The sequence below is a fragment of the Callithrix jacchus genome, chromosome 16 (assembly GCF_049354715.1).
Source record: "Callithrix jacchus isolate 240 chromosome 16, calJac240_pri, whole genome shotgun sequence".
Lineage (NCBI taxonomy): Eukaryota > Metazoa > Chordata > Mammalia > Primates > Cebidae > Callithrix > Callithrix jacchus.
The window spans coordinates 61106253-61178341 of NC_133517.1; the positions used below are offsets into that span (position 1 = coordinate 61106253).

Consider the following 72089-nt stretch of genomic DNA (forward strand, 5'->3'; position numbering starts at 1 on the left):
TGTTGTTATAGTTGTTATCTCAATGACTATAACTTTCCAATTCCAACATTTTTATCTGGAGCATTTTTGAAATATTTTTGTTCTTTTTTTTAAAAAAAAGAATATCCCCTACTTGTCCTGTGGACTCCATTTTTTTATTTCTTTGAAAATGTTTAAAACAACCTTTTTTTTGCTGTCCAGTTCTGATAATATCACCTGAATTTTAAGGGGTACAATTTCATTCATTTCTAAATCTGCCAATATTGCCTTAGAGTTTGGGGTTCAATGAAAGGAAAGAGGCATGTGATTTGGGAAGCAGGAAGGACTTTGGGTTGGGGAGGAGGGATGTGTGTATGTGGATGTGTGTTTCTGTTTATGTGTTTAATAAAAAGCCTCTGAAAGACAATGATTGCTATTAGCTATTCTTTCATGAGTATTTAATTTACTTTAAGGCAGGCCCCACGCTAAGCTTTATTTGCAATAACTTATTTAATCCTCATACTCACTAAGGAATAAACCATCCCAATGTAGAGATGTGGAGGCAGAGGATAGAGAGGCTAATTAACTTCCACACGCTTACATAGTGGGGAAGTTGAGGTTTGCACTCAAGCACGGCCTTTTACGGCACACATTAGTAAGCTACGTGCCAATGGGTATATAGTTTTCGCTGCTGGTCCACAGAAATATGAGAAAAGATAAACCTATTTTAGTGAATATTTTAGGATTTTATTTCACAATAATATTTTCATTTACAAGACATATGGATAGGTTTTGGAGAAAGTGTTATTGCTTCCTTGTTCTAAAATCCATTGTCTTATACACATTTCAGCTACATGCAGAGAATAAACAGCTGGGACACTTTGGAACAGAAGGTATGGATCTGTGGAACACTGAAGTACTTGAGAAAAATCCCTCTTATCCTGGAATTGGAATTTCTTACAAAAAGACACTTAGGGTCAACACAAAAATCATCTAGACCTAAATTTATAAAACGAAATTTTATATATGATGACAAAATAGTTGGTGTGAACATGTGAATGACTGTTTGGTCAGATATTAGTAGACAGTGAACCAGCTGGACACATCTGTGAGTGACTGGTAGAAACCAGGGTGGATTCATAAGAAGAAAGTGTGTGCTTTGTCTCACTTCTAGCTGGGACACCCTAAGGCATTAGGCTGTAGCTGCAGCTGTTTCTGGCAAAGCTGAAACATGACAAACACTATCAGGAGAGCGGTCTTAAGGAAAGCAAGGATGAGGAAAGCTCAGCAACTTAGGGACCCACAGGAATCTGAGGGGGCCTTCATATCCATGATGCTCAGATGGTGTGTGCCAACCACCAGTGGCAGATGTGGGACACGTGCCATTTGGTAAGACATCTCACTCCACCTCAGTATGAGTTAAAGGGTGCTGGGTGATGGCTATAACAAGCTTGTGAGTTTAACACAACAGTGTAAATATAAGTGCATCCTGTATCATTAGGCTCAACTATCCATAACATACCTACCCATATTCAAAAGAAGCCTGGAAACAAAGTGACTGCCCCTGACCAGTGTAAAGCTTGACCATGGAGGAAACTCCTATATGGGTAGGAATTTCATCATTTTAAGCCGTGGTGTTTTAAACTTTAAACTATATGCCACGAAATACATTGGTATATGATGTTGTTTCTAGTTTAAAGACATTATGTGTGTAGAATTTACATCATGTGGGAAAACGTGGTCATTAAATCATTAAGAGGAATCTTGGCCTTATTTCACTCATGTAAAGAGCCAAAGAGTATAATGTATTTACCTTGAAAAAAATCCCTAAACAAAATGCCAAGTATGTTATCTTGGCAAGAATTATCAAAATTTGGTGTAAACTCAGTCGTCTTCTGTGGCCCAGAGATCTGTAAATAGCAAATGATCTGATGAAAACATGAATTAAAACACTAATAACTTTCTATTATGTATTTATTTTACATAAATGTAGAACCCAGTTACAATAAATAAAATGTGTCAACTACTATTATTGCCCAAATTTTTGAAAACTATTTTGCATTGTAAAATTCATACCAATATTTATTCCAGTAATCCTATTTGTAAAACTCTATATAAAGAAAATAATATAAAAGACAAGGTTATATACCTTCGGGTCATTTTCATAATCAAGTTCCCTTTAAATTTTGTTTAGTCTGTCGTGCTTTATTTAACAATCTATAACATGGCCTTAATTTATTTATTTATTTACTTATTCAAACTCATACATAGGGATGTTCACTCCACTTGAACTCCATACTTGATATCAAGAATGAAAGGACAGTGCTGGGCATGGAGGCTCATGCCTTTAATCCCAGCAATTTAGGAGGCCAAGGCAGTTATATCTCTTGAGATCAGGAGTTGGAGACCAGCCTGGCCAATGTTGTGAAACCCTGTCTCTACTAAACATGCAAAAAGTTAGCCAGGTGTGGTGGTGGGCACCTGTAATCTCACTTATTCAGGAGGCTGAGGCAGGAGAATCACTTGAACTTGGGAGGTGTAGGTTGCAGTGAGCCACTGCAATCTAGCCTGAGCAACAGAGCAAGACTCTGTTTCAGAAAAAAAACAACAACAAAAACAACAACAGCAACAACTAGAATGAAAGAGCAAAATAAATGATCAAGAAGGAACTGACACAATAAATTGTGCCACAAGCATACCCTGAAAAGTTGTGCAAACATTGCAAAGTTAATTTGGAACAGCATATAGGAATATAGAAAATAATTCTACTATAATGTTTTAAATTGAAATGTAGATAAAACTGCAAGTGCATTATAACTATGTAAAATATGCTATAAAATAAACTGGAAAGAAAACCAAAACATAAATAGTTTTTTCTTAAATTAGCATAGATATTAAAATATGTATAAAGAATATGCGTATGAATATAGAATGGATTATAAGGAAAAATCCAGATCTGAAAGTCATGTTTTTTTGTTAGTTTAGATATTAGTAATAGTATTGTTTCTTTTGATTAATGTGAATATAATTAGGATTTTTTATTAGTGTGTTGTCACTAGTGGATATATTTCTCTTGATTTTTACAATGTTCACTGTTCCCTTATGTTAGTTTATAAATAAAATACTAATGTAAAAATGGAAACAAAATGTTTTTATAAATACATTTTGTTTAGTAAAAGATTGCAAAATATGGGGACTGATTGAGGGAAAATAATAGAATCTGTCATGTAGAAAAAGTGGACAAAGTATGTTTTCTATCTACCTGAGACCTCTATTTGTGACATAACTTCATGCTTGACAAGAAGCTTCCACATCCACAGTTTAGCACGACATAGGACTCAGAGAGAGGGCTCAGTGTTTGCTAAATGTTTGTTATTGACTTTTACCCCTAAAGCCCTCACCATGTAAGACTTGAATCATAAAAGTGAAGAGACTTGCTCAGACCCACAGCAGGGTTCACGGTGGACACATAGGAAGAAAATACAATTTCCTATATCCTTTCCCAGCAATGTTTTCATTGCATTCAACTGTCACTTTCTGGAAAGGTATTTTTTCCTGTAGTGACATTATAATTAGGAAATCTTTCAGCCATTTAGAAAAAAAATACCTTCCTTTAAGTTTAAAACCCTTCCCAGGTGAGAACATTCATTGCTTCAAACGTCATGACTGTTTTTAATTACAAAAAGATGAGCTGTTCTTTCCGATGATGCCAACAAAAATCGATTTTACATGTATCAAAGTTTATTACCAACTGTTAAACTTATGCCTCCCTCTGTCACCATTTAGCAAGGAGTTGGCAGAACAACTGCTGATGAATAAAGGTCAAGATGGGAAGGGATTATAGGGATGAATGGCAATTCAGTTTTGTCTTTCCTTCTCAAGTAACTAAAAATTAAAATGAGACATAGGACCCAAAACTGTATCAGCCCCTGCCTGGTTCTTTGCTTCTGCCATTATTAACTTTACACACCTGAATCCATGGCCTCATCACCTGCTAGCTTGGTCTAATGTGCTCTATAGAACCAATCCTCATCTGAGTTCAGTGTGATCATTTGGGGCATTTCCAGGATCAAGTTCCTTTTAAATTTTATCCAGTCCATCTTGCTTTATCTAACAATCTGGAACATGAACTTCATTTATTCATTCACTTATTTAAACTTAGGATGCCATTTTATATGCCAGGCACTGTGAAAGGAAGCCTGTCAGATCTCGTTGACCTATTTTAAAAGAATTGAGTCTAGTGCAGTGTTTCTCATCATCTCATTTTTAAATAGAAATACTTCCCTAAGAGGCATTTACATATATATTTGTAATTTTTTTCTCTAATCACCTTACCATGTTTATGTGCTGGGGCCCTTTAAAGGGCCCTTTAGAGGGTCTAGATCACTATAACATCTGAGATTTAAATTTTTTTGCCTCAAAGAACTAATTTTCACCCCTAGATGACATCACCCCTATTGAGATTACACAGGCTAATGACAGAAAAAAAAATGTGTATCTATTCAGTAGTTGTCTGACATCTGCTTTGGAGAAGGACCACCCAGCTGCTGCGAGAGCAATGAACCAGGAGCTATATCACAGACTGGAGACACCATGAAAGAATTCTACAGCAGGTGGGGAAGGAGACCTAGAGTGAGTTTGAGAGATGACTGAAAAGAAGTAGAGCAAAGACCAATGCCAGTGGAAGGTACATCGTCAACTTGAAGACAAATGTCCTGTGTTCTCTAAGAGGTTTCCATAAAATTTATGGCTTTTAAGACTTGCTTATTTCATTATGAACCACTTGGCTATATGCTTAGTTAGGAAAGAACAAAGCAAAACAAAAACAAGCAAAAATGATCAAAATGTCCAAAATAATGTTCTGTATTCCCTCCAGGCTACCTGTTCCAAATTTAATCATGTGTCAAAAGAAATCTACTTTCTCATTTTTCTATTTGTGATTTATTTCATTCAAGTCATTTGTGGCTTCTGCAGAAGGGCTGTATCCATCCCAAATGATGGTTTTTTAAATCTCGGTCTAAACGTGTCACTTTTACTCATGTATCACTGGCTGAAACAAAACACATGTTTCTCGGGTTCCAGCATCTCTCTTTTCCCTTCTGCCTCAGAGATGGCAAAACCTAAGTAGGAGCTATCTTTCATCTTATGCTCCAGAATTCAGCATACACAGAGTACAGTCAGACCACCCACAACACCCATGAACAAGAATGAGAAATGAACTTTGTTGTGGAATGGCATAAAGATTATGATTCATTTGTTACTGAAGAATAACTTAGCCTAAGGTGACTAATACATTCTTCTTTTCTTATTGCTCTGTATTGGCTAATGCATATGGTCTTTTGATTAGTTAGACCTTAGTCTTCTTATTAATCTTTTTATTCAGATTCTTCTTCTGTGTGTGGTGTTCTATGTTGGCAAAAACCACAATTAATTTTTTACCAACCTCATATACTAGCTTTTACAGGCACTTAGTATCAGATCTGTATATGAAGAATGCTGCATCTATTGACTACTGTTGATCAGACATTCTTCTAGTCAATTTGTTTCATTCAGAAGGTGATAGAAGAAGGCGAATGGCACAGCCTTTCTCTATAAGCAGATTTTTAAAATACAAGTTCAAAGGCTATAGCCCAGTGCTCATATATCAATTGGTCAATTTATGTTTAAATAAATCACATTGTAAGGAACAATTTATGGAAATCAGAGAGTTGATGATTTGAATTAAGACTAAATTTCAAAAAGGGTCATTGACTTTTTGTAATAATACCCATTACATTTGTATAACACATTATCATTTACATAATGTTTTCACATGCATGATTTTATTAAACTCTTATAAGCCAATGTAGTACAAATTTTTAATATGCTATTTTACAAATAAATAACCTTCAGGTTCCCAATATGTATATAAGAAAATTGTTATAGGGCAAAAAATAAAGAAGAGAAAATTAACGTTAACAATAATGTCTATACAAATTTTAAATAGAATTTGGGATTAATGTCCAAGATATTTTCCAAATTATGTCAAATATTATGCACTAGAGATTGTGAATTAAAGATAGGCATAGATCCTAATTTTAAATATGTTAGACTTCAACAGAAAGAAATCTTTAAAACCCTAAATTAAGTGTGTAAATTTGATTTTTTAATTTTAATTACAACGAAGTAAAAATATTGGGTGCATGGCAATAGATTTTAGGGTTCTGACCTGTACTGGAGTAATCAAAAATGTTTTCTTCAAGAAAATTTCTGAGTTTTGAAAGATGCATGAAAATTTTTCAAATCAATTAAGGGCTGGGTGGTGAAAATGTATCTCCAAGTGATGAAAATACATGCAAAATTCCATGGATGGAGAGGAACACTATGTTTGGAAATAAACAGGAAACCAATATGGTTACAGGGTGGAAAGTGACAAGAACAGTGACATCAGCTGATTATGGTGAAGAAAGCAGGGGATGGGTACGCCTGCTTTATAGACCAGGCTAAGGATGTGAATCTTTTCATCAGAGCAATGGAAAATTATTTTAAGTAGGGAAATACATGATTAGGTTTGCCTTTTTAATGGTTACTCTTGATATCATGCAAAAACAGATAGGAGAAGGGCAAAAATAAATTCAAGAAGACAAGGTAGGAGACCAGAAACAGAAAAATAGTTTCCCATCATGAAGAAAACGTATTTGAAAGGAGTAGTCTACTCAGTACTTAATTGTGAAATATTAGCTGTATTATCATTATAATGAGAATTGAAGCATGGACTTGGTGTAATGCTTCTCAGACAGAAGAAGTGAAAAGCATGGAGCTCAAAGTGCCATCCCAAACTGAGGAATGCAGAACTTCAGCCTGCACGAGGTGAAGTCCATGGGTGAATGGTCTTAGGTGCTGTGGGTAGGTATGCAATAACAGTTAATTTCCTTGATTTTCCCTTTTATTTCTGGACACACTAAGAAAAGACCTGCACTAATCATGCATATTTATTTTCTGTACCTTTTATGCTTTGGCATCTGGGGTCTTGCTGACCCTGAAGACACTTCTATTCTCAGACCTAGTTAATTCTTAGTGGTGTAAATTTTGACTCACTTCAGAGCACCTCTTTCAGATGCAAATGAACGCACCCAGAACCGAAACCCCTACCACCTCTACAGGCTCCACATTCTGGACCATTATTCTTCTACTGTAATCACCCAGAACCAGATACTAGATAACTACAGGCAGGTCCTATACCCCAGAGCCTGTGGAAATTATTCAAACTAGCCAATCCTAAATCTATATATCCACCTCACTTGTTCCTTCCCACAGAAACCCCAGTCAAGGCTCTTCCCCATGTTTTCTTGCCCCTCTGCCTTCTGACCCACACCTGTGTGACCCTGTGTGGTGTAGCGTACCCTCTTCTCTTGGGAATTGTGAATATAATAAACTATACATATAAATGACATCATCTAATCTGTTGGCTTCAACATACATGAAAATTAAAAAAAGAAAAACAAACAAACTACATTTTAATAGAAGGCCTTCAGCAAACCCAAACCTACAAGTAATGGGCAACTGTGGAAGAGCACCTAACTCATATTTGCAGAGAGCTTGCTTGTGCTAGCATTGTTGCACTCACTCAGCTAATCCTAATGACACCCCATTATTTAGAAGGACTATGTTGACCCCATTATACAGATGGGAAAACTGAAGCACAGTGAGATTAAGTGACTCTACATCACAAAGCTTTTAAGTGGTACAACTGGGCTCCAAACCCATTCTGTCTGACCCCAAAGCCTAAGCTCTTGCCTCACTGCCGTCATGACAACACATTCTTTTAGGAAATGCGGAGGTAAGACTAAAGAACCTTCTTCAGAGAATGTATGTGAGAAAAGTAGTACTGCTCCCAGAGAGATGCCTAATGATGGGGTCATAGATGAGAGGACAGGAGCCATGAACGCAGTTCCACACACTCAGGAAAACTGTGTAGCACAAACGGAGACAACATTGAATTTTTCTTAAATAGGCACCCAGGCCAATACGGTCACTCTTGGAGGCCACATTTGCCTCTTGGCCAATGCTAACTATCAGCGTTGATGCTTCCTATAGACAATTATCCAGGCTCAGAGACTTGCCTCAGTCAATAATTGGAGTGCAGGGAGCTCTCGCAGGGTTATTCACACAGAAGTACTCACTATATACTCTTGCTCCAACTCACAGACCACATGGCCTGAATGGGAGCAATAAGGCCTCTGCAAAGCTGGCCCAGGGCTGTTGAGCAAATTGCAGAGCTGATCTCTCAGCATTAAAAGAAGCCCATTAGCACAACAGAGCTACTGTGGCTGTGAGAACCACTGGGTGACTGGCCATGCCTGTGTGCTCCGCTGAGCCTGGCTGCCAGGGAGTTGGTTATGCCTTTGAGATAGATCAAAGTAAAGTTGTAGGTACTCCACTTACTCTGACTTCTCGGGAAAGGGAACTTTACGCAGGCTAGGCGCACATAATAGGAATCATTCAATGGCTTTGTATCTCCTCTTTGGCGCATCATTAGACTGTCCCAGAAATGATACTAAGTAGGAGAGAGATTCAGAATAATACAAATCAGTACGGCTCAGGCATCAGCCAATGGTAATGAGTGTAGTCCACTGACCTACCAGTGCAGCATCCCTGCAATGAGCGCAAGGGAGCATAAGTAACCCTCATCCTGTCCTGGTACAAAATGCTCAATGGAAACATAAATAATGTGACACTTAGTCCAATCCACTCCTTATTTTCTGGACTTGTGTTCATATTATCTTTTTCAGGTGTGAGACTCTAGACTCTGTCCCTCACACATCTTCTGCACTACACTCTAAATGCTCTAAGTTTCCATCAACATCTTCCCCCAAAACATTCTGACTCTGCCCTCTACAATCAGAGAATGAACCACCTCTGCCCCCAGCATATTGCCTTCTCCTACTCAATATCCACATTTCCCAGCCCCATCCTTCTGGATATGGGGAAGTTTTAGACCTAATTCTCCTGGTTGTGAAACATCTCCAAAACATTGAGAATTTCTCTCTCTTTTGTCTCTTTTTCCACTTCTCGCTGCTGTTTCTTTCTATTTTCATCATGTCCTTTCACTTTGCTGTAATAAGATGCTGTGCAAAAAGGACGATTTTCTCCTGCCTTTCTTTCCAGGCCCTTATTATCAGCTGGTTTGCTGCTCTCCTCACACTAAGCTGCATCTTGATTTTGTTGAATAAAGACAAAGACACTAAGAGTCTCCACAGCAGTGAAAGAGACACTGCATTTCTGTGTTTCTGAAGTTTTTTGATTCCCAAACATTTCTAGGGTGTTGTGACTGTGGAAGCTGCATCTTTTTTTTTTCTTTTCTTATAAATCCAAGCCAAACACTCTTTCTGTTTGCCTTTTAATTTGCATCTGTAAAAAAGATAAATAGTAGTTCACAATTTCTAAAAAGTGGGTGAAAAAACATTTTAATCAAGTGAGATCATGGAACTGACCTAGTGAGATCAGGTCCTAAGGCCTGGCGGAATCAGATGAAAATGATTCTTTGCTCTACGACTTTATTGTATGTGGTTTTGTTTGTAGCCATTTCTTGTCAGTGATATCCTGGGAACGTATGCCTGGAACTCAAAAAGGGTTCATACACCTGTCATACTCATTTACCTTCTGGGTGCATGTCTGTTACATAGAGCAATAGGAATATTTAGCAAACATGCATTAATGTAAATTTTGCATCTTTCACATTACTTTCTGACAGAAACTATCCACTCAAACCACATGGACAAGTCTCTCCTTAGGAACTAGCTTCTCAATCCAGATTTAGCTACTTAACTGGATCTCAGTAAATTAATTCAGAGTCAATTCATGCATCTCATAGAGGATGTAGTTTTGTCATTTTGTAGTTATATGATGTGTTTAATTCCAATGATGTTTTCAAGTATAATAAGATCATTTTATTTTGAAGATCTAGGTTATAAGCTTTTTCTTAAACATACATATTTCTTCAAAGATTGAAAGATTGAAGAGCCACAAATTATGAAATTTAAAAGAGTATGATGTGGAATGTTGAAACATTTTGAGGACAAGAATAGAGCTTTGAAGGGGACAATTTAAGTGAGACATCTGTCTTTGAATGAATAAGTCCTTGAATATCTAATTTGAAAATACCAACCAATGTTCCTGTGAAGTGAGCACAGATTTTAAAGTAGTAAGTCCTGGGGATGAAACCTATCCTTGACCTTGAAAAACAAGTGGCTTCACTCACCCAAAACTTTAAATTTTTATGGTATAAAACGAGGTAATCATCTACAGTGTATAGAGTTATCGTGACCATCAGAGCCACATATAAAGCTGGATCACTCAAAGTCCAGTCAAGAAACAAAACCCAGTAAGTATTTCAAATAGTGAGGATCAAGCACACAAAATCGGTTACACAAGTGTTGGAAAACCGATGGAGCCAAAACGAACATTAATGACTGCAGAAAGCTGTGACTTTCCTTGGATTGAAGGAAGAAAAGAGAAGATTGCATGTTGCCAGAAACTGGAAGCAAGGAGTGGGGTGTATTTGGGGGCTGGTACTGAGACTGCTAAGAGGAAAAAGCAAACGCAGAATGTTCTCGGCTCTAAATGGTTGATTCTACTGATTGGACGAAGACAATGGAAATGTCATTGGTACAGTTAAGATGCTGCTATCAGACTGTCTCAGTTGGAACCCAACTCAGACACTTTCTTGTCCTGTTTATTTGAACAAGCCATGAGTCCTCTTTGTTCTTCAGCTCTGCCTCAGTAAAAGAGAGATAATAACACCACACATCTCACAGGGTTGATCACGGCATTCGCTGAGCCAGTCTATGTACTGGGTGTAAGACCTGACACTTAGGAAGTGGAATATGAGCATTTGCTAATGTTGTCAGCATTATTATCTTACTGCTAACATTGTGCCAATAGAAGTTCCCTTCCCAGCATAGAAAACTGAAAGATTATAAAGTAAATATTGTCTCTTCTCACTCAGTGTTTATCTGTTTTGTGATTAGCTGTTCCCAACTTGATTACTAGCTTGTGAGAGCAAGAATCATTTCTGTTTTATGACGAAGATCTCCCTGGCGTATGGCACCATGCCTGGCATATGAGAGGAATGCATTTCATGACTGACCATTTAATGCCTGAATAAAATATGTGGCAGCACCTTATTTCTGACCTGGGCAACTGAATGGACAAGGTGCTAGTCCTTTATACAGAGCCACTCTGAGGGAGGTCAGGGAAAGCCTGGCACATGAGTTTTATAAAACTAAATGAAATTGCCCAAGAAAAACATATAAAATGAGAAAAATGTAATTTTTTTGCATTTACTTTATGTCCGGCATTGCTCTAGACATTGCGGGAAAGGCTGGGAAATGGAAGAAGACAAAAGCCCTTGATCTCCTTGAGCTTACATGGGTGAGGGGGCACATTTTGACATTAGACGTGAGAAAAGAGTACATCACAAAGACTATTTAGGGTAAAGTAAATGCTGTGGCAGAAGCTGAAATTTGAAATATGGTTATCGGCACAGGCCTAACTGAGGACATGTGAAGAAAAGCTTGGAGGAAGTGAGGAAGTAAGCCATATGGATATCCGTGAGAACATTCCAAGAAGATGAAAAAATAGCAAATGTGAATACACTGAAATAGAAGCTTATTTGATGTGTTCTAGGAGGAACAAGAAGGCTGTGTGGCCACAGCAGAGAAAGCAAGGAAGAAAGGCGTAGAGGATGAAGTCAGATTAGTGACTAAGTTACAGTGAGAACAAACTTCACTGTGAGTGAGGTGTGGGCATGGGACAGGCTGAACGGAGGGATGTCCTAACAGAACTCACGTTTTGAAAGGATGGTTTTGCCGGGTGACTTCTTAGCAGCACTCTGGGCAAGGGCGGCTGCAGGGAGAGCCACTAGGAAGCAAATGTAGCAATTCAGGTATGAGAAAAACACTGGCTTGGACCACAGTGGCAGCGGAGGAGGTTGTAAGAAGCAAGTCAGTTTTGGGCTGATAAGAAGGCAAAGCCAAGCCAACGGGATTTTCTCAGTGATTAGATGTGGCACTGTAAAAAGTCAATTTTTAAAAATCCAGAATTTTTCAGAGGTTTCTGACACCAAATGCTCAAAAGTTGAGTGGCCTTTATTGCGTAAGAAGCAGGGTTATGTGAAAAGTGGGAACTTCCTCAGCCATCCAGCACAGTGAAACTTAAGGGATGGACAAAGGAAGACAACCCAATAAAGACACATCAAAGGAGAAGCCTGAGAAGGAAGATAAAACAAACAATGAAATCTATTTCTACTGAGAACAAGAAAGTGAATGATACTTCACTTCTTAAGTGGGAAGATGGACTATTAATGTCACCTTCCAAGACTATACCATTTAGCCTAAGGGCTAGACAATGAGTTCGTCTGAAATAAGCAGAGAAAGCTTTTCTTACAGAGAAGAACCAAGGGTTGCTTGGTGGATTGGGCAAGGCTCGAACACTGTATTGTAAAGAAGAAAAAGTAGAGCGAAGAACAAATAACTTAAACAGTATTACCCTTATACCCTCAGGACTGTAATGTGGTCAGTGCTGGCCCATGCGTTGTCTCTGTAGGATGATGAGAAGTATCAAGACTGCACACGATGAGAATCTTTACAGGAAGAAAAAAGACTTGAGACAAGCACACTAGTTTTCTACCGATTTTGTAACAAATTACCATAAACGAATTATAAAAAAAAGACCCACAGATTTTTTTACTGTACAGTTCTGGAGTTCAGAAACACAAACTGGGTTTTACTGGACTAAAATAAAGGAATCTAAAGGGCCACAGTCCCTCTGAAGTCTCTAGGGAAAATCACTTTCCTTGACTTTTTCAGTTCAAGAGGCCCCCTGCATTTCGGCTCATGGTCCCTTTCCTCCATCTCTAAGCCCGCAGCAGCCCCTGCTGTCTATTGCATAGTGTCTCTATCTCCTTAAAATTGGCCCCAAATTTCATACAGAATATCTGAATGAAACAAAGGCAAAGCTTTAGTGGTGAGCATGAGATGGCAAGTCTTTTCTTCATAATCGTCCTAACAGAAAGAAACTGTACCCGTTATCTGCCCAGCAGGACCTTGACCTCTTTAAGAACCAGCGACGACTTGACAGGAAAGGAAAGTGAAGTATAAACCACTGCTTCAAAACCAGCAGCTGCCACAAACTGTAGTGACCTTTCAGTGTCCCACCGACTTCCACTCTCTTGCTTCCGGCAGGGGTTAGAATCTAACATTTCTTTACAATGGCCTCTCTAACTCCTTGGACTCAAGGTAAGTGAATAAAAAAACTAGAGGAGTTCACAGGGAAGTCAGATGCTGCCATGGAGAGTGCGGAGGCATGCTTGTCTAGGGTGTGGTTAGTGAATCTACATGAAGTCCAGTCTTCGTGTTAGTGATAGGGTTTGGCAGAACGGAGAGTGTGGACCTTTGAGCAAACCGGTCATGACAGGAATTCCAGGCAGTCTTTCTACGTATGTTTTCTTTGACAAGTTGCTTACCTCTTTGAGTCTTAATTCCTTTTTTTCCCCATAAGATTAAGAAAATCATACCTTTTACCAGAGGGTTGCTGTGAGTATAAAGGAAACAAGTTTTATTAGAAACCCAGCATACGGCATGCGGTGGACACTTGATATTAGCATGCTCTCCTTAATGATGGAGTTGAGCAGAATCAGACAGGGTCAACTCGAGCTTTGAGGGTAAATGAGAAGGCAGTTAGGACAAAAAATGTTAATGGGGCACAGGACACTGACAGCAGTGCATGGACAGGGTAAACGCAACTACAGTGACTGGGATTCTCCCAGAGTTCTCTTTGCATGAGCAAAATGGCACCCACAGGAAACACCTATTAGGAAGCACAGAAGGGGCAGTTCAGGGCATAGGGCTGAGATACTGGGCCATGCCAGCACATATATGGAACAAAGCTTGCTCGAGTGACTTAAATACTAAGCGGTGCTTACCTCCCCCTCTGCAAAGTTCTGTGGCAAAAATGGCAGTGAGTGAATAGAAAGTGGATATGAGAAGGAGAAGCAAAGGAGGATAAAAAGAGGAAGAAAAAGAAGAGGAGTCGGAGGTAGAAGATAAAGAAAAGGAGAGTATGTTTAACATGAAAATATGTTTTAAAAGTGTTTTGTACAGTGTTTGCTACACAGCAAGCCGCTATGTATGTGAGTTATTGATACTGGCTGACATTGCTGAACTCTGAGGTGAACACAGAGTTCACACCTGCCTACCTTCGAAGTCCAAGTTCATTCTCTTTTCTCATTCAGCCTTCTAAGTGCAGAGGGAGGAGTTGAGGTGGGGAAATCAGAAGCAGGAGGTAAACCAGTGTGTGTTTACGGCTCAACAGAGTCAACTCAAGCTTAAAATGAATTTTTAAATCCTAGGGTAAAAGAAAACATGAGATGAAGTCAAACCAATTGAGACTCAAGACAATGCAGTGAAGGAGGACAGGACATAGAAAGAGCATTCAAGATATTTACTAAACCCAACATCACAGAGGAGGCTGTTTGTTGAGGGATGGGGGAATGTTGACCATCACTAAATGGATGAGTTGTCTTTATTGAAAAGTACAGTATCACACAGATCTGTGTTTGGAATGGGGGGTGATTATACCAGCCCACTGTGGTGTGGATGCAGGCATTCTTTAAGGACTGCATGACCTCTTACACATGCAGGGCATAGTTATTTATGTTCTTTTTTTTGCATGCAAAATCTCATGGCTGGACTCATGCCTTATCTTGATGAGAGCTGAGTCATTATTGTGAACCCCCATTTTCGAGGCCTTTAAATCCCTTTATCTTCTTCACTGTAAAGCTTTTCTTCTCCTTTGGGAAACCTTCCTCCTCAGATCTGTGATTTAATGAAGCTGTCACACAAAGGACCCTCTTGGTCATCCTGACTTGTTACACACTAGCCAGTTAGAGTACTCTAATTTCTCCAACATGATGATGAGTTCAAGATAGTTGTGGAATCAGTAAAACTAGTCAAAACCTCATGTGAGATGTTCTTTGGGAGAGGGGAGAATTCTACTTCTCTAGAATATCAAGCTGCATGACCCTAAGTATCTGCCAAAAACCACATTTCTGATCACCTGATAAATGACTCAGCAATACGAAATCATTTTACAGAGGAAAACAAATCTGAAATGGAGAGAGACACAGGCATATCACGGCATCATGCTACCCCGATTCCCTGATTCTCTTCCTTACCCTTTAGTCAGATTAATTCCTGTACTTTCCACCCAATACAAACCAATAACTCCCCTTTTCCCTTCCCCCATCCCTCCCTTCTTTATCATTCAGTTTGAGTTAGGTGTCTATTACTTGAAATGAAAAAGTTTCTAATTAAATTAGAAGAAGATATTGAAAAATTAATAATGTCTATGTTTGGAGGCCTCTGATTCCAATCAGTGGCACAAAAATATATTAAGGGGTATTTTTAGTATCTAAGATGTGGGCAGAGGCAAGGAAGTCTGAAGGCTGCTGTAAGAGAGAAAAAAAAAATACCTTCAGTTCTTCATTCCTAATAGTAGAATTCAGGCTCCACATGTATGAGAACCAATGGAACAGCACAAAGGAACATTAATTATTTCCAAGAATTAGGGGTTGAAGGAAACCACAGAGTCCTGGTCAAAGATCCAAAGCAGAGAAACCCGTGCCCAGCAGAACAAAACTAAAAACACAGTGAAAGGCAGTTCAACATGAAGGAGGTAGAATTCACCATGACTGGATTAGAACATTAAAAATTAATCAACCTCATCTCAATATTAGGCAATTTAGAGGCATGGTGTGCATGGACCCTCTGCTCTTTATGCGGGCAGTTTGCAATGAATGATAATAAGAAATTCAGCACTTCAAAGATAACATAAAGAATATTCTCCCTGCATTGTCTTCTTCACTGTCCACCCACAAAGCTGGAGAGTGCAGATTAGTGATGGAAGGTGAAGAACCACCTGAGTCAGTAACAGAGCCCAGGCGCTGCAGTTGACAGCTGTTCTGGTTCCTGGGGAATGTGAGCCTGATCCTAAAGTGCGCCTGAGGCTGAGAAGCTGGCAGCCAGGGCAGTTCAGAGTGTCATGACAGAAGGAATGCAAGAAGTGGAAGTGTTTACCCAATGCCTATACCCCCACGGTATCTTGAAAGTAGCTTACTTGTTTTTGATTTTACAGGCTCATCAGTGGAAGGGATTTGCTTTGTCTCAGAGGAGACTGGATGTTTTAGTTAATGCTGGAATGAGTTAAGACTTCAGGGGACTATTGAGAAGGTGTTGAGAAGGTGTAATTGTATTCTGCAATATGAGAAGAATATGAGATTTGGGGGGGCAGAGATGGAATGATATAGTTTAGCTATTTGTCCCCACCCAAATCTTATGTTGGATTGTAACTCCTCATGCTGGAAGTGGGGCCCAATGGGAGGTGTTTGGTTCATGTGAGTAGATCCTTCGTGTGTTGGTGTTGTCTTTGCAATAGTGAGTGAGTTCTGGTGAGATAAGGTCGTTTAAAAGTATGTGGTATCTCCTCTCCTCCTTACTCCTGCTCTGGCTATGTGAGATGCTTGCTCCTCCATCACCTTCTTCCATCATTATAAGCTTCCTGAAGCCTCCCCAGAAGCCAAGCAGATGCCAATGCCATGTTTCCTATCAGCCCTGCAGAACCATAAGCCAATTAAACCTGTTTTCCTTATAAATTATCCAGTCTCAAGTATTTCTTTATAGCAATCCAAGAAAAGCCTAATACACAACTGATCTCTTATTACCTTTTGTTCTCCCTCCTCAGTAACCTCACCCCTACTTAGTAAAACTCACTTACCTACATACAAAGAGAAGAAACTTGTATTTGTGATGAATGAGAATGGCAATCACTAACAAAAACCCCTTATCTTAAGATAATTTCTTAAGAATTTTATATGAATAAACTCACTTTATTTACTTATGTCAACAGACAATCTGTGAAACTAGTATTATTGTCCCCATGGCAATTCATGAATGTATTAGATCATGAACCCAAACCTCTGTGACAAATTTAGGAAATATAAATTAGATAAGCATTTATCTCGCTATTGGCTGGCTCTATTTTTTACAAAAAAATACTAAGCAAGAAATTTTTCCAAGTGAGAAGGCACTATTTGATGTATGCATAATTGACATCATTATCTATCAGGTGGCTTGAATAAGCCCAGCACCCATTATAAGGTCATTAGTAAAAGGATGGTATTAGGTTCAGAGGGCCAATTGGCTGTGTTCTAATCACAGGAGAAGCAGCATCCCTGACAGGGGCCTTGGGGGAAATTGTACTGAAGCAGCTAGAAGTGTTTAATGACCAAAGCAGGGAGGGAAATCAGCACCTGTTCACCAATGAGCAGGATAATTTCAGCTGGGGGTGTGGAAAAGCTTAGAGACAGGGTCCCTGCCACCTCTTATTTCTCATTTTCTTCCTATTTCTTGATACTACAGCAGCTACAGAAAACTGAGAACTCTCAAAAAGATATCTAAGCAAAGACAGAGGCAAAAGAAAGGAATACACACTCCTCCTGTGAATTAAATAAGTAGGCTTGGCTCAAAAGATGGGTGCATCCTAACCTAGCCCCAAGTACCCTCCCGCTACTGGCACAAGCCAGTTTTAGGATAAAAGTTTTGTACTTTTGTTTACAGAACTCAAACTTCGCTTTGAAGAGCGGTAAGGCCTTAGGAAGAGACAGGGAAACAGCCTTCTAATTGAAGCAGAATCTAATTGTAAAATCTTTTCTTCAGTAGGCATCTACATGTTCTGTTTTAATGCACCAATTACCGGTGCTCAGTTTCCTGCCCAGCAGCCTAGGGAGGGAAGAGCTGAAGAAGAAAATGATATAATGAGAGCCCCGCCTGGGACAAGCCTAAGTGCCTCACACAGGAGCATCCTGCTCGGTAGCAAAGAGCTCCTAATAACAACATAGCTGAAATCACCTCCACCAGACTAGGGAGAACAGAATAGATGCCAGCATCCCAAAAAATCTCTTCTCCATGCATTTTACCCACGTGATTACATATTGGTGGCAAAAGTAAAATATTTTAGTTATAATACATTTTGGAAAGAGGCCCTGAAACTTCCTAGGCTGGATAAGCCTGACTTATTCCTATTCTGATCTCTCCCCAAATAAACTTTTTGCAATATATTAAAATCTTCCTCCCCCAAATAAGAAGCATCTTTCAATGCCTGATCGATTTGATTGATCATTACATTTTTAAAATGTTTTTCAATGAAAACTCTCTTTATATTTTCATTATTATTGTCTTCGTTGACAAATAAAAATTTTATATATTTATTATGTATGCCATGGTATTTGATATATATACACATTGTGAAATAATTAAATCAAGATAATTAACATATTCATGACCACATATATTTGTGTGTGTGTGTGTGTGTGTGTGTGTGTGTGTGATGAGAACATTTAAAATGGACTCTCTTAGCAATTTTCAAGTACAGAGTACAATGGTAGTTACCAAGGACTGGGGGCACAGGGAATGGGGAGGTGTTGGTTAAAGGATAAAAAGTTCCAATTAGGCGGGAGGAATGAGTTCCAGAGCTCTATTGTACATCATGGTGACTATGGTAAATAATAATGCATGGTATTCTTGAGGTATTATTATGCCCAGTGTACTAACACAGAGTTTAAGAAATTCACCAAAAGCACACAGTTTGTCAGGAAAGTTTACATTTATTAAAATATACCATGTATCAGCCATGGGATTAAGCACTCTACAAGGGACTATACCACTAAAACCACAGTCATCTTTCAAAGTGAAAATTATTACCATTTTTATCTTTTCCTGTAGATGAACAGTTAGAGACTCCAAGTGATTAAATAACTTTTCCAAATTCCTACAAATAGAAAGTGATTTGGGGGTGGAATAGGGGTAGCAGGCTAACGCTGGGAGACTTTCTCTCATATTTCAGGCTGACTTGCTAGTTCACAGGAGTGGTTTTGAATAAAGATCTTTTTACTGTGAGTGAGGACTTAGAAAGTTAAAATACAATCCTGTTCAATACGCAATTGGATAACATTATATACAGAAAAGTATTTAATGTGTGAACCCCCAACCTGAAGATTTTTGGTTGTTTTGGTTTGTTTTCACCTGGTGGGTGTGCAAGTGTGGAGCTGTTCAGATGCCCTGATACTCACTGACGTAATAGAACCTTGGGTGGTTTAGAAGCCTCGGTGGAAAGTCATGGCTCTCAGAGGAGGAAAGAGAGACAGGAATGGGAAAAAGAAAAGCAGGCATCTTTGTTGGCACGGCAAAGGATTCTGGAAAGAACATATATGTCTAATAGGATCCAGTGAATTTGTTTGCTGTGGGATCTACAATGAGGACTTATTCCCACATTATCCATGGAAATGTCAATAAAATTCAGGATAATTACTGTGTTTTCTACAACTCTGTTTCCTTATTTGGAAAACAGGAGGAAGTAATGAGCCCTGTGTCAAGACTGTTGGGAGCACATGGGGAAAGCTGATTCTCTTTTTAAATCAATAACATAACTGACTCTCAGCCCAATGGAAAGTTGAAAAAAAGAGCTAGCAACTGTATGAGCTGATCAATTACACATATTCGCAACCCCCACACTCACACATAACAAAACTGTGGCCGCCAAGATGATGATGATGCTGTCTTTAGTTAACTAACACACATTCCTTTCTTTCATTCTAACTGCCTGCCCACCATTATTATTATTTTCAATTATCGAGACTATGACAAACAGAACAGGCAGGATCCTGATCTACATGGAACTTAAGAAAGAAGCCTAACAAATAATTTTGGATCCCGACTGATGCATGAAGACTTGTGTTTTTTGATATGGTAAAGAACGACTGAAAGTGGAAAGTGTTAGAGCAGTCAAGAACGGCTTTTTAAGAGCAAGAGACATTTGACAATAAGACGGAAAAGCATTCCAAGTAGAAGAAAGACCAAGTTCAAAAGCCCATAGATGGGAATTGAGCATGGTGTGGTCAAGTAGACCAGTGTGGTCACAGCACAGCCAGCAGTATGGGGAGCAGGAGGATATGGAATTGGAACATGGGGAGAAGCCAGATTATGCAACATTAGGTGCACAATGATGGGCAGTTTGTATTTTAGCCTTACTGTAATGGATAAGTTACTGGAGAGATAAGACTTAATAAATCCTTTGTGAAAAATGAACCAGGGATTGTTATGAGTGGAAACAGGGAATTCATTATCATAGGTGAGAGGTGGAGTTCATGAGCAAGGCTGTTTACAGAAGTTTCATTTAGGAGATAAAGTTGGTTACACATTCTAAAAAAATTTCAGTTAAATTGGATGTTGGGTATGAAAGAAAAGCACAATACTAAGCATGATACTAGGGTCTCAGTTTAACAAACATTAAGTTAAAGTGAAATGGATGCTTCTGCATGTTGAAACTGAGCTAAAAGGAACATGACCTCATGGAATTGAATAAGAATTGAGATCTGAAAGGCCCCATAAAGCATTCCAGCCTGTGGCTGCTGATGTGTATTGTACATGTCCTAGAGTCCCAACTAGCCAAGGCTAGAAAATCAACCAATTATCAGTAGTAATAAAAGCAGCAGTTTTCTGTAACGTGTGACTGAGAGGTAATCTTATTTACTTAGTCTACCAGTCCAAATGCTAGTCTTTTCCAGTAACATCCTCACCAACTCAGAAATAATGTTTTGCCAGCTATCCAGGTTTCCCTTAGCCCAATAATGTTGATACATAAAATTAACCATCACATATCATTATACCCATGCGTGATGCTTAGTATTGAGTGTCAACTTGACTAGATTGAAGGATGCAAAGTATTGTTCCTGGGTGTGTCTGTGAGGGTGCTGTCAAAGGACATTAATACTGGAGTCAGTGGATTAGGAGAGGCAGACTCACCCTCAGTCTGGGGGCTACAGATAATCTGCTGCCAGTGTGCCCAGGATAAGAGCAAGCAGAGGAATATGTAAGAACTTGCTAAGTCTTCCAGCCTCCACCTTTTTCCTATGCTGGATGCTTCTTGCCCTTGAACGTTGGACCCTAAGTACTTCAGTTTTTGGACCCTTGGACGTACACCAGAGGTTTGCCAGGGGATCTCAGGTGCTTGGCCACAGACTGAAGACTGCTCTGTCGGACTGACTTCCTTACTCCTCAGCTTACAGAAGGTCTATTGTGGGACTTCACCTTGTGATCATGTGAATCAATTATCCTGTTAGTCCTGTCCCTCTAGAGAACCCTGACTAATACACCATGTTACTGAGGCACAGAAAGTTTCAAAAGTATCATTCAAGTGTAATGTTGTTTTTTATTAAAATATTTCAAAAACCAAAAAGGCTAATCTATATTCAAATATTTGTCTATCTTCTGATTTTCTAAACCCAGTCTTGCCCTTCCTGCCTAGAACCACATTTTTTTCTGATGTGCAAAATACAAAAAATTACTATGATCCAAACTCAAATGTATATATCTTTAAAGGCAATAATATCTCATTCAAAGCTAAAATATAATGTAAGAGAAGAAACCAGTTATTACCATATCAAAAAATTTGCAAACCTCAGTGAACGAGTTAGTCTTTGCAAAGAAGTGGCATGGGTAAAGAAACTTACCCTACACCATTTAATTATGTCTCAAAGTTATGTTTGTGATTTCCATAAAATACATCTATAATCCTGACCTCTTAAAGACTGTACACCCTAACTTCAAAATACTATGAATGATTAAGCCTAACTAGAAAATATGTACTATAAGCATATACTAAGAAATGAGCTCTGTTATGGATATAAGTGATAGGATTCAGAAATACTGGCCCATAAGCAAGAGCAATGCCCCAAGGTTTGTAAAATCACATGTGATTTCAGATAAGTCAGGCCGCCAATGATCTCCTTTGTCTATATGGAGATGAGAGGCAGATGGAGCTGGCTTGACAAGTTTTTGCAAGGCTCTTCTCCTATCTCCTCACCTAGAGGCTAAAATTATCATAAAAGGAAAATAGAAAAGCAGGGAGAGGAATGCTTCCATGAAACCAGGGTGCTGTCACCCAAATACCCTGTGATTCATTCCTTAGGAAGTGGTTTCAAATAACTTGAAGAAGGAGGTTTTAAAGAAGAAAACTGGATCAACCTTTTTTTTTTCAATCCAGGTAATTATCTTTTCTATCTCTAACAGGAAGCAGCCCTGTTAACTAGATGATCAGCTATGCTCATAGTGATATAAGGAAGCCATCATCAATGAGGGCCTGACTGTCCCCTTCCCATACAAATAATCTATATTCTTGAAATACTTGTTAACCTATGCTTCCTGAGTACCCGTTTTTGTCACCCCTGCTGTTCCCCTGTATTTAATATTTTCCCAATCCCTTCTTCACATGCTCTCCAATGCTGATCTTTCTAAATTTTGCTGACGTAACATCTCTCTGTGTGTTCTATCTGGAAACCTTTCTTTCTTACACCAAAAACTTTCCCAGGTCTTTTCAAACCACTATAACATCATTCTTTGAGATGTGAGAGTGAAGTCTTCTTAATAGATATGATTAATTATCAGTAGATATAAAAGCAGCAGTTGACTATAATACATGACTGAGAAGTTAGTGAATACCCCAAGTTATAAGCAAGGTGACATCAGCATAGTCATGGAGACAGAAGTAAATTTGATAGTAAAGAGCATAAACTTAATAAATTAGTTTTTTTCACTGTGTAGCTAACATAGAAGTATAAGCTTGCAAAACAGAACCAAAAGTACAATGAATTAGTGGGAATTGTTCAGCGACCACCGTCCAGCAGATAGCTTGGGCCTGGTTTGTGAACTCAAGCCCTGTATCCTCTGGGATGGGTTCTTCCCCTCCTTACTGAAAGGTAAAATCATGTAACACATTATTCAGTCACTCAGTAGGTCACTTACTCATTGATGTACATAATAATAATAATAATAAACATTTATTAAGAACTTAATATATGCTAAGTATTATACTATTTTATATGTGCCTTACTAATTTGATTCCCACTCTAAACTTCTAAGTATATACTATTCTATCCCTATTTTACAGACAATGACAATAAGATGCAGAGGATTTGAAAATCTTTTCCACAGGGACATGGATATTCAGTTCCAGGGTTGTGATTTGAACCTGGAGCCTTCATTGGGCACCTTCTCTGTGTGAGGGTCTGTGCTTGGTACTAGGTACTAATCAGATATTGGCCAGAAGTGGCCAAAAGAGTGTCCCCTCCTGGTCCCAATGAGGTCATTTTTCATGTTCTTTTTCTTTTCCTTGAAAAATCTGATTCTGCATTCCGGTCTGTGTCACCTGAAGCTTGAGATAGCTCTTATCCATGGTTCTCTGTTCCCTGTTAGACATTGCCCAGAGTTCAGTCCTGAGGATTCTGAGGCTTCAGCAATTTTTTCTAAGTTTAGCAAAGGCATTGTAAACCTTCTCTACTTCATTTTTATTACTTCATCATCTACTTCCAACTGGGAAAATCCAAACAATGCATAAAGAGTTGGAAGAACCACAGAAAATATCTCTTTGGAGATAATGTTAAACTAGGCTAATCACTGATGGGAAACCTTTTGTCTTATAAGCAAACATTTGATCGTTTATAGTTGTTTCTGTGTTCCTTGTAGTATTTCTTGGCTTGGTACATGGTGATGCTATTCCTTTATCTGTCTAGTAGGAAGTCATATCATTTATGACAGGGGTTGGCAAGCTGAAACCCATGGGTCAATCCAGTTACCTGCCTTCTTTTGCACCGAAAGTCTTATTGAGATATAATCATGCTTATTCATTAACATATTGTATATAGTCACTTTTGTTATAACAAAAAAGTAGACTTATTGTGACAGAGGCCACATGGCTTGCAAAACTGAAAATATCAATTATATGGCCCTTTCCAGAAAAAGCCTGCCAATCCTAGCTCGATGAGATAATGGTAATATTTGTGAAAGTCGTTTTGATTGTAAAATGCACTGCTGTAAGAACTCTGGCACAATATGGGAAACTGACTATAAGAAATTCTATCCCTAAGCGGAGATCAGCTTTTTTTTAACAACTCACTGCATGCCTTTGCCTTTGATATACCTGTATTACATGAGCAGAAGTGACAGTTCCTGAGCTATTTCTATATGGTCCATTGTAAATTTCGAATATGTCTGTTGAATAATGTAGAAATGCCACAGGTGAAGAAAAAGAACTACTTTACTGAATACCAACTATGTTCCAAGTCTTTTATTTATACATATCATTTCATTTCACACTTAACTTGCCTGAGTAAAGTGAGTATCCTCATCTCTCCTTTACAAATGATGCTAAGACTAAAATAAAGAAATGTATTCAGGATACACAGTTAATAAGTGGAAAGGAAAAGCTGTACATGCAAGCACCCAGACCTCTGAAGAACTTATTAGTTTTGCTCCAAAGACTTTTCAGTAATAATGTCTTTCACTTATGATTTATGTAGTTTCATCAGATGTAACATTTTTCTCTAACACTGTGATCCACAGACAAAACTGGTACCACCCTCTTTGTTTTACAAGAGACTTGCAATATAGAGAAAGTCATTCAGTTGCTAATAAAAAAATGTAATGCTTATGTAATTTTAGATTCAACAACAAAAAAATTTCAAAACAACCTTGAGCAGCCTCGGTTCATTTTCTCAACTTTTAAAGATGTGGAAATAGGCCGAGACACACAATAAGAGGCTGAAATTTACACATCTGGATATGGTGAGCTTAGGACCTAAATCCTTGCTGACTCCAAATTCTTTATTCTTTCTCTGACCTTAACACATCACTTGGAGCCTACTAGGCCTCAATAGATTATTGTTAAATACGTGCATAATTAATAGTTTATTTTCTCTTCAAGTATTTAGAAGAGAGCTAAGACATTTGGCTTGACTTAAAGTATCTGAAACATATACTTACTGAAAAGCATAGAATCATATAACTTTCTCTCCTTAATCTAGCAATGCATGCTTTTGCCTGATTATGATATAAATCTCTTTTCTTTGTGTAAAAGCTGTGCAACCCATTTACAAATGTGGCACTGTTGACAAGACCCAATGTTTGTTTTTGAACCCTTTACTGAGTTCCAATTTGAAGAAGTTCCATCTTTCAGTAAAACCTATGTCCTATAAAACTAGATATACAAGTGAGCATTTTGCTCCATAAGAATAGGCCCATAAGGAGTGTCTGAGAGAAACCTTCATTATCCTTCTCTTTAAATTTTGTCAGGCTATTTAGGGTACTTGTGAAGGTTTCATGTTGCAGGACATTTTCTTTGTCACATTTTGTTTTTGAATTCAGTCCTACACAGAACAAGAGTTGACTGAGTACACATATTGTGTGACATATTGCACTAGATCCAGGTTGAGAGAAAAGCAAATAAGACATGGTCACTGCTGACTAGTGTGCCACCAGCTCCATGGAAGCAAAGAAGATTCAGAGAGACACCCAGAGCCGCATGGCAAGGCAGGTAAATAATAACAGTTTTCATGGTATAAAATGTGGTGGGAAAATAAAGAAAAACAGTCATTTTGTGGGTTGAAGGCCATTAACTTAGGTTACAGTCTTTGAAGTGAGTAAACTGCTTGCAGACAGAGGTGAGAATGACATTACAGGAGGAGAGCCAGTAAGGCCATAGAGCCAACAAGTGCAGGTATGATGGAGGATGCCAAGTAGTCCCTTGTGACTGTAAAATTAATGTGCACAGGAAATGTTTCAGGTGATAAGTTTATAAAGTCAAGCTGGGGCTATTAAACAGCCAAAGATGCCATGCTAAGGAGTGAGACTATCTTTTGTAAACAGCTCATGATTTTCCACAGCCAATTACTGTACCCAGTGGCCCGTCACACCCATCATACCACACAGATGGTTATCTCCTACTGCGCTGCACTCCCAGGAGTATATTCCATGTGACTTCCCAGATCTGTCCTCGGCCTTTCTCTTCCCTGCTTATGAGACTCAATGCGCTGACCTTCACAGGCTGGATCACATAAACTTCTTTGCATTCAAGCATTCCATTGGGTGGGACCAGTATAAGGCACTGACTATAGACAAAGGGCTTCGTTCCATCATATCCCTCCCTTATTCCCATCCCACCTTAGCTATGGCTTGACATTGGTTACAATATTCTATGAAAGATGGAACAGCTAAGTTCACTTAGCAGCCTTGATTGCTTGGGACTGAGAAATTTCTCAGGATGCAGGATCTTCAATAGTAAAACTGGGATAGCTCTGGGCAAACTCCCCAGCCAACTCCTATCTGGTGGCCTCCCTCACACAGCCACAATTCAACCACATCTTCAAGGGTCTTACTGAATTCTGGTACTTCCCTCTTGCCTCTCCAGGCCTGTGGGAGATGGTGGCTTCCCTCAGTTGATAGTGTCTGGGAGCTCCATTATCCCTCCTTAATTCCCTCTGCTGTGCACATGTTTCAGGACACTCTTTTGAATCTATCTATTTCCTGCAAGAGTTTAATAATGCTAATAAAGTTTTAAAAATTCCATAATCATCTCATGCTTAGCTGATTCCATCTTTCAGAGATATCCTAACATCAGTAGAAAAGTGTTTCCTACATCTGGCTCCTGAATGAATAGACAATATCGTAAGTAAATAAAGCATGGACTTTTGAACGAAATCTGAGTTCCCAACTTTTGTAACTTGATATTGAGTGGGCCTGAACAAGTTAATTCATCATAATAGGTTATTTGTTCATTAAATAAGGACAATCACACCCATGGCATTGGAATAAATAAAAGACAACTGGCCAGGCATGGTGGCTCACACATCTGTAATCCCAGCACTTTGGGAGGCCTAGGTGAGCTGATCACCTGAGGTCCAGAGTTTGACATCAGCCTGGGCAAAAAAGGAGAAACCCTGCCTCCACTAAAAATAAAAATTAGCTTGGCATGGTGATGCATGCCTTTAATCCCAGCTACTCAGGAAGCTTAGGCAGGAGAATTGCTTGAACCCAGGAGTGGGAGGTTGCAGTGAGCCAACATTGCATCATTGCACACCAGCCTGCGTCACAAGAGCAAACCACCATTTCAAAAAAAAAAAAAAGAACCAACGTTTAATACATAAAGCCGTGCCTCAACATATATCAGCCAATTTTAGCTCCCTTCCGGTTATAGGGTGTATTTAATGAGATCACTGATTTGGGAAGACAGCTAGCATTTATGTATATTTAGGGTATAGGCAAGCTGGAAGAGAGTACAGACATATCCACACACACACACACACACACAAACATCAGTTGCAGGTCAGCTATGTGTGAGGATTGTTTTAGGTGCTAGTTCTTTTGACATCCATTCAGTGCCCACCATATGACAGACACCATACAGGGGGTTGCTCTCTGGCCAAACATGCATCTTCCCTTCTGCCAAGCATGCCAGGCAGGTTCTTGTCCTAAACATTTTTACTTGCTGCTCCCTTTCTTTGGAATGTTCTCCCTCCAGATATGTAAGTGCTACATTTTCCCTTCATTCAGAGCCGGTTCCAATAAGATCACTGCAGAGAGAGACCCAAGAGCACCAATCAAGAATAAAAACCTGGCCGGGCATGGTTTCTCACGCCTATGATTCCAGCACTAAAGGAGGCCAAGGCGGGCCAATCACCTGAGGTCAGGAGTTGAGACCAGCCTGGCCAACATAGTGAAACCCTGTCTCTACTAAAAATATAAAAATTAGTTGTGCATGGTGGCAGGCACCTGTCATCCCAGCTACTAGGGAGCCTGAGGCATACGAATTGCTTGAACCCAGGAGGCAAAGATTGCAATGCGTCTAGATCGCACCACTGCACTCCAGCCTGGGTGACAAAGTGAGACTTCATTTAAAAAAAAAAAAAAAAAAAGATTAAAACCACTCCCTATCATTCCCCTGACTTCATGGCACTTGCATTTACTTGCCATTATATCTTCCATTTCTTTGTTTATTGTCTCTCTCCCAACTAGAAGTTAGCCCTATGGAGGCAAAGACTTTGTTTTGCTCCTTACTATCCCCATCACCACATGAACAGGGCTTTGCACAAAGTCCATACTCAGTAAGACTTTTTAAAATAAAGAACACAATGCTAGAAATTAGGGGCACAAAGATGAATATGATATAATTGGGCCGTTGTGGCTCTGACAGCCTGGTAGAGGTAATAAATGAGATTTTGGGAGATACAAGACAGGAGAGGAACCAATGATCTGAACAATTTTTTTTAAGCCCAGCTAAGAGATTTTGACATTTAAAAGACAAGAGCCTGTTTAAATATCTCTTTTCTTATCAAATGGAGATGGCAGTCTTGAATATGGAAGATTAAGCCTGGAAAATCTATCTTTCATTGATTGTCTCCAATGACAGGGACATGGCTGTAGCCAAATGAACAAGAGTGTAATGGGACTGTGTAACTGACTTATGGTTAACTGATGTTTCAACATGGGGAAGCCAATGAATATTTGAAGAACACCAGTATGTGAGCTTCCACATGTGCAGTGTTCTTATTGGCCCCCTGCATGTGCCCAATCTACACGCTTGAAAGCTCATCCTTCCAGTTTTGGAAAAGACAGCTTAAATCCCTTTGACCCTTCCTTTATTTATAATTAGGTATAAAATGTGCTCTGCATAATATATCACTTATTGTCACCAGCCATAATCTGTCCAAGATATAGCACAAATTATGCATACAAAAATGCCATGTGATGCATCATTCATTCTTGGAATTAAAAAAATTATTGCTAATAACAATTACTTCCAATTGATAATCCTGATGATAGAATTGAGTTATTGGTGGTTCCCATCACACATAAACTTTACCCATGAACTGGAATGAACTTGGGTGGCATAGGGGCACAGGGGTTGGCCTATCTATAGATAGAGTCATCAGCATGTTGGCGCCGTGATGGTGAAAAAGCTACATAAGGGTATATTCCAGCCAAAGACTTGTGCCATTATATCATGCGAAGTGTGTTGCAAAGGCTTGATCTCCATGGTAACCTCTCCTCGCTACCCAAGCACACCAACATCTGAGATTCTTATTTTAAGCAATAGCTATTTTTCTCCTGTTTATTCATCTCCCTAGAGTTATAAACTTCTGTAATGCATGATAAGTTGCATCTATCTCATATCATCGACAAACTATTCTGCCAGGAAAAGAACTACCCAATGAAAGCAAATCAATGGGCCATGGAAGTAGCTCTTCCCAGCAGTGACCTAATCTGCCTATTTCAAAAGAAGGTGAGGAAACTGTATTCAGTAGCAAGCCAAGATTACAGGAAGCAATCCTTTTAATTGCAGCCCTGCCTTTGTGATCTTGTCAGAGAGGCTATAATGACATAGACTCACTTCCGTGGTTGCCTAGCAGTTATGACTCCTGGTTTTCACCCAGGTGGCCAGGGTTTGACCGAGACTCTGAGGTGAAGGAGAAATTGTAGTGGACCCTGGTGTTTGCCTACAGAGTTAATCTGCTCAATCATGTCTCTAAACCTCAATTTCCTCATCGTGAAATGGTAGGAATGACAGTTTCCCAGCCTATCTGAAGAGGTTTCTATTTGTTTTTAGGATATTATAGGTAAAAGCTTTTATACAATTTACATTGCTATGTAAAACGTAAGGTCTCATTATGCATCATTCTTTAATATCTGTTAAATTTTGGCAGGAGTCTAAAACCAAAAATCGGCCGGGCACGGTGGCTCAAGCCTGTAATCCCAGCACTTTGGGAGGCTGAGGCGGGTGGATCATGAGGTCAACAGATCGAGATCATCCTGGTCAACATGGTGAAACCCCGTCTCTACTAAAAATACAAAACATTAGCTGGGCACAGTGGTGCGTGCCTGTAGTCCCAGCTATTCAGGAGGCTGAGGCAGGAGAATTGCCTGAACCCAGGAGGCAGAGGTTGCGGTGAGCCAAGGTCACGACATTGCACTCCAGCCTGGGTAACAAAAGCAAAACTCCGTCTCAAAAAAAAAAAAAAAAAAGCAAAATAAAACAAAAATCGTCTTTTTTTCTCTTCCTTGGTCTCTTCAGCTGAGAGAACTGCTAGGCAGGGAAGAGCATAAACATTTATTTAGCACACTAAAGGCAAGAATCTTATTGTTTTGTTTGCTGGGATATCCTTAGCCTCAGAACAGAAGTTAACTCATGTATACATTCATTCAATTTGCTGCATGGATATGGATACATTTTTGTCTTAGTTTGGTTTCTATAGGGGCTGACTCTAAGACAAGGTCTGGATATAAATAGTTTATTGGGAACTGGTCTCAAGAAACACCAGTAGGGAAATGGAGAGTGAGTCAGGGAAGGGAAGGAACAAGTGAAAGGTATATTGAGGAGAAAGCAAATCCTGCTGCTGTCACGTAAAGTTTGGTCCCCCTGGGGAACCACGGGAGTCAACAGAGGATACACGCCTCCAAAGCACAGTGGAACTGCTGGAGGACTAATCCCCTACTCCTACTCATCATTGGAGTGAGGGCTTCTCCTAGGCATAGCATTCGCTCAAGACTTCTCTCCACCCCTCACATACACAGAAGTTCTGCAGCCAGAGAATGATCACTGGCCTAGAATTACGGGTGCTGGCAGCTGGAAGTTGGGCTGGCTTAACAAAAATAGTAAAGGGTTATGGACAGGGCACCAATGACATCTGCTTCAATTGTTTATCAGAAAGTCTGTGTAAATCATCTGAATTTCTGTGACTCAGATTGAGTTTTCTGTTATTCAGCGATTCTAACAATGATCTATAATTTGATGTTATCATTTTTATTAATGTTTGATGTAGGAGAAAGACAAGATGACAAGCCAATGTCTCAATTGCTGTGATATTCAACCATCTGATGCTTTTATTTTTATTTTAAAATGTTGACACAATACAAGCAGTCTGTGGTATGTTGTGACCAAAGATCATGGTGTTTTGGTGAGAAAAACAAAAGTAGAAAAATATGCACAAAGGGCACTAGATTTGGGTTCAAGTGCTTTCTTTGTCATGAACTGAGAAATTATCGCAGTCCATCTCTCATCTGTTGCAAAATTACAATCTTGAGCCAGGACAGAGACAATAAACACAGTTCAAGGCATGTACCACCTCTGCAGGTTTGGGGGTGGCTGCATCAAGCACCCCACTGAAAATATTGACACTGTGTTCAGGTTTGTAATAAACAAACCCTTTTTTTCCTGCTGATATTGACAAGGAGCTTTGAAGGGCTGTGCCTATGTCATCGTAGTTCTGGATGCTTGCTAATATATAGTCACTGTGAACTTCTTTCACCCTATCCTGTCTTCTCTTTGTTATGCGATGATCAACTTAATCATAGACTGAGATATTTAAAAACTCTCAAATGTAAAAAAGGAATACACTTAGCACTCACCAAAACTATACTTGTATCATACCCTCTTCCCTTGAAAGTTTGAAAATCCCATGTAAGCTGATGGTGCTCAGGATCACCAGTCCATTCAGAAAGCATCACTTCTGTGTGGCTGTGCAGAAGAGGAGGATAATACTGATTCCCATTTCATGACAAATAAGCAAGCTATTATGACATGTGGAGGCAAAGGCCAGAATTTGAAGAGAATACAGAGCATAATATAATGAAAAAGAGGTCATAAAACTCTAGGAAACATGATCCAATATCTTGTACACTCACTGAATAATTACATTGATTTATAATTTTAAGTAGACTTTTGCACATATTTTCTTATATAGTCCTTGAATAAACACTAAGATAAACAATAATGTGAGCCCAGAGAAGGCGTGGTCATGTCTCTTTTATTTAATATTATATTCCCATCACTTATCAGAATTTCAAATGTAATTTTTACCCGCAGTAATATTTGTTGAATCAAAGTTTTATTTTCCTTTTTTCTAGACAAGATAAAATATTTTTTCTTAGATCACACCTTTTGTAGACAGAAGAATCATTGCTTTACCGCAGACTTTCAACATATTTACCAGACACTCTACCTGCATGTATTCACAATTAATTCTCCAGACCATGCTGTCTAAAATTGCATCATTTATTGTTTATGTCCTCAATTAGATTGAAGGCCCTTGTCTACCTTCTTCACAGCTGAGACCTCACTATCTAGCTCAGCGCCTTAGATATAGTAGATAATCAAAACCTAATTGTTGAATTGCTGAATTTCCATTTAAAAATTTAAATAAAAGAAAAATTTTTAAGGAAAATAAAATTTAAAAGACTAGATTAAAATCACATACAGAATAAATGCTTGCCTAGAATTCAATGCTCCCTAAGTACAGAGAGAATAATAAAGAGAATAATTTGAGAACAATTTACCGAAAAGCATTATCATACATATCAACACACAATAAAATTTTAGCTACCAAAGTTCTGGTTCTCTCTGATTTTGGGTATTAAAGAAATAAATGTTTCAAAAATATCAGCTACTAAGTAGTTGGAAAAAAACTTTCTAAAAAATTGCTCAAACATTCACTGTAAGTCAAAACACTATCAATTTGGGGTGACATGTTGCCTTTTAGGGTGATCTCTGGCCTTATTGAGCCTAATGGATGGTGACTGCAAATGTCAGATTTTCATCTTCCTCATTTGACCCTTGGGTTTCAGAGTGAATTACATTTATCACAAAAAGGTCAGCAAATGCTTTGAAGTAAAATGTGTGCAGAGAAGAAGGGAAACTTAATGGTTAACAGAAATTGACTTTTCTTTATACTGAAGAATAAGCATGTTATCCGTAAGCATGTTATGCCAAACTTCTGGATTTCCAGAAGAAAACCAGAACTAAAGTCCTACTAAATAAATATATGAATCAGTTGAGCATTTGTATCTAAACCTAAGCTGATCCCGATAAAATCAGCTCCTTTTGAACTTATGCTATGTTACTTTCCCCTAAGAAAATTAGTAGCACATGCCCCTATCCCCTTGGCCTACATCCCCTTTGCTCACCTTTGGTTTCAGTCATGGTTGTTAGGGACTACTGAGGTTCACTTCCAGCTGATAGGTCCCACCTTAAGCAGAATGTGCCTGTCTATCATTCCCTGAAGACTTCTACACTCCCAAATAAATAAGCCTAAAAATAAGAGAAACTAGAAGAGTGCATGTCCTGGTATCAATGGATAAATGTTTTAGACTCTGAACTTTCAGAGAGATCAATCTATGATGTGGGGTGTGTGTGTGTGTGCACACAAAATTACAGGAAAAATTGTGATGACATTGATTACATGTCTTCAGGATAGACTAGGTCCTGTGTTTACAAAGATAAACTCAGATAGCCCTTAAATTGTCAGAACTCAACATGTAGTAGGAGAGAGATGTCAGGAAATACATATCCTTTTGTTGTTGTTAAACTATTCCTCTGAAAACGTGGGTCAGAGGTCAAGTTTGTTAGAAAGGTTCATCTGACACCCTTCATACAGAATCTTCATGTTTAAATTTCTTTACCAGATGTTTTTGCATTTATGAATATATATTTGCCTTCTTAATAAAAGGTGATCTCCTTGAAAGCAAAGACTTTGCTTTATTCAGCTCTGTATTCCCAGCACTTGTACCCATCAGGCCCTCAATTGAGGTTTGATTTAAGGAATAAAATGTAATTCTACATTCTTGAAATATCTAGCAAAGTTTCTCATAACCTGTGCCTAATTCTCAGATCTTAGCCAAATATTTTTTTTTTTTATTTTAAGGCAAGTAGATGCTGGTTCTTTCTGCTGCTACTCCTGTGAACCTCTTCTGTATTTTTGTAGTTTCCAGAAATGAATCTATCTTCAGTCATCTCAAACCATATGTGTTTTTAGTGCTCTTGGAGAACAGTCAATTGAACTTCTGACACTGTCCCTTGGGCACTCTTAGAAATCAAAGCTCCTATGGAATTGACTTTGATGCCTACAATTTCCAAAAAACAAACTCTTGAAGAAGATAGTAATGCCAACCATCCAAGTTAACAAAAACAGGTTGATTGCCAAATGCTGCTGCGAAATAAGAGAAAACAGAACATCTGGCCCCTAGGCTTGTGGCAAGGTGGGGTGGCATGGCCAAATAGCATCATTTTGTAATTTCTCCCTCATATGGCAACATTAATGCCATCTTGTCCCTGGGTCTTCATCTCCTGACACCATTTCTCTTCTCTTTCCTCCCATACCCACTCACCAAAATAACTGTATGTAATCAAACACAAATGCAAGCCACCTGGCCCACTGGATCTTTGAGGTACACTTTCAGTCACGTGTTTCTCTCCTAATGTCATCCATCAATCACAGCTGTAAAATCTAGGGAGCAAAAGTATATTGCCTTTCAGGAGGTAGATGTGTGTCCTATGTTTCCATGGGCTGGCTATGGATCATTTTATTTTTGAATGAGGTAAGTCATCCTGAACACACATTCATTTCTAATAATTGCTTTTTTAAAAATATATCACAATATGCCTGAGGCTATATTTTTCTTCCTTCTATTGGTTCCATTGCTTATGAATAGATTTTGAGTTCTGCATCCTTACGTTTATTTCCTGATTTTGGTCAGGGACTTTCACAGAGAGAACTGCTGTATTTGTTTAGGTGGGAGGATGTTGAGGGCAGGTAAAGACAAGATCCTTAGTTGGACACCAGGCTATAAAAAAAAGGACTCATAGACAAGATCTATTTTGCCTTTCTCGAAAATCCTGTTAGATCAGAAAATTGTTTTATTATAATGCTTTATAGATGAAGATCTGACACTAGGATGTTGAAATAACTGCTCAAAGTCACACCCATGAAAAGTTGTGGATCTTGCTTGTATTAGAATCAAGTCCTACCTCCTGTCAGTTATTTTTCAATAAACTCACAAAATAGTTACACTAATGAAACAGTTATACTAAAAAGTAAGAAAAAAGGAGGCATTAAAAAATTGGTACCAGTAACTATCTATATAATTTCCTATGTTATTTTTATTTCAATTTTTATTTTTAATTACTAGTAATAATTGTATATGTTATGGGTTATGATATAATCTTTTGATATACATATATATATATATATATATACACAATGTGGAATTATTATATCAAGTTAATTAACATATCCAAGTTAACAGTAATGCATCTTTCAACATTACTGAAAGCATATATTTTAAATATTCTCACTGTGAAAAACAAGTATATGGGGTGATCCATATTTTAGTTAGCTTGATACAATCTTATATGTTATTTCTAATATAAATGAAGAAAGTGAGGCACTAATAGGAAATTTGTTCAAGGTTCCATTGTTTTTAATGCATCTGTGCTTGGATTAATTTAGCTGTGACCAAATTTAATGCTGGTATCCTTTCTCTTCATTGTCACTGACTTATAGTTTGACAACTAATGTTCAAGTTTAGTGAAGATTAAGTGGAAACCAATGAGCCTACAACCCAGTGTACAGAGACGACAACAAGGGTGTTGTTTGGTTTTGATTTAGTTGGCAAAATAAAAGGATTAAAACACAGAGGAATAGAAGACCAAAAATGATTAGCTCCAGTGTTAGCAATTAGTCAGTGATTTAAAATGGGGCACTATTCTCCACAGGTTGGAAATAGGTAGACAGATGATGTAAGCATCAGCTTAGGTTTTTTATTGGTCCATTCTCAAGTTGCTATGAAGAAATACTCAAGACTTGATCATTTATTAAAAAAAGAGGATTAATTGACTCATAGTTCAGCATGGCTGGGGAGACCTCAGGAAACTTAAAATCATAATGGAGGGGAAGCAAACATGTCCTTCTTCACATGATAACAGCAAGGAGAAGTGCAGGGCAAAAGGGGAAAATGCCCCTTATCAAAACATTAGATCTTGTGAGAACTCACTCAACTACTAGGAGAACAGCAGCATGGGAGTAACCACCCCCATGATTCAATTACCTCCCACTGGCTGTTTTCCATGACTTGTGGAAATTACGAGAACTGCAATTCAAGATGAGATTCAAGTGAGGACACAGCCAAACCATATCAGGTTTCTATACGAAAATACCATAGCCTGGGTGGCTGAAAACAACAGATATTTATTTCTCACAGTTCTGTAGGATGGGAGTCTGAGATCAGGATGCCAGCATGGTTGGGTTCTGGGGAGGGCCTTCTTCCTGGCCTGCAGACAGCAGCCTTCTTGCTGTGTGCTCACATGAACTCTTTGTGCCAGCTGAGGGAGAGATCACTCCCTTTCTCTTCTTACAAGGGAACTAATCCCATCATGAGGGACCTGATTAACTCTCAAAGGCTCCATTTCCAGATATCATCACATGGGGAACAAAGGCTTTAACATGAATTTTGTGGGGACACAAACATTCCATTCATAACACAGAAAACGATATAGGAAAACTTACTGGGAAATCAGATAAAGACTTAGTAGAGAAACATTATACAATCAGGAGACAACTTGCTTCAGAAAGTACTGAATCCAGGTACTAAAAGGCTCAATAAAAAAACATACACTCTTTCTCCTCCTTTCAAATTGGAATCTCTGGGCTCTGCCTATCTTATATGTGGCCTCATTTTCCCCAATTGCAACTGGGTTAACTTTATTCCAACAAACATGCGTCGTGACACCCCCTAATTTGCAACCATTGAGCTTTTAACTTAACGGACACGTACTGTGTCATCTCAAAATCAAAGAACCCAGAAAATGTTCCAAGTTTGATTACAGGCACAACCCAGGACTTACATGTTGAGATAAGAGAAATAAGTGGCCAGTAGGAACTGGGTCACATACCCAACCTGGGGCAGGAGAATGAGATTCTATGATCAATCATCATTCGAAAATCACAGTATTGTATATAGTTGCCCAAAAGAACAAGTTTCTAGATGGACAAAATTAACTAACGAGCACTACAGAAATGTCCTTATGTAGTTATAGATGGGTGAGAAATTGAAAGAACATACAGTATGAAAAAAGAGTGGACTGGGAATCAGGTAATCTGAACTCTGTATTCTTTTGCTTTTTATATGTGAACAATCTTTTTATAACCTCTCTGGATTTCAACTTAACAATAACATGAGGAATCCCAAAATTGCTGTGTATAAGAACTGCTTTGGAGATTTTAAAAATGTTTACGTTGCCAGAATATCTTGCTAGGAGAAAACTCTATGTATAATTTAGTGATAGAAAATAATAAAAAAAAAATAATTATCTCTTGGCCATCATTCAGGGACCACTAAACTGGATGACTTCCTTGGGCCTTTCTTGTTTTAATATTTTATGATTGCAAGTGACAGATGGAAACAGAAAGGAGAGACAGAGACAGAGAGATCGAGACAGAGAGGGTATAGAATAAGATGAGGATGAAAATTAAGACCAAATGCAGCTCGAGGTCTGACTTGAGAGATAGCTGTAACGTGTGCCACTCAATAATCCCAGTACAGTCTCTGCTTGCTGATACAGTAAAAACCTGCCACACGCTTTCAAGCAAAGAAGACTCTCAAGACTTTCCAAATAAAGATCTATGGGCTCATTCTGCATGCAGACAATTTCATCAACGGAAACACGCACCAAAGAAATAGACTACTCCCCAAGGTTTCCTGCCCTCCAGCTTTTGTAAAGTCATAACAGATGCTCGACAGCCATACAGAGCCCCAGACTGGTAGCAGCTGTGCACTGACTCCTGCTAATTAAGCCACCTATCACCTGACCAACAGTGCATTCACGTTGGGATTGCTCTAGGAGAGGCAACTGTCACACTAATCATTCACCTTGAATGGAGAAGATTTCAGGAACAAAACAAGTTTTCTTCCAGCACTGCCTGTTCCTACAGGAAAGACAGCAAGCCCCACATGGAAAGCAAGAACACAGTTTACTGGGGATTGGTGTCATAGCTGGTTTTCTGTGTGAAAATAAATAGCTTCGGGACCATTCAGTTAAGGCATTCTCAACTAAAATATGCATTTCAATTATTTGTGGGTTGTTTGAATTACAGATTCCTGGACCCCAACCTAGATCTCTGAGTTATAATCTCACTGATACGGACAGTATGTAGACTTGTACAAATCCTTAGTTTACTCCAGTCTGGTTAAAAACGACTATCCCAGAAGAATCCCCACCTCCGTAACAATAAGAAAGCTGACTTTCACTTTATATGGTGTTGAAACTAGAACCCATGCCTTTTGAAAATTAAAACAAGAAAACAGAAAAAAAAAGTAAGATAAAAAATGGTGGGCTGAAGCTATTGAGCTGCAGTTTTTCTTAAAAGTCAATTTAAAAAATCTGTATATTATTTCAGACAGAATAAAAATACAGTAAAGGTAATGGACATCAGTTTGAAGTTGCATAACTGGTTTTTATCTTGGCCTCATTTTGTACATAATATAAAAACAAGCACAGTCTAACAGTTAATAGTAGTTCTTGGAGATAATTACTTGGGTTTGAATTTCAATCCCATCACTTTCTGTGATATCTTGTGCTAGTTAACCTCAGGGTCTTCAACTGTAAAACTGGGATAATAGTAGTGTCTACTTTATAGAATTATAAGATGTATTTTTAGCAAACCGTAAATGAAAAGAACACTGTTCAGTGCTGGCATGTGTTTGGCAAGTGTAATCTGTGATCATCATTCCTGGAAAACATGTTTCTACATATAGTAGATACCAATGTTTAAATCATCTTAGACTAAATCCTGACCATGCCATTTACTAAATGCCATGATTCACTCGCAAGCTCTGGTCAAAGATGTGGCATAGAGCAATTATAAATCTAATGGAGGCTGGTAGAGTAGAAAATGCAAGGCAGGAGCTAGGAGCTGTGATGCTTTGCTCCTCAAAGTGTGGACCGTGACGCTTTAGGAGCATCCACATTACATGGGATCTCTTTAAAAGGCAAGAATCTTCAGCCCCACCCAGACCTACTGATTCCAAATCTGCATTTTAACAAGATCCCTAGATGACTCACAATCAATTTTGAGAAATACTACTTTAATGTTTCAGGTCCCAGTAAGGCAAATGCTGGAGAAACAGTGTAACTCAGAGCAAAAACTACAAAACAAAAATAGAATTCTCCAGTGGTGGGTAAAGACAGTTACAGGGTAAACCTGTTGACAGGTAAGTGACAGGTAATTTTACAGAGACTGGAAGAGAAGTTTTTGCTATCCAAGACTGTTCTGCAGGGTCAGTTCACTTCAAAAGATCTGTATTCCTAACCAGAGAATTCAAAATACAGAGCAAACTTAGAAAAACGAAGTTGAAGTCAGGTAGCGTGATGCCTCCAGCTTTGTTTTTTTCTGTTGTGTTTTGTACTGTTTTGCTTAGGATTGTCTTGGCTATTCGGGCTCTCTTTTTGTTTCACATGAAGTTGAAGATGTTTTTTTTTTCCCCCCAATTCTGTGAAGAAAGTCAATGGTAGCTTGATGGGGATAGTGTTGAATCTATAAATTACTTTGGGCAGTATGGCCATTTTCACAATATTGATTCTTCCTAACCATGGGCATGGAACGTTTCTCCATCTGTTTGTGTCCTCTCTTATTTCCTTGAGCAGTGGTTTGTAGTTCTCTTTGAAGAGGTCCTTTACATCCTTTGTTAGTTGTATTCCAAGGTATTTTATTCTCTTTGTAGCAATCGTGAATGGGAGTTTACTCGTGATTTGGCTCTGTTTGTCTCTTATTGGTGTATTGGAATGCTTGTGATTTCTGCACACTGATTTTGTATCCTGATATTTTGCTGAAGTTGCTTATCAGCTTAAGGAGATTTTGGGCTGAGATGATGGGGTCTTCTAAATATACAATCATGTCATCTGCAAATAGAGACTTTGATTTCCTCTTTTCCTAATTGAATAACCTTTATTTATTTTTCAGGGGAATATTACACATCAAGGCCTGTTGGGGGGTGAGGGGCTGGCTAGGGGAGGGATAGCAAGGAGTGGGAGATAGGGGACGGATAGCATTAGGAGAAATATCTAATGTAGATGACGGGTTGATGGATGCAGCAAACCATCACGGCATGTGCATACCTATGTAACAAACCTTCACATTCTGCACATGTACCTCAGAACTTAAAGTATAATTTTTAAAAAAACCAGTTTAAATAATGAATAAAAAGAAAACTGCAGCTGACTTCATGCATCAGAGGCAAGATGAGAAGTTAAAAAAAAATCTCTGAGTTGCAGATTGGTTTGGGCCAGAGATGAAATAGAAGAGGATGAGGCCAGTATCTGGGCACCCTATCCCTTTTGTACATAAGCTGTGAAGCTCTATGAGAAACTCAGCTATTCTTAAGCCTGGAGGCACCTCACTAGCATCAGGGGAGCTACACACACACACACACACACACACACACACACACACACACACGGTGCTTCACACTCCCAGAAATTCTGTGTAATAATCAGCAGGAAGATGCTAGCTTCTATTGCTCTAAAAATTCCCTCAGGTGATGCTAATCTTTTACTAATTTATAAATTAAAGTTTATCATAGGTATATAAGTATAGAAAAATCATAGTATATACACATGTCCTCTGACTTAAACTGATTCATATTACTATTTTTTCACTTTATGCTGGTGGAAAAGTGATATGCATTCAGTAGAAACAGTATTTTGAGTACCTATGCAATCATTTTGTTTTCCCTTTCAGAACAGTATTGAAGAAATTACAAGAAATATTCAACACTTATAATAGGCTTTATTTTAGCTTATTTTGCCCAACTATAGGCTAATATAAGTGTTTTGAGCACATCTGAGACAGCTAGGTTATGGGGTTTGTTAGGTTAGGTGTATTATGTGCATTTTCAATTTGTGATATTTTCAACTTGTGATGTGTTTATTGGGACACAATCCCATCATAAATCAAGGAACATCTGTATAGTCTTCATTGTCCTGTGATTTCAGTCACCCACTAAGGGTTTTGGAATGCTTCCCCTATGAATAAGGAAGGACTTTTGGGCCAAAAATTATATGTTCGTTTTCTCCTTGAAGAACATTTTGTTTCCAGGGTTATATGTCCTATTTTTATAAACAAAAATGAAATAAACATCCGAGTGTATCTTGATTATCCTTTTCCAGGATATCCATACATACAACATAAAAATCAGAAGATACACATTGTGAAGTTCCAAGGTAGTCTGTGGGTGAGGGGTGGGAGGCTGAAGGAACCCTCAGGAGAACACAGGTTGGTGGGACATGGCTGTATTCAGCAGCTCACTCACCCTGTTAGTGTTGCATTTATGCATATCACACAATAGTGGCTCAGAGCCAGGTGATGAGCTCTCCCACGTTATGGCCAAATAACTGTGATTATATAATGCATAGGATGGTGCACCTGCACTCCAATCCCATTGTCATGCTGTGCCAGATGTGTACCTTGGCCTATAGTTGACTACAGTGCAGCCATTGTCTTTACACACGTCTCAGATGTGTACCTCGGCCCATACTTGACTATAGTGTGGCCATTGTCTTTACACACGTCTCAGATGTGTACCTCGGCCTATAGTTGACTACAGTGCAGCCAATGTCTTTACACACATCTCAGATGTGTACCTCAGCCCATACGTGACTACAGTGCAGCCAATGTCTTTACACACATCTCAGATGTGTACCTCGGCCCATACGTGACTACAGTGTGGCCATTGTCTTTACACACGTCTCAGATGTGTACCTCAGCCCATACTTAACTACAGTGCAGCCATTGTCTTTACACACGTCTCAGATGTGTACCTCGGCCCATATGTGACTACAGTGCGGCCATTGTCTTTACACATGTCTCAGACATGTACCTCGGCCCATACGTGACTACAGTGTGGCCATTGTCTTTAAACACGTCTCAGATGTGTACCTCGGCCCATATGTGACTACAGTGCGGCCATTGTCTTTACACATGTCTCAGACATGTACCTCGGCCCATACGTGACTACAGTGAGGCCATTGTCTTTACACACGTCTCAGATGTGTACCTCGGCCCATACGTGACTACAGTGAGGCCATTGTCTTTACACATGTCTCAGATGTGTACCTCAGCCCATACTTAACTACAGGGCAGCCATTGTCTTTACACACGTAACTCACCTTTTGTAGATGCTTTCCAAATATAACAATAAAGGTAGACATTTAACACTAAAGTTCATAAATGTCTACCTTTATGTATAGAGAATGCCTGTTTTCTTCACATCATTTCCAGCAATGGGTATTCTCAAACTTTAAAATTTTTGCCAATTTAAAGGGTGAACACTGCCTCATTTTGTTTGAATTTGCGCTATTTCACAATATGAGTCTCCTCAGACCTTAAATATCTGAAAAGACTCTCCAGAGAGTTGTTTCTCCTACTTCCCCAGTGAGTTCTGCTTAGTTGGTTTCTTTCACCCACACCCACACTCCCCAGTACTTCAGTGCTTAGCATAATACTCTGGCACAGAGAAGCTTATCACCAGTTGCTTTATTGATTGACTAAAATTAATCACCAACTGTCTAGAAATGGTTTTACTTGATGTGTGTGTGTGCGTTACACAAACTCTAAGCCAGTAATAGCTAAGGTTTATTGAGTATTTATTAATTCCACTCTTCTAAGTATCACATATATATTATCTAAATCTTTATAACCACCTGTAAGGTAGGTACAATTATTATTACTACTTGATTGTTGAAAAAATGAAACATAGAAAGATTGAATATATTTTCTTAGTATATAGCTATGGGCTTACAGAGATAAAATTTAACAAAGGTAGAGATGAGCAATTGCATTTAATCTCTGTGTTACACACTGCCTCTCAGATACTGAACTGCTATTTTCTTGTTTCCCAGGCAAATAATACCATAAACTTGTACTGGTGTAGAATTCTAGGTAATACCCCTCAAAATTTGGTAATAAACCTATGGTGTTCGGTTACTGGATGAGGGTAACATCTGCATAAGTGAAATAGGAATAAAGCCAACATGTATACAAAATCTTTTATATGCACTTCTTTGGCTTCTAATGTAAATTTGTTTATAATAGGGTATAAAATGTAAATTTGTTTATAATAGGGTATAAAATGTGACTATTTCCATAGTCTTAAAGATTTTGTGGATGTTACAAATGCTAGGAAAAAAAAAGAATTGATTCTATAACACCACAGTAGTGCTGGTCTTGCAAATGGAATGGTTCACCAGTGATGGTCAAGGCAGTTAGCCCACCATATAAATAGAGGAGATCAGAGCCTGGGGGCTGGAAGGGTGAATTCAGAGGGCTGCATGTGTGTGAAAAACTTTTGATTGCCATAGGAAGAGGAGGGCCTTCTGCTTTTTCACCTTAAACCAAGTGTGGAACTTCAAGGGAACTAGTTAGCAAGATGGATGTGTGTTCCTTGAAATTTGGGGGTTTGAAAATGGCTATCTGATTCAAACCTGAGAGTATCTGAGGGTAGAAGGTGCCTGCTGGAATGAATATGAGAACATCTGAAAAGCAAATAACTAAGAAACAGAGCAGCCAGGGAAGGCAGCCAAGGGAATGAATTAGTTTCCTATATAGGGAGATGTCCACCTGGGGAGTCTTCAGGGAGCTCCAGGATGGAGGGATCATTTTATATATATCTGCCCCCACCCCCCCCACACACACTCTCTCTCTCTCTCTCTCTCTCTCTCTCTCTCTCTCTCTCTCTCTCTCTCATTCTCTGCATAAAACAGTATTCCCAGGTCTCTATCCATTACCTGTTCTCTCTTTCTTCTCTATCCCTGGAGGATCAGAGGCCACACAGTAAATGAATGAAAAGGAGATGAGGAAAAATCTAATAAATGGGTAAAGAATCCCATCCTGGCCTTTTCCCTGCTGCAGGTGTTCTAGTTGGTGGCATTAAAAAGACTAAGGGATATCACAAGAAACGTAAGGGACCTCTTCAAGGAGAACTACAAACCACTGCTCAACAAAATCAGAGAGGACATAAACAGATGGAGAAACATTCCATGTTCATGGTTAGGAAGAATTAATATCGTGAAAATGGCTATACTGCCCAAAGTAATTTACAGAATCAATGCTATCCCCACCAAGCTACCATTGACTTTCTTCACAGAACTGGAAAAAACCACCATGAACTTCATATGGAACCAAAAGAGAGCCCGCATAGCCAAGTCAATTCTAAGCAAAAAGAACACAGCGGGGGGCATTACACTACCGGATTTCAAACTATACTACAAGGCTACAGTAATCAAAACAGCATGGTACTGGTACCAAAACAGAGATATAGACCAATGGAACAAAACAGAGGCACCGGAGGCAACACAACATATCTACAACTATACAATCTTTGATAAACCTGACAAAAACAAGCAATGGGGAAAGGATTCCCTGTTTAACAAATGGTGTTGGGAAAACTGGCTAGCCATGTGCAGAAAGCAGAAACTGGACCCCTTCCTGACACCTTACACTAAAATTAACTCCAGATGTATTAAAGACGTAAACATAAGACCTGGCACGATAAAAACCCTAGAAGAAAATCTAGGCAAAACTATCCAGGACATAGGAGTAGGCAAGGACTTCATGAACAAAACACCAAAAGCATTGGCAACAAAAGCCAAAATAGACAAATGGGACCTAATGAAACTCCACAGCTTCTGCACAGCAAAAGAAACGGTCACTAGAGTGGATTGGCAACCAACAGAATGGGAAAAAATTTTTGCAGTTTACCCATCTGACGAAGGGCTGATATCCAGAATTTACAAAGAACTCAAACAGATTTACAGGAAAAAAACAAACAAGCCCATTCAAAAGTGGGCAAAGGATATGAACCGACACTTTACGAAAGGAGACATATATGAGGCCAACAATCATATGAAAAAATGCTCATCGTCACTGGTCATCAGAGAGATGCAAATCAAAACCACATTGAGATACCATCTCACGCCAGTTAGAATGGCGATCATTAAAAAATCTGGAGACAACAGATGCTGGAGAGGATGTGGAGAAAAAGGAACACTTTTACACTGTTGGTGGGAGTGTAAATTAGTTCAACCATTGTGGAAGACAGTGTGGCGATTCCTCAAGGCCTTAGAAATAGAAATTCCATTTGACCCAGCAATCCCATTACTGGGTATATATCCAAAAGACTATAAATCGTTCTACTATAAGGACACATGTACACGAATGTTCATTGCAGCACTGTTTACAATAGCAAAGACCTGGAATCAACCCAAATGCCCATTGATAATAGACTGGATTGAAAAAATGTGGCACATATACACCATGGAATATTATGCAGCAATCAGAAATGATGAGTTTGTGTCGTTTGTAGGGACATGGATGAATCTGGAGAACATCATCCTCAGCAAACTGACACAAGAACAGAAAATGAAACACCGCATATTCTCACTCATAGGCGGGTGATGAAAAATGAGAACACATGGACACAGAAAGGGGAGTACTAAACACTGGGGTCTATTGGGGGGAAAAGGAGAGGGCCAGTGGGAGGGGGAGGTGGGGAGGGATAGCCTGGGGAGAAATGCCAAATGTGGGTGAAGGGGAGAAGGAAAGCAAAGCACACTGCCATGTGTGTACCTACGCAACTGTCTTGCATGCTCTGCTCATGTACCCCAAAACCTAAAATCTAATAAAAAATTTTAAAAAAAAAGACTAAGGGATAGAGGGAAGCTTTACAATGTATGAGAGATTCCATGGAGGGAACTGGACATTGTGATATCTGAAAGTAACCAGAAAACCTATGGGAACCAGCTGAGATTCCATTCACAAACTAAGAAAGCTCCAGCAGAACCCTAAAGAAGCAACTTACAGCGGGAATGCAGGCGGTCAGCTTACCTCCTTGCAGGTCAAGTTCACTCCCTGGCAACTTCAGAATGGGATGGGAGCCCAGCTCACTTCCTGGCTCTGGAGTCTGGACACACTATGAATTTCCAGCTCAGTGTCAGTCCTGCATGCTTACCCCGTCCTTTCAGAAGACATACCATGGCCACAAACCTATATTTTGGTCTCTCTCATTTTTCAGGTTATTACAGGAAAAGATTGGAAATGAAGAGAGAGATGACAGCATTGTCCTGTTGTTATATCCAAAGCTCCATTTGAAGACATGTAAACTTGCACCAGTGTCTGTATAATCACACATTTGTATGTATTATCATTTGCTATTAGTTTTATTTCTTCTATTTTAAATGCTATTATCCAAACAGGCTGGGCACAAGCTTTCTGTACTTGTTCCACCATAAATAAACAAAAACGCCTAAACAAAATTTGTAAAATGTCATCTCCAAACCACAGCTAGGATGCTGCATAAGTAGAAAACCAAAATTAAATCTAACTGGGCAGCATGCCCAGACCACAGGCTTCCGGCAAACAGACACAACAGCAGGAAAAGAGGAAAAGACACTAAATTGCAAAATACAGGTGGAATCACAGGGAAAGCCCAGCAATTAACCCTAAGACAAGTTTGTCTGTTCTGGGGCCCACCTTTTAGTTACCTTTGTAAAATGGATGTTGAAAATTATTTATTTTTATTTGAAGGGAGTCTCTATTATTGGCATTGCCTTATTGCAAAGCTAGAGAAACAACACTTTAAAAAAACAATCTGCAGGTGTTGATCATTTTCTGCAGCCACTCACTAGTACCAATAATAATAATAATAATGCCATCAGCAACAGAAGACACAACCACCACAGTAACAAGAACTGTTCCTCTCTACTGGCCAACATGGCAGATGCTGTTGGTGCCTTGCCCTGTACCCTTCAGCACATCCGAATTTACTTAGAGCTCTAATCCTTGGCAAGCTGACAGCTTCCAACCTCAAGCATTGATACCAAGAGCAATCCAGGAAAGCAGGTTGTAAGACAGGGCTTTAGAACAAAGCTACTGACTGTCTGGCTGGCAGTAAGTGCACAACACCAGCAAAAAGTGAGTAGAGACAGTTCCTGACATAACATTGTGCTCCAATTGTTAAACATTTTACCGATGAATTAGGAAGTTGTGTGGTCAAAGGGATTCAGTGACTGCAGATCATATATCAGGCACTGGAGACAGGCAAATGGAGGAAATAGTACCTGTTCTCTTTTACTTAAAATCAGTTGATTGTAGATGCTAACTCCATCCAGAAATACCTATGGGGCAACACCTAAACCAGTGTTGGATTAAGTAACTGGGTCCTATATGCTAGCAAAGTTTACACGTAAAACAAGCCATCACAAAGATTCTTTGTTGGAGTAGGGTCTTATGGATGTCAGAGGATATCCTGGAGTCCTGCTCAGCATCTAGCTTACAGTGATCCATGATATCAACAACAAAAATTATTCCAGCTGTCATTTTTCCGGTCCATAAAATTGAGATAGATTGGGAAATTGACACAAAATCTCCCTTTGGGGATCTGTGGGGTAAAAGCTATCATAGTAGAGAAGCCCAAGAAGAAAACTCTGAAATCAACACTGTTTTTCTCACACCCAATATATTAAATTAGAAACAATACTGTATCCCAAAGGAAAGGCATGATTAGTGCCATTCCTAAGAAAAACGTTTCTGGGAAATGTGAGATCACTGTGATAACTTTTTAAACCACATTAAACAACACAGAAACTGTAAGAATCCTACAGGATTACTGTAGACCACTTCAAGTTCAACCACGTTGTATCTCCAGTTGGAGCCATGATGACAAACAGAGTCTTTGAACGAGCATGTAAATATGTCCTCAAGAAAGTGGCATGTGAACTTGGCTGTTGTGTTCCTTTCCATCCTTATCAGAAAAGATAATCAAGACAGTTTGAATTTGCATGAAATAAAACACACACACACACACACACACACACACACACACACACGCACATACAGTCACAGAGTTTTGCCCCAGGAATTTGCTGTCTACTTTCTGTCATAGTAAAACCCAAAGCGACCTTGATTTTCTGGGTATTATGGCAAACATCACATTGATCAATTACATTGAAGATACTATGTTGATTGAGCTGGACGAGCAAGCAGTGGCTAATAAGCCAGAAGCCTGTATAAGAAACCTATGCTCCCGAGGACAGAAAATGTGTCAAAAAACATTTAGAGACTACACTTGTCTGTACATTTTTAGGGGTTGAATAGTTAGGAAGGTCGTAATATCATGAGATCATGGGAACATAAGATCATGATCATAAGATCATGCTCTAGAAACATGGCCTCCACTGGCCAAGCATGGTGGCTCACACCTGTAATCCCAGCACTTTGGGTGGCAAAGGCGGGTGGATCATGAGGTCAAGAGATTGAGATCATCCTGGCCAACATGGTGAAACCCTGTCTCTACTAAAATACCAAAATTATCTGGGCGTTGTGGCACGCGCCTGTAGTTCCAGCTACTCGGGAGGCTGAGGCAGGGGAATCGCTTAAGAAGCCAGAAAGCAGAGGTTGCAGTGAACCAAGATCACGCCATTGCACTCCAGCTTGGCGACAAAGTGAGACTCTGGCTCAAAAACAAAAACAAAACTAAACAAAAACACATGGCCTCCAAAGTAAAAGATAAGTTACCATGTCTCATGCCTTTGGGACCTGGAAGAAACATGGTCCAGTGCTAGGAATGCTGCTTTGGTCCATCTTCTTGGTAACACTGAGGCTGCCCAGGCTGGTGGGCCTAGAGAAGAAAAGCGTTCTGCAGCAGGTTCAGGCACTACGGAAGCAGTACAGGAGTCTGGGCCATACTATGGCCCAGAAAGGACCATAGGATCTGGCATATATTATGGTGTTGAAGATTTCACTGGTGTAAAAAACCATGCAATTAGGAATTTTTGACAAGATTCAATGAAAAATAAAAATACAACACAAGCCATTAGAGTTTAGTAACCAATCCACGCCACTGCAGCAAATAATTGTAAGTTTTCGAGGAAGAATTCCAAGTGAAGACAAAATATCTGACCACAGGACATGATTTGACAATGTAGACAAAACTACTCATTATAAACTTGGTTTTGTCAAATACATGAGAAAATCAATCCAGGAAGCCCGAAAATCATTCTTAATAAGACGAACGTGTTGCATCCAGGTATGGGAGTTGCACCGTCACAATGGAATGTCCCACGTTCTGCCCTATCCAGACGCCAGCCTGAAAGAGGATTGAATATCCTGCTCAAGGCATAGCTGAAGTGCTGGTTTAGGGGCAATACTCTGTGAAAAATAGTGCCAGGATTTGTACAAGCATTTGGTTGAGATTTTACATGGTGGTGTGTCCCAAGAGAAAGAATAGATGGGTTTAGGAACTGAGGAATAGAAGCAGGAGTGACCCAATTGCTACCAAACCAAAGGACTCACATGAGAATTTTTCCTTCCCATCTCCACAACCTTGAAATGTAGAATTAGAAATCTTCGTTCTTAAAAGGGAGGCAATTCTCGCAAGGGAACACTGCAACAGTTCTGCTTAGCTATAGCTGCAACCTGAGCAGTTTGGGCTTGTTGTATCAATAGACTACCAGCCAAAAGGGGTTACTACCTTTGCAGAAGTAATTGACTCTGATAAGCAGGTGGAGGCTGGGATCCTGTTTCAGAATGTGAGCAAAGAGGAATATTTGTGGAACTCCTATGATCCACATAGGTAGATCTTGGTGTCTCTCCATTGCTACTTGTGATTGTAAAATAACAGGTTTGGCAACCCTGGCCTAATAAGGACATTGTAACCAGGGACTGAGGCCTCTTGGTGAGGAGGTCTAGGTCATGCCGCAGATAGACCTCTGATGATGGCAGAGGTGAAGCAGAATCTAGACCATATGGTGGGTAAAGAAAGACAACGTTACTGTGTAACTGAAACTTGTAGTACCAGGGGCCGTAGTTCATCACACTTACTTGCCTCTTATGTTTCTTCTTAGGAATACAAGTTCACTGGAATCCTGAAGTCGTATCCTGAATATATCTTAAGAAGTGGATCTCAGTGTTCCAAGACATAGTCTCTGGTATACTAAGGGAGGAGCTATGCAGATCTCTCTTCAAGGAAGGGCTTCCTTCCCAACTACAGGGAGTGTGGTTAGCAGACCAACTCCAGCTGTCAACCCCTCAAAATGGAATTGCCTGAGATCTCTACCTCTGGACAGCCCACACTGGTGACTGAGGAAGGAAGGGATGTGAAGACCTGGTGATTTGGGCTCAACTGGAATGATTTTGACGAGTATTACTTGTTTGGGGCTGAGGCTCTTTCTGGCTGTACCACAGTTTGACTTCTTCCTCTGCACAGTCCCCCTTTCTCCCCTGTTCCCTTTTATGGTATCTACTGATCCCTAATTAATACCTTCCTTGTACACTTTCATTTTAGCATCTTCTCTCAGAGAGCCAGACTGGCTGCATGCTCCCAGAAGTACAAGTGAATACCTGCACTCACAGGAACTGGAAGAAGGCTTCTCAGAAATTCTCCTGTGCCTGGCATGCAGTATTATTTCATAACACTTGCTGGCTGGAACTGAAATGCTGGATGTTTAATTATACAGTATACGTAGTCATGACCTAAGTAATCATACTCCCTCAGTAGACATATTCAGAACTCTAAACTTTGGGCATGGAGAAGGCTGGGGGGATGGCAGATGGTAGAAGAATACATTGTGCAAGTTTGTGAGAGAAAACTTCTCCAAGTGGCTGTTTGGACCTAAACAATAAGCAGAGATGAGTACAGATGAAGGTGAAATTTGAGTGCTGACAGAGGAATTAAATGTAACAGAAATGGAGTAATGATGTAAAAAAACAAATGGGGAAAATGGTGGAGCCCAAGACAATGATCAGTGCTGAGTACTTGTCGAACATTGTCTCCTTATTTCTAGTAACAATGGTACAAAAGAAGTACTATTATTTAATATTGGGCCAGGAAAAACCTGATGCTCAGCAACAGTCATATATTCTTTGTAAAACTGCTTGAGGGGTAACACTATCAATCCACAGTATAGAGGAGCAGACAGAAATAAAATTTGGAAGTTGTGACACCATTGCACAATCTATTACTGGAAACTACCTGTCCCCAGACTTCTATTTACACGGAAATTAAAAAGCCTTATTTGTTTAAGCCATTTTTAAGTCTAATTTGTGGTCCATTGCAGCTTAAATTATTCCTCACTGATTAATTGGGGGTAATTACACATTTAATGTCAGTTGAAGTCTAATGTGCTGTTAAAACTTTCTTTTTTGTTAGGAGGCTATTGGAAACAGGATCATGTGCAATTCCTAGAAGAATCTTATTTTTCTGAGTTTAATGGAAAATAATGAAGTACAATTAACAGGCTTGCCCAGTTCATCATTTTTGTTCAGTAAAAAAAAAAAAAAAAAATATGTGTGTGTATGTGTGTGTGTGTGTGTGTGTGTGTGTGTTTCTCTTTAGAGTTGTAGTTTTCAGAAGTGATAAGATAAAATAGGATGGAGGCAACATTAGCATCACCAAATGCCTAACACAGGTATCCCCACATCTTCAGAATGCACACCTGTCCTTTTCATGAACATTTCATCAGTGCTAATGAACCACCGTGTGGGACAGCCTGTTTCCTGGAATCAGAGATGTAATGTTTTATTAAATTCTTTCTTTGTGAAAGGTTAACTTCAATTATCTATTTAGAACCTCATCTACAGAGCCCATTTCTGACCTCTGAAGCTAAACACAAGTTTATCAGTTCTCATATATTTCATAAAGGTAGATATACTGTCTGTCTTTCCCCCAAAGCCAATATATTATTTCATTCACCTAGTTAATTTTTATTTGCCATCTATTGTAACCCAGAGACTATTTTAGATATTGAGGATATGTTATTGAGTACAATGATAGTGAATCTACTCTTTTAGGAAATTCTAGAAGAGAAAGGCAGCTGTTAAATGACTAAATAGGATATAAATCACTGTTATGAAGATTAAAATCAAAAAGAGAGAAGAGTCTTATACAATAAAAATTTTCAAGGGGAACTTCTTTAGATGAAGCAGACAAAGAAGTTGAATCCAAGGAGAGAATGTGTAAGTGAGCTTTGAGAATGGTAAGAAGGAGCCAGCTATAGGAAGATCTTCAGAGAGAATTACACAGGAAGATAAAAAAGCAAATGTAAGTTCCTCAAGGCATGAATAAAATTGGTCTTTGTAGAAATAGCAATAACACAGATGTGTCCAGAAAGTACTGAATGAGGGCTAGGTAAAAAGATGGCATTGTAAAGAAATAAAAAGCAAGATTAGGTCAGTAGTTATAAGAAAATGTGAATTTGGGATTTGATTAGTAAGGGTAATGAATGGAGCAGGTTATCTAATACCTACGCTGAGATACTGACTGTCCTGAGTTCCTAGGAGTGTCACCTTATAGACATCACCAAGCTCAAGCTTCAGTTTTCTCATTTGTGAAAGTAAGAGAGTCAATTAACCTGCACATTCTTTGGAAGAATAAATGAAGAAACACTGATGTGTAAGTTATTTGTAAATTTAGCGTGCTGGATATATACGTACTATTTTTAGCATTATATTTTTCCTTTGTCTAAACTGACTATTTTGATTTCTCTACTCTTCATTATATAGATATTATATAATCCCGTTTCTTCTTTATCCTGGGGTCCCACTCTAAGAACAGTGTAATTCCAAGCATCGCTTTGCTTTGTGGTCAAATTTGTCTCAGACTTGTACAAAGAACATGGTAGGACAGCCTATAATGTCTGAGGGAGAACAGCAAAATTTAAAGCCACCTTTATCCTGTATCAGGAAATGGCACCCTGTTTTATGGGAACCTGATACATTTCTCACTGATGTTATAGGTGTTTGTCCATTTGTACAATAGGGATAATTTAGCCTTCTAAATTAATTGGATGAAATAGCTGTGAGGAGGAGTCCTGAACTTCAGGTACACAAGGTAATGCCAATACTACCCCTGATTCCTCTCCCACTAAGTTAGCAAATTGTCTCTTAATGGATTTGAAGCTACTAGGATGCCACTTAGTGTCCCCACAGCAGTAATTTATTAAATGGAACCCAGTGTCATGACCAGGACATTCGAATGTAGCACCTGACCCAGAGCAAAGCATGTTTTCTTCTCTTACCAGTGATCTCAGGAATGTGGGATAAGGAAAATGAAAGAGAAAACTAACTCCAAACTCATGTGCATTAAGAAATAACATTTTAATAACTATTTCTCTAAAAAATAAAAAGCAACATGCTTAGAAGTTACAGTGACAAATTTAATACGGATATATTTAGAGCATCTCTAATTTCAAAAATCTGAAATCAAAAATACTCTAAAATAATTTTTTGAGGGTCATTGGCCCTCAAAAGTTAGAAATACTCAAAAAATTTGACATGTATACAATTTCAGAACATTTCAGATTTTGGGCTTTTTTAGATTAGGGATACGCAACCAATATATAATGCAAATATTCCAATATCTAAAAATTCTGAAGCCCAAAACACTTTTGAAACCAAGTATTTCAGATAAAGCATACTCAATTTGTATGAGATTGTATATGTATATATATTATGTATGTATATAAATGGTAGATCCTTTATCCAAATTCACTCCTACTAGAAATCTTTTATCCACTGACTAAAGAAAAAATAAGAACATGTGAAAATAGAAAATGGAGAATTATTAGTTGTGTGAGAGATTAAATTTTAGTCCTATAAAAAAAAAAAAAATATATATATATATATGAAATCATTCCCCTTCTGTCAATCAGATTGTTTCAAATGAATCATGCAGCTAACTAAAAGCAGGCTTCATTGTTACAAGACCCAACATATTCGAGGAGGGAGAAATGTTGTTAGCCATTTTTTCCTAACCCAAATAAATTAGGCAGAATTTGTACCTGTTTTACAATAGAGTGCTTGCTTTTCAAACACAGAAGTCAATTATTATATATATCCATACTCCAGTTTCTCCATGACCTTGCTGTGTAGGTCAGATATCACACGTTATGTTGTAGTAAAAAGCAACTCTAAAATTTCAGTGGTCAACACACAAAGTGCATTTTTTGCTCATGCACATTTTTTTGTTGTTCTGAGTTCCAGTTCATATCTACTGAACTAGGCCCTGCAAAACTCTATTAAACTGTCATTGCACCCTCTGAAGCACACAGTCGCCTTACCTGACACAGCAAGGGAAGAGAGGGCTGGGGGATCTCACACTGAAATTGAATGCTTGACTGGGAAGTAATATACAACCTTTCTTCCCACAACTATTGGTCCAGAACTAGTCATACAGTCCTGCTATGACCAACTAGCAGGGAAGAGTGGTTTTCCTGCATCTCAGAAGAGGAAGACCAAAGAGTCACTAGCAGTAGAAGTAGCTCCTAGAGGTAGTGACTGTCTAGTAGCTATTTCACTACAAGTAGCTAATGAAATAAGTAGCTATTGTTCCACCCTTGGAACAATAATCCTCTCATGTTCTTTAAATACCTTCTATGTCTCAGTCTCTCCTTTTTCTACCTTTACTTTTTCTAAACATCTTTTTAAAGACATAACATATACAACATACTCTGCATTCATTTAAAGTGTTTTTCAGCATACTAAGAGTTGTGCAGTCATCATCGTAACACAATATTAGAACTTTTTCATCAATCTGAAAAGAAACTCTGCATTAGCAGTTAATCTCTGTTTCTTACATGACCACCACCACCCCACTTCTTACACCCTAGGAAACAGCTCATCTGTTTTTTGTTTCTACAGGTTTTCTGGACATGTAATATAAATGGAATCATACAACATACAGTCATTTGTGATTGACTTCTTTGAACATGTTTTAAAGGTTCATTCATATTGTAGCATGTATTAGAAATTCATTTATTATTATTGAATAATATGTCAATAATAATATTGAATTGAATCATGGAGGTGGTTACCCTCATGGTGTTCTTGTGATATTGAATGAGTTCTCATGATAGCTAATGGTTTTATAAGGGGCTTCTCCCTATTTTGCTTGGCACTTCTCCTTGCTGCCACAACTTGAAAAAGTGTTTGTGTCCCCTTCTGCCATGAGTGTAAGTTTCCTGAGGCCTCCCCAGCCATGCTGAACTGTGAGTCAATTAAACCTCTTTCCTTTATTAATTACCTAGTCTTGGGTATGTCTTTATTAGCAGCATGAGAACAAACTAAAACAGGAGTAACATCATGTTTAATATTTTGAGGTACTACTAAACTGTTTTTCAAAGTGGCCACTCAATTTCACAGTCCCATTAGTAGCAGATGAGAGTTCCAATTTCTGTTCATTCTCTCCAATACTTGTTATTATCTGTCTTTTTTATTATAGGTCTCCTGGTGGGAAAAAGTAATATTTCATTGTGGTTTTGATAAGCATTTCCCTAGCAATTAATGATGTTGGGTATATATTCTTCTAGCCATTTAGATATATATATATTATTTAGATAAATATCAACTGAGATATGTTACTCTTTTTAAAATTGGGTTATTTACCTTTAATGATGGAGCTATGAGAGTTCTTTACACATTCTGGGGAGAAATCCTAGTCTCTGAGTAGATGTAAGATTGTAAATATTTTCACCCTTTTAACGTTTATATTTTTACTTTCCTGATAGTATTAGTTACAGCACAAAATTTTAAAATTTTGACAAAATTCACCATATGGTTTTTGTTTTTTGGGTTTTTTTAGTGTTATATCTAAGAATCATAGCCTAGCCCAAAGTCATGAAGATTTACTCACGTATTTTCTGTGAAAAGATTTGTATTTTATCTCTAACAATTAGGTGTGTAGTACCGTTGAGTAATATTTGCATATGGCATGGAGAAGATGTCCAGCTATATACTTTTGTACGTGGATACCCAAGTGTCCCAGCAAAATTTGTTGGAAAGACTGTTCTTTCTCCATTTTATTGTGTTGGCAGCTTTATCAAAGTCAATTGGACAGGGATGTAATGGCTTGTGCATTCTTATTTACATTGATATAAATGTTTATGGTGTACCACTCTTTCTTAATTACTATAGCTTTGTAGTAAGTTTTAAATTTGAGAAGTGTGAGCCCTCCAACTTTGTTATTAAATACAAATAGCAGTCATTATCCTTTGCTTAAATATGAATTTAAAACTTGACTTGTCAATTTGGGGGGGGATAGCTACTGAGATTTTTATAGGAATTGTGCTGTATCTGTAGATCAATTGAAGAATACTGGCATTTTAACAATGTTAAATTATGATGAATTTCTTTCCGCTGTTTTATAGTTGTATCAGTCTTTTATTGCTGCTGTAACATTTTACTGCATACTTAGAGCACTTAATGGCTTAAAATCACGCAATACTTTACAGTTAATTTACGTTTTTGTTTGTTTTCTTAATCATTGGTCTGCCTTGATCTCACAGGGCTCAATCAAGATGTCAACACAGCTGCATTTCTCGCTGAAAGCTCTATAAGAAATGCAGTTTCTTTGTCTTTCCCAGTGTCCATGAGCTGCTAACATCCTTAGTGCACAGCCCCTTTTGATTTTCAAATTCAGCAATGGCGAGTTGAACTTTTCTCATGTGATATCACTTATACCTTGACTCTTGTTTGTTCTTCATATAAGAACCTTTGTGATTACGTTGGAACAATTAGATAATGTAGGATAATCTCTCTATCATAAAGTCAGTCATTAGCAACCTTAATTCCTCTTTGCCATAAAACAAAACATATTCACAATTTCCAGGGATAAGGGGGTTATCTTTGGGGAAGCATTATTCTACCTGCTGCAGTGATTCAATGTACTTGTCTGGCACTCCTTTTGTTAAACTCATCCTTAAGCATTTTTCCTTTTCCATAATATTGTAAATATAAATATCTTTTTAGCTTGTTTTTGTTCATCTATATTTCTATGAATGCAATTGATTTCCACATGTAGATCTTGTATTCACTCATGTTGCTGAGCTTATTTATGAATTCTAGTAATGTTTTAGTGGATTTCTTAAGATTTTCTATTTAACAAAATCATGCCACCCCACCTGAAAATATAGACATTTTTATTCCTTCACTACAAATATAGATGATTTCTACTTATTTATTATTTCTAATCTCCCTGAGTGGAACCTTTGCACAATGTGAGCAGCAGCAATAGTAGTCATTCTTGTCTTGCTCTTGATTTTAAGAAAAAACACGATGTTTTTCACCTTTAAGTATAATGTTGGATGTGAGATTTTTCATAGATGGCCTTCATCAGGTAGTAACTGTATTTTTTAACAATACCCTGGGGTGTAAATTGCTCCACTATCTGATCCAATTAAAAGGGATTCTTCTACAGCGGCAGGGTGCTGAGGCTGTGAGGTTGCTCAGACCTCAGGGAGGCTTTTATTTAGCTCTCTGCTGGTTTTCTCTGGTCATCTTCAACTGCTCAACCAATTCGCCTGTTGCTATAAGATCTTGTAGCTATCAGCCTCCTTTCAGCTGCTCACCATTAAGATATCTGTTGTTTTCTGCAGTGCCCTTGGGCATGATCTTTCCCACACTGTTTTTTAGTTTGTTTGTTTGTTTGTTTGTTTTTTTGAGACGGAGTTTCGCTTTTGTTACCCAGGCTGGAGTGCAATGGCGCGATTTTGGCTCACCGCAACCTCCGCCTCCTGGGTTCAGGCAATTCTCCTGTCTCAGCCTCCTTAGTAGTTGGGATTACAGGCACGCGCCACCATGCCCAGCTAATTTTTTGTATTTTTAGTGGAGACGGGGTTTCATCATGTTGACCAGGATAGTCTCGATCTCTTGACCTCGTGATCCACACTGTTTTAAATAAAGCCAGTGTCATTTGGGAGAGTTGCACTCATGTCCTATTGCCACTGTAACAAATTACTGCAAACATAGAGACTTAACAAGTATCTATTCTATTACACTGGTTAGGTGAGAAGTCTAAATTCAAGGTGCTGGCAAGGCTACATTCCTTCTGTGGGTTCCACAGGAGAATCAGTTTCTTTGCTCTTCAGCTTCTAGAGTCTATTAGCATTCCTTGGCTTGAGGCCTTCTTTAAATCACTCCAACTCTTGTGTTTATCATTACATATACCTGTGTCTCTCCCTCTCACCCTTAGGTTTCCATCTCATAAGGACCAGTTTCATAACAATGGAACCACTCAGATAATCCAGGATAATACTTCCATCGCAATATCTTTATGCAATCAAATGTGCAAAGTGTCTTTTGCCATGTAAGGTGATATCTTTGCATGTTCTATATATTAAGACATGGACATTGTTGAAAAAACTTTGTTTTGCTTCAGCTGTGAGGCTCTTTGTGTTTAAGTCTTGTCTCTCTCCATATGCAGAAAGTCTATGTCATTGGAGGAGTTAGTGGCCCACTTCTTCCAGAGTAGCAACCCTGATCTCAGGGGAGATGTTAGACCCCAGTATTCTGTGCTTGCCTCTCTTGGTGTGGAACTTCTGCCCTACAAGCAAGCTGGGGCAGCCAGGTGCATTCAGGGCCAAGGATTCTTGACCTGATCTACCTAGAGCAGAACCTTTAACCTGAAAGTGGTGGCGGTATCAGCAAAGAGCTCTGGAGCAGAGTTATCTACAGTCTGGAACTGAGACTACGCAATGTGCTACTGGTCCATTCTCCCTGGCGAAACTGCAGTCTTAAACTGAAAATGTGGTGAAGACGTAGTCCCATGTTTTTGCTAAACATGTCTGGAGTACAGCTCCCCTCACACTCAGTAGGGGAGAAGAGGGAGTGCTGTGAGTGGATCATGTCTCAATTGCCACAAGCTCATTGTTCTTATCAAGATTTAGTAGATTTCCTTAAGTATATTTTTCCGCTATCTACTCTATGCCCTTAGAACCATTTCCAGAGATTTTGAATGTTTTTATATGTTTTATTCACAATTTTCAGTGGTTAAGTGACTGCTTCACTGGCAAGAGTGTCCACCGTACTTTCCCTGTTACCATTCCAGAAGTTTCTCTCCAATGTACCCTTTTAAATTGTGACAAACTACAGTTCCGTCTGCCCTACAACTTCCACTTACTCCAATAAAATGGAACCACCCATTCAGAAGATGCCAGAAACATCATTACCAATGAATTTTTGTAGAATTCTATATTTTAGAATTTTTTTTTATTTCTGTAGGATATTGGGGAACAGGTGGTGTCTGATCACATCGGCAAGTTCTTTAGTGGCGATTTGTGAGACTTTGGTGCACCCATCACCTGAGCCCTATACACAGCACCCAATTTGTAGTCTTTTATCCCTCACCCCCTTCCCATCCTTCACCCTGGAGTCCCCAAGGTCCACTGTGTCATTCTTATGCCTTTGCATCCTCATAGTTTAGCTCCTACTTAGAGAAAGAACATACAATGTTTGTTTTTCCATTCCTGTGTTACATCACACAGAATAATATTCTCCAATCTCATCTAGGTTGCTGCAGATGCCATGAAGTCATTCCTTTTTATGGCTAATAGTATTGTGTCATACACACACACACACACACACACACAACAGTTTATATACATAACATATATGACATATTACAGTTCATATATATGAAACCATGTTCATATATAAATATGAACATATATTCATATATATGACATATATACATGTCATACATTTATATATGACAGTTCCTTTATCCACTCATTGATTAATAAGTATTTGGGTTGGTTCTACATGTTTGCAAATTGTGCTGCTATAAACATGCATGTGCAAGTATCTTTTTTGTATAATGACTTTGTTTCCTCTGGGTAGATACCCAGTAGTGGGATTGCTGAATCAAATGGTAGTTCTACTATTAGTTCTTTAAGGAATTTCCACATTGTTTTCCATAGTGGTTGTACTAGTTTACATTCCCACTAGCAACGTAGAAGTGTTTCCTGTTCACCACATTCATGCCAATTTATTTATTTATTTTTTTTACTATGGTCATTCTTGCAGGAGTAAGGTGTTATCGCATTGTGGTTTTGATTTGCATTTCCCTGATTACTAGTGATGTTGGCTATTTTTTATGTTTGCTGGCCATTTGTTTATCGTCTTTTGAGAACTGTCTATTCATGTCCTTGGCCCACTTTTTGATGGGACATGACCAAGTGGGTTTTATACAAGGATTGCAGGGATAGTTTACCATATGCAAGTCAGTAAATGTGATACACCACGTAAACAGAATTAAAAACAAAAATCACAGGATCATCTTAATAGACATAGAAAAAGCATTTGACAAAATCCAGCATCCCTTTATGATTAAAACTCTTAGCAAAATCAGCATAAAAGGGACATACCTCAATGTAATAAAAGCCATCTATGACAAACCCGCAGCCAACATAATACTGAATGGGGAAAGGCTGAAAGCATTCCCTCTGAGAACTGGAAAAAGACAAGAATGCCCACTCTCACCACTTCTCTTCAACATCGTACTAGAAGTCCTAGACAGAGCGATCAGACAAGAGAAAGAAATAAAGGGCATCCAAACTGGTAAAGAGGAAGCCAAACTGTTGCTATTTGCTGATAATATGAGTGTATGCCTAGACAACCTTAAAGATTCTCATTTAAAATTTTTTTTTAGGATATGCCTTCCATTCATTCACTGACAGACTGTAAAAAATTAATGCCCAAGATCTCTAAGATGAAGCTACACGACAACACGATGATTTTTCACACATTCACATGGTGACTATCTCAAATCACTTTTCCTGATGTCCACCCTAAATGAAACTATTTTCCTATGTACAATTCTTTTCTCATAGTTTATTTGCTCCTTTTAAATTGTACTTTGAGTCCTTAATTATATGGTCTCTATTCTGTCTTTATTTCTTCCTTTTACCCCTTCCTTTCTCTATTTCTTATTTAAAATTAAATATCCTCTCTATCTGCAGTTCACCTCTAATTTATTTCTCATGTTCAAGGTTTTTACATAGCTATTAATAATCAGGTAATCCTGAAATTTGCATTTTTGGTGTCTTTCTAATTCCAAGAGGTTTTGAGGTTCCAGGTGGACCCAGAGACTCTGAAATTTATTCCAGTTTCATCACTGGTTGCTAACCCCCAATAGACCCTTGACATACAGTTCCCTGTCTTATTTATCATTTTCTGCACTGATACTCTCACACCAGCTTTTCATAGTGGTTTAAAAATAAAGGCTGGGACAGTCAGGGATGAAGTTGACTTCAGAGAGAACTAAAGAGGAAGTTTAGAGAGCATATAAACTTTAAAAAAGACAAAACTTTTTTAAATGGGATTGTTTGATAAGTAATAGAAGGCTAGTGGACAGGGAATAATAAACTTAGGAGCTTCTTAAATGATTCAACTAATCTAGATAAAATAGGAAAAGATTGAGGAAATGTTAGTGCCTAGGATATTGGGCTCTGGAACCTCAAATTCTTCTTCTCAGCAATGTCTTTTGCTTCTTCTCTCCCAAAAATACATCACAGAGATAGAAATAAAAAAACAAAAAACGTTAATAATTGTATTTTAAGCCTAGTGCCAGAATTTATCTTGTGGAGGAGAATATCTTTTGATTAGTATAACAAACTGACATAACTTTTTAACTGTGAAAAATAGACTTCAGATTATTAGGGTGGGAAACAATTTAAAAATAATAAACAAACAAACAAAATGTATTGCTTAATACAAGCATCAGGAGCAATAATAACTAGCATTTAATGAGCTTTTAATAGGAACCACATATATCTGTAGACATTTTGTATGCGACAATTTATTTAATCTTCACCATCTTATGAGGTAGGCATTTGTAACAGTCTTGTTTTATGGATGGAGAAGATAAACCATAAATTGATTAGTAACTTTCTCAAGGTCACCAGAATAATGATAGGGGAGGTATTTAAACTAAGTATTCCTCCATTCTGTCTACAGCAAAAAATATAGAAAGATCCTTGACCGAAAGATGGCTGGAAAAAGAAGTGTGGGAACCCTAATAAAAAATAATGGAGGAGAGCTGATGTGAATCAGAGGAAAACAAATATGGAAAGATGACCATAAATGGAAACTTAGTGTGAAGAGAGAAAGTCTGTTGATGAAATTTTGTATTCACCAAAAAGATTGATTTTTTTTTTTTTTTTTTGGACACGGAGTCTCGCTCTGTTGGCCCGGCTGGAGTGCAATGGTGTGACCTTGGCTCACTGCAACCTCCACCTCCCAGGTTCAAGTTATTCTTCTGCCTCAGCCTCTGCCTCCCAAGTAGCTGGGATTACAGGTGCGTGCCACCACACCCAGCTAGTTTCTGTATTTTTAGTAGAGACAGGGTTTCACCATGTTGATCAGACTGGTCTTGAACTCCTGACCTCAGGTGATCCACCTGCCTCAGCCCCCCAAAAGTGCTAGGATTACAGGCATGAGCCACCATGCCCAGCGTCTAGATTTTTTTAAAATGTACTTAATTAACATTCAACTTTAAATAATCATTTTTTTCTGGGTCGAGACATAAACACCTTCTATTAACTCAAGCTTTCAGTAACAATCTGCTTTGTGTTGCCAGGGTCTTGGAGAAAATCAAGGACAAAGAAACCATTTTCTTCCCTGAAGTTAACAATGGAAAGAGACATAGGGGACACAAAAACAAGAACTTGGCAGGCTCAGGACACGACAATGGAGGTGATTTTTAGACATCATCTTGGAAGTCTGCAAGAAGGAAGGCCATTGAAATCCCTTGACTATGAGAAAGGGGCTCAGCATACGCTCATTGTGAGTGGAGGTGACACCATCAAGGCTGGGGGCTTGGAAACACACAGGTAGCTGTCCTCTCAGAGACATGAGGATTGCATCCCTAGGCTCTGTGCTTTGTACCCCCTGGGCCTCAGGCAAAGTGTGGGGCCATTAGGCCCATACTTTTATTCTTTATACATAAAATTGCACATATTTATAGAGCAAATGTGATATTGTGATATTTTGATATATGCATACAGTGTGAAATGATCAAACAAGAGTGATTGTGATATTGATCGCCTCAAATATTTACTGTTTCTTTGTGTTGGAGGCACTCAAAATCCTCTCTTCTAGCTATTTTGAAATATACTATAAATCACTGGTAACTATACTGTGCAATAGAATATCAGAACTTATTCCTTCTAAGTGCAATCTTTTGTTTTGTTTTGTTTTTGAGACAGAGTTTCGCACTATTGCCCATGCTGTAGTGTAGTGGTGTAATCTCGGCTCACTGCAATCTCCACCTCCTGGGTTCAAGCAATTTTCCTGCCTCAGCCTCCTGAGTAGTTGGGACTATAGATGTACACCACCATGCCCAGCTAATTTTTTTATTTTTAGTAGAAACGGGGTTTCACTATGTTGGCCAGGATGGTCTTGATCTCCTGACCTAGTGATCCATCTGCCTTTGCATCCCAAAGTGCTGGGATTACAGGTGTGAGCCACCGCAGTCAGCCTCTGAGTGCAATATTATTATTATTATTATTTTTGAAGACAGAATCTTGCTCTGTTGTCCAGGATGGAGGGCTGGAGTGCACTGGTGCAGTCATAGCTCATTGCAGCCATGACCTCCCAGGCTCAAGTGATCATCACACCTCAACTTCTCAAGTAGCTGGAACCACAGGCATGCACCAGTATGACTGGCTAATTTTTTAATTATTTGTAGAGATGTGGGCTTACTATGTTGCCCAGGCTGGTCTTGAACTCCTGGGCTCAAGCAATCCTCCCACCTCAGCTTTCCAAAGTAGTGGCATTATAGGCATAAGCCACCACTCCCGGTTCTAACTCTTTTTATCTAAATACATTTCTCCAGTTAGCTGGCTAGCTAAATGAATGGATCGACAGATAGAAAGATGAATAGATGGATGGATGAATGAATGGATAGATGGATATATTAAATAGATAGAAAGATAATAGATTAGTAAAAAATATTGATAATAAACTTTTGATAAATTTCAAATATTCCCTCATTTCTCTCAACTGTCATGCATTATTTTTTAATTTTTCATTCTTATTACAATGTGATATTGACAAATGTTAAATAAAAAAATGGTCATATATTCCTAAACAGATAGATCCTTGAGTTTAAAAAGCTTTAAGTCAAATTGGCATTTTTAAAAAATCTGGTAATTAGGTAATTTTATCCATTCATTCACTTATTCATGTATTACAGTCATTCCTTGAACACGTGTATTTCTAAAATATGTACTAGAGATCAAAGTTCAATGGGAAGACATATAAGATTTTACTGTGGGGGCCTTTAATCCCAGCACTTTGGGAGGCTGAGGTGGAAGGATTACATGAGCCTAAGAGTTCAAAACAAGACTGGCCAAGATGACAAGACCCTGACTCTTAAAAAAAAAAAATTAGTTTGTGGTGGTATGCACCTGTAGCTCCAACTACTCTGGAGGCTGAGACAGGAGGATTGCTCGAGCACAGGAATTTAAGGAGGCAGTAAGCTGTGATCATGCCAATGTACTCCAGCCTGAGTGACAGAGCAAGATCCCATCTCGAAGAAAAAATAAAATAAATAAACATATAAAATTTTACTGTGGTGGATGATATGGATAATGAGTTAGGGTATGACTAAAACAGGGTATAAAATAACATTTATTGGTGCTTTGGCTAGAAATTAAGAAATCCATTTTTCCTTTCTCCACCACTTCTTTCCCAGAAAGAAAATATATTCAGAGCATGAAAAACTAACCCTTACATATTATGCAAAGATTTAGGTGTGAAACTCCACTGTAGAAATTGGTAACCTCACCTAAACCATTTGGTAGGCTCTTTTCAGGTATACTAGGAAGGATGGAATTTTCCTGAGAAAAAGTTTTTAGTAAGGCAGCATTAGGGTATTACTCTACCATCCTGAAGCCAGAAGGTTAGGTATAATTATTCTGAAGCAAAGAAAGCCAAAGTCAGAGAACATCTGCTGGCACCTAAGTTCCTCGCAGGTGGGAGGGCAAACAGAGAATTTATCTGTTGCATTAGATGAAGATGACTGGAAATGACTGCTCCGGACCTGGTCTTCTGAGACAACAGACTTGGACCCAGCAGCAAGCTTTGAAGGATGGAGGGAGAAGGTGACAGAAAACATACACAAATCGCCAAGCTAAAGTAGCGAAGCCCCAAGTATCATCTCTTAAATCCGTGCAAAAAGAATCCTGAAAAGAATGAGAGACAGAGAAACAGTCAAGCCTGCTCTTAGACCACACAAACATGTGCTAACCTGTTAATGTCCTTGAAGTCTCTACCCCTCACAAACAGTACAGTCAGTGCCTAGAATCTGACCAGCTCGGTTTGTGACTCACTCTCCCTACTGGTGGGAAGTAAAATCATGACCAGAGACCTTGATCTTGTAGAGATCACAAAAACACAGAACAAGGGGAGTCAGAGCAAGAAAGACTCAAGCATCCTTGCCATAGTAGAGGAGAAAGTTACAAAGGCATAGAGGAAATGCTGAGGCCCAGAAAATGAGCAGAAGTTGGCTGGAAGTAATTCCTTTCATAGTCCCTGCCTTCTTGGGCAGCCTGACATTCCCAGGAACCTAATGTCCAGTCCCATTTCTGCCCCAGTTTGCATGAAACGCCCTAACATTTGTAATTAATGCCTTCATTATCTTACACTCCAGAAGGAAGTTTCTATTATAATCCCAATTTGTAAATGGATTGAAACTCTTGCCTTTTGTAAGACTATGCCAGTAGGTAGTGTGATAAAAATGAATTGGCAAACCTGCTGCCTTTAAAAATTAACAATGAAGAGGATGGGCAGATAGTTAAAAACCACCACATCAAACCACTAAAGGGCTATCATTATCTCCAAGCTTCAGATGAGAGAACTAAGATGCCACATCATTCAATACCTTCTTGCTCAGTGTCCACAAGAAATTAAGGGTTGAGCTTCACACCAGGACCTACCAATACCAAAGCATGAGCTAAGTCCAGCAGAACCAGGAGGCAATTCCAAATGAGCAGCTCCCTTGGGGCTGTTCCTATCTAGAGTCTTTGGACCATGGATTCAACATCCTTCCATGGACTCAAGTCTCTTTGTTTTGTAAATACCTTTGGAGAGCAAAATGGCAAGCTTCTCAGAGGCATGGCTTATGAGAAATTTAACTTACCTAGCTTATGAGTAATTAGATGATCCAGTGACTTTTGGGATGAAATAAGCACTATGCTTAAAATGGAAAAGTTTTCATGCGTGTGTAATTAAACTGTTCTGTAAGAATAGCTAGAGGAGAAATTCAATGTGCTTAAATCCACAAGTTCATTACTGTTATGAAGATAATATAGGAAAGTCAGACATCAGCTAGGTGTGGGGCAAATGACTCTGGGATACAAAAACCCTGAGATCTAATATTGTTCTGAATTGTTTTCATAGGATGACTAAGAATAAGCTATTCTTTCTTTCTAGAACTCAGTTTTCTCATCAGAAAATGAAAAGATCAAACTGGATGACTAGTGGCTCTTTGCAGACATGCTAATTTGTAAGGCTTTATGCTTACATGCTGCTAAAAATGAGGAATGAATTGAGTGTTGGTATAGTCTGTTTTCTCTCTCTCCTCTTTCTGGAAAAGGAGAGCACCAATATGGACCAAGGAAGGATTGAAAGCCACAGTGAAGGGCACACTAGGACTCTTATATGAAGAGGGAGGGAAGATACAGCCTTTTCCTATTCGTGATTCTCTTTCTTCATTCCCGCATAGCTGCAGTGGTAAGTGAGTCCATTAGGTCCTGCTATCTATTAATGTGTCCTTGTCCTGGGAAGGTCTTCGGCAACCAAAATAAGTTTGTGGGGCAAGAAAACATACACTGAGTGGCTCAAGCTGTCTCTACATGATTAGAGAATTTGGGGAGTGCTGCATGTGCCCCCTGAAGTTGCCATTAAGATGGAAAGATAAAGACTTACTAGAGAGAATGGAAAAGGAATAAAGAGTTTGCAGTTGTTTTGCTTCTCTCCTGCTTTAAAACGACAGGACCCAGCATGAGGAGACAGAGAACACTCAGTTATTTACCAGGTCCTAGAAATTTAGCTTATCTGGAAGCCTGGGTTTAACTGTAATTGTCTGCATTAAGCCTGCTGAGGATACACACTCTTGGTTTCAGAATAGGCCCAAGAATAACCACATTCAAGCACTTCAGTTCTTTCCATTATGAATACAACACCCTAGAGCAGGTTTCTAAGGACCCTGACAACTTGAATTACTGTCTTTTACTACTTGCCTGCTTGCGACTGAGCTTACAATGAAATGACTTTAAACAATGTCACACCTCTTTACCCACAGACACAGTTTACAGGACCTCATTCGCACTCCAATGGCAATCAAAGGAAGGGAGTGTCAGGCAGAGAGACTCACCATTACGCTGCAGTGGGTGAGTCCTGCAACCTTGGCAAAGTCATTTCCCAGTTCCTGCACTCACTTTCCCTACTGTGGCAAAATGAGAGGCTGGACTACACAAGAGAATCTTTATGAATCTTTCCAATTTTTAACCCATTCAATTCAACAAACATTTGCAGAGTGTGTAGTATGTTGCCCTCACTATGCTACATAGCTCCCAGCTGCAGAATTTAATGTTTTATTCAATTGAAAACTAGAGTCAGGTAATTTTCATGCAATTTTTAGCAGAAAATCACTGGACTGGGAGCCACAAGACCTAGGTTCTGCTTACAGAGACATTATTAAATATTTGTGTGCTCTTTGCAGTTACGTCAGCCATCTGGGTTTTAGTTTCATCAAGTGTAAAAGGAAAAGGAAGCATGAGGGTTATGTTGATAGTTCACAGACGGTCTGACCATTTTGTCATCCATCAGTCTTAGAATCACCACGCGATGAACGCATATTCTGTGCTAGGCCATCAGATAAGAACTGATGATTTAGAGAAAAAAATAAATAACCTGGAAAGTTATTTCAATAAATGAGCAGGGGAACTTTGATTATTCTCTTCTGACTTTCTCTTATTCAGGAAATCTTCTCTGAGGCATAATCAGAATTTTCCCTCCTCCCTCTTTTTCTTGGAATCTTGAGCATTGTTTTAGTAGGAAGTTCTTGCACAGCGCAGACCCAGTTAACTTACATTCCTGCCTTCCTTTCAGTCTGGCATCCTTGAGGGCAGATCGTGGCCACTAGGTTCTTTTTATTTACAATTCTTACACAGGTTCTGCAACCTAGCAGGTGCTCAGTAAAAGTGCTTCCAGGTGATTCCCGACCACTTATTACTTTATTCCATGTCTACATTTGTTCCCAGCATACCAGACAGAGAGCAATTCTCATCAGAGAAGATCCCACTGTGTTTTATGCTAGATCTGACTTTTAAGTAATTGTAAATCCATTAGCTAATTTTGTATTTGTGCATTCACTTGGAATAGGATAAACAAGGCTTCACTCTCCTCTCCTTCCCATTAGGGGCAGACAATGCTCCCGTTAGTGCTGGAATCATCCGCTGTAACTTGCTTTAGCTGATGAAATGTTACCAAACACAACACGATCAAAGGCTTGAATGATGATTTCCCTCCTGAGCTCCTGCAATTACCATGGAAAGAACATGGTCTGGTGGTCCCTGATCCCCAAAGAGTGAAAGACACATAGAAAACGCTTGGAGTAAACGTGCCATTTGGCATCAAGCCCAACCTAGATCCCACAACACTTAGCCAACCCTCGAATTCATGAACAAGAATAAATATTATTTTAGTGCATTGTGTTTTGATAACAAAAGATGACTGATGCGAGTAGAAAGCCAAAGCTGAATCGTTCCTTTATACTTCTTGAGGCTTCTCTCTCCATTACCTCTCCAAATCCTAGAGAATATATTTGCTCAATAGAGATTGAGAAATCAAAAAATGTAGGACGTTGGGTACAGCAATTAAGGACATAATCATTGTCTTCAAGGAACTCACAGTGTGTAGGAGAGGCAGAGAGGTAAATTCAGGAGTACAGTAAGATGTTACATGTGCTTTGACAGACTGAGGCTGCAAGAGATGGGCAGGTATGAATGACCACAGAGAAGGACGACTGAACAAGTCTAGCAGGTAATTGAACTTACTGAAAAGCTTTTAAGAAGCGGTGTGGGCTGGGCGTGGTGGCTCAAGCCTGTAATCCCAGCACTGTGGGAGGTCGAGGCGGGTGGATCATGAGGTCAAGAGATCGAGACTATCCTGGTCAACATGGTGAAACCCTGTCTCTACTAAAAATACAAAAAATTAGCTGGCATGGTGGTGCATGCTGTAATCCCAGCTACTCAGGAGGCTGAGACAGGAGAATTGCCTGAACCCAGGAGGTGGAGGGTGCAGTGAGCTGAGATCGTGCCATTGCACTCCAGCCTGGGTAACAGCAGTGAAACTCCGTCTCAAAAAAAAAAGAAGTGGTGATGTGTAAGCTGAGTTTTGACAGATCATAAGAAATAACAAAATGCAGAGAGATGAAAGGTGATAAAGCATAAGGGGTAACATGTGTAGTCTCCTGAGTAAAGAGAGCATGGAACGATGAAATACAGAAAACATCTCAGACTTTGAAACTAGGAGGGTAGTGGGTTCACATCTTGACTCCATCACTTACTAATTACAATTTGCATAATACTTCACTAAGACTCAGTTTTCTTAACTGTAAAATGAGAATAATTTTATGCTGTTTGCAAAAGTGGCTGTGACTGTTAGATTTAACACAAGCTGAAGAAAATGTGCAGAGGTAGACAGTGATGAAGAGGAGGGCAACAAGAGAGTGAAGAGAAGGAGGGGAATAAGAGGAAAAACAACGCTGCTAAGCTTTTCTAGTGCATGAAAGCAAGAAAGTCAATCTGTTGCAGACCCTGTAAAATGGCTTAAACCACAAACCAAACAGACTTTTACTAGCAGGGATGAATAACCAGCAAGCTTCATTTCTGGCAGCGTGACTCCTACAGGAAGAAAAATCTCTAGGCTTCCACAGTGCTTGGAGTCGCTCCATGCTTGCTCAGTCAGCTCCTTAACCACGTCTACCATGCTTTGTGAGGGTGGCACAAGTTCACTTTGATTGGGATCTTCAAAATTTGGAGTGTTGTCATGTGAGAAGGAGAGTTGGGTGTCAGAATCTAAATTCTCACTCCTCACCTGTGCTACAATGCCACAGTTTCCGTATCTCAGAACACAGCTCTTACCACTCTCCCTCTTACTCACCGGCTTGCACATGCACGGACCATCCTTTGATTTTTCACATACACTGAGCTTTGTTCTTCCTCAGGGTCTTTGCCTTTGCTGTTTACTCTGTTTAGAATTTTTCTCCAGAGTTTGCATGTTTGTTTTTCATAGCTGACTCCCAGCCAAAACTTAAGTTCCAATTCCAACATTTCCCCCTCAAAGACATTTTATTCCCTGAAAACCCACTTGTAATGATGCATTTCAAAGAGAATTGATAGGAAATTATGTAATTCAAATATCTCTTTCCTATTCACACTCATTCTAACCGCATAAGTGAGGTTTTCCAAGCAGGAAGCCTAGAAAAATGACTGGAAAACCACAGGTGTCCAATAATGATTCTCTACACACACACGCAGAAAACTAATCGGTACAACATCTAAGGACACAGGGTCAGTTCAATAAGAGACTAATTTATCTGACCCAAGTCTTCCTCAAAATGGAATGGGGGATATTCATGAAACTCTGAAGCACAGTATAAAGGCAAGAGCAGGATATGGGTCGGGGTGAGAGAGGGGCAGGAGATGTCCCAGAGAGTAAGTCATGTAGATTCTTAACTGTCATATTAATATATCAAATTTTATTGTTTAGCTAACATAGAGTCTTTGAACAGTGTATTAATCAGGACCTCTGTTTATAAAATAAAATCAATCTAGCTACTTTAAGCAGGAAAAGAAATATTTATTATACTACAGCACTCACAGAGCCTCTGAGAGGATCAGATATCTTAGGATTGGTGCTACACAGCCATAAATAAGGCAACTAGGACACGACTCTCTGCACACACCATGGGGCTTGTCTAGCAGAAACACTACTGCCATCACTGCCATCCTGGGCAACTGACTCTACAACTAGATATCAGGAAAGTCACCAGAGCTGTCTCAGAGTAGGTGATCAGGTTGCTCACTTTAGCTTTCAGGTGTCACAGGCGTGCATCTACTTTGCAGGATCTTGGACCTACACAAAACTTTAGCTACAAGAGTGTCTAGGTATTGTAGCTCCTCCCTTTTTAACCTCTTCAGTGCAGAAACATATGTCAAAAAACCACCGGAGGGGGCTAAATGAACCAGCCCACTCTCTTCCACCACTCTTATCCTCACAGAACATGAGTCCTGGAGGGCATTCCAGAGAGTCTTGTACTGTTTAGAAGGTGGGAATAGATACTTTCTAAGATATCTTCCAGCACTGGGATTCTTTGACTCTTTGGGGGTCAGCTTCTTGGGGAGAATATAAGTTAAGGGAATGGTATTATTTTTTATTAAGCAATTGTCATGTTTCTCAACACTGAGCTAACTGTCTTGCCTGTATTGATTTATAAAATCCTCTCAGAAATTCCATCAGATATTAGTCTGTTCTCACTTTGCTAATAAAGACATGCCCGAGACTGGGTAATTTATAAAGGAAAGATGTTTATTGACTCACCACTCTAGGATGAAGCCTCCAGAGAAAAAAGCATGCAGCAATCTTTGCTGTTCTGCAGTCTCCACTGGTGATACCCAGGCAAACAGGGTCTGGAGTGGGCCTCCAGCAAATTACAGCAGACCTGCAGAAGAGGGGCCTGTTAGAAAAAAAAAATTAACAAACAGAAAGCAACAACAATAGCATCGACAAAAAGGACCCCTCCACAAAAACCCCATCTAAAGGTCATAAGCTTCAAGAGGTAGATAAATCCACAAAGATGAAAAAAAAAACAAGCACAAAAATGCTGAAAATTCCAAATGCTGGAATGCCTGTTCTCCTCCAAATGATCACAATGCCGCTCCATGGATTATTAAAAAGTCAAGAAATAACAGATGCTGGCTAGGCTGTGGAGAAACAGAAATGCTTTTACATTGCTGGTGGGAATGCAAATTAGTTCAAGCATTGTGGAAGACAGTGAGGCGATTCCTCAAAGATCTAGAACCAGAAGTACCATTTGACTCAGCAATCCCATTACTGGGTATATACCCAAAGGATTATAAATCATTCTAGTATAAATATATGTATATGTATGTTTATTGCAGCACTATTTACAATAGCAAAGACTCGGAAGCAACTCACATGTGCATCAGTGATAGACTGGATGAAAGAAATGCTATACATATATGCCATGGAATACTATGCAGCCATAAAAAGGAATGAAATCATGTCCTTTGCAGGGACATGGATGAAGCTGGATGCCATCATCCTTAACGAACTAACACAGAAACAGAAAACCAAACACTGCATGTTCTCACCTCTAAGTGGGAGTTGAACAATGAGAACACATGGATACAGGGAGGGGAGCAATATACACTGGGGCCTGTCAGGGGGTGGGAGGCAAAGAGAGGAAGAGCATTAGGACAAATACCTAATGCATGAGGGGCTCAAAACCTAGATGACAGCTTGA

General features: G+C 39.0%; 1 long non-coding RNA gene across 1 annotated transcript; it reads left to right on the forward strand.

Annotated features, from left to right (window-relative positions):
- Positions 1-11827: 11827 nt before the first annotated feature.
- Positions 11828-50994, forward strand: LOC118148484 (uncharacterized). Its single transcript, XR_004735309.3, has 3 exons — positions 11828-13235; positions 45777-45895; positions 49606-50994. It is a non-coding gene; the product is annotated as an uncharacterized LOC118148484 (long non-coding RNA).
- The last annotated feature ends 21095 nt before the right edge of the window (positions 50995-72089 follow it).